This window comes from Culex pipiens, chromosome 2 (genome assembly GCF_016801865.2).
Source record: "Culex pipiens pallens isolate TS chromosome 2, TS_CPP_V2, whole genome shotgun sequence".
In the NCBI taxonomy this organism is placed as follows: Eukaryota; Metazoa; Arthropoda; class Insecta; order Diptera; family Culicidae; genus Culex; species Culex pipiens.
In genome coordinates, this window is record NC_068938.1 from 111418312 (window position 1) to 111490400 (window position 72089).

A 72089-nucleotide genomic window follows, 5' to 3' on the forward strand; every position below is an offset into this window, starting at 1 on the left:
GGCTTTTTAAGGCATTTAAAATCAAATTAAATATAGAATGCATTTGACACATATTTGCATAATATTTTATTCTTGTTTAACTTCATTTATTAAGAAAATTATCTTTTTATTTTTTTTAGGTCCCTAATTATTTCTGGTTCCAGATCTTTAGTGTGACCCATTTTTGGCAAAGAATAAGAAAGGCAACAATCACGATGCTAGATTATGTTAGTTATTATCCATCAAATCAAAATAAATCAAACTGTATCATTTTTTTTAATTCGCTCTTAAATATGTCTCTTTTAGTCAGTAAGCTTCAGTTGTATCTCCATTTCTTCTCTATTTCTTGGTCCACAATCTTTACAACGGCATGCAAAGTTTGCTACAAAGAAGCTGCCATGTAATTTATTAATTTCCGTGACCCCCAAACCGAACGCGATCACTTTTCACCACGAGAACCAGAACACGGCCAGCGCGGAAAATCTCACTTCAAGCGAGCAAAACAAACGAAAGTAAAAGTAGGTAGCGATGTAAGTCATGTTTTTTGCAGCCAAGGTCGCCACCTCACACGCAAACGGCTTTATTTCTTCGACTGACTTAATAATCTTTTTTTTTGTTAGTGACGTGTCCTTGTTTGAATTATTTTTTTTTATGATTTTTATTTTAGTTTTTATCAAGCGGCTAAAACAAAGATAACTTGTGTAAATTGCTCAATCAAATTAAGCAGCTGGTAGAATAAAATTAAACAATCGTCACGATAACGAGTTATCTCAAAACTTTTTTAAAACAGCCTCTTTTTCATGAACAAATGTTTGGCCTATCAGCAAGAGACACGTTTGCTTATTGCAAGCAGGTAAAACAAACAGAAAACAGACTGTTTTCTTCCCAGTTTTGTGACTTACTTGCCCAGGACGTCGTCCAGATCCCCGCGGGAGGGCGTCACTCCGCGATATCTTCCGGTGCAACTCAGCGGCATCAGCTCGTCCGCCGGGTACGCCTTGTCCATGTAGGCCCGGTACGCGTGGTAGAACATTTCACGGGCTTCCTCCCTGGAAATTAGAAACAGGTCAATTTATTGAGAATTTTCGTAGATTTCCAGGCGGAACCTACTTGAGCTCGTTCCGCTCCTTGTTGGACATGTTGTGCGTTGGCACGGAAGAAATGTGTTCGGCGGCCACCGAGCTCAGGGCCATCACGGTCGCCACCACCACCAGAGCCACTCCTCGATCTTGAAGTGTCCGCATTTTAGACCGTTCTGACCTTCTCCGGAATAAAAACAGAACTTTCACTCTTCCAAAACGAACAAAAACACAAACGACCACCTCAAAACGGTTCCTCCCCACCCGAGCACAAGAGGACCCAATCAATTAGCACCACTTCCTATATTGGCCACTCTCCGGACCGATTCCCCCCCTCCGACGGAACACAAACACAAAATCCGCTATTTTCCTCCTCCGGAGTCGAAAGTCTTTGCGCCGTGGCGAACGGAAGTACACACCATCAGGACGACGACGGACCCGTCCCCGGACCAGAGTGGGCCATTCTTTTTCACCCGTGGGACAAAAGTGCAGCGCAGAAAATTGGAACAACTTTTTACGCCAGCTCAGTTTGCCTTTGCCAGCACCTATTTTTCTTTGCAATCTGCAGCTGCAGCCTTCACCAACCTTTTTTTTTCTTCCTGGGGAGCGTTCTTTTATTACGTAACGCAGTAGGGGGGGAGGGGGGGTCGGAGGCCGTGTTACGCTCCATACAAAATTTTTAAAATTTGTATGGAAATTTTGTTACGAGGGGGGGGGGAGGGGGTCTAAAAGTCCGATTTTTCGCGTTACGTAATAAAAGAACGCTCCCCTGGCACTTTGACACTGACAGAAGAAGGCGCTGACGACAACGCACTGATGATGATTGATGATGATGATGACAGATGAATATAGAGTACCTTCGCAAAAGAGTGCAGTCGACACGTTCGTTTGAGGTTAGTTTGGGTAAAAGCGGTAGGCGGACTACACAGTGTTCAGAAAAACCGTTTGTATTCAGAATGTAATTGGGTGCGCGATGGTGCTCACGCAAAATCCACATAACACAGATCTGCGTAAAAAAATTACACAGATTGTAGAACATGTTCTAGCTGTCAAAACGGTTGAGTTTTATAACACAGATCTGTGTAAAAAATTACACAGATTTTCGATCAGCTTTCGTTTCAAATTTGGGTAAAAACCAAAAAACTTAAGATGGCGACTTTCATGCAGTTCCGAGAAACTTGGTAAGTTATTTCTCGTGATTTTTCCATGAAGTATTGTTAAATTGTCTTTCTCTTTTAGATTTTTTATCATTTTGGCCATCAGTTCCAATAAGAATCAGTCCTAGATTGGATTTTCAACTTTTCAGGTAATGCATCTCATGAAAATAGCTAACCTTTATTCTAACCTCTCACGATTTTTATTCCAGATTGGTAGCTTGTCCTACTTCGTGTGCTGCATAAGCGCCAGGCTTGCCCGCTGCGAAACTATCCACAAGATTGAAGATTGTTTACGAAACCTTTTTAACAGAAGATAACTACAGATTGTCAAGGGAAACATATTGGCCAATGTTTGACAGATCCAAACGTGCTGGACACCAACCGCCCTTTACGCCCAGCAAAACTGGCATTGTTGCAAGCGCAAAACATACGTGCCTATTTATTTTTCATCGACCAATCTTTTTCCCATGACAATCAGTATACTTATAAAGATAACCGGAAGAATTTCTAAAACAAGGTCCAGTTCGATGGTTTGGCCGTGGATAATGTAGAGTCCAAGGTACCGCCTCTTAATCACCCAAATCGACGGTAACATTTCAAAAGGCATCATGTACATTTTGACACTTTCTGCACTCAAAGTAAAAAGTATCCTTTTTTCAAGTTCACCCGTCGTCACCCTTTAAAAGGGTATCGAAAATGTACTGAATTTAACATACCCTTTTGAAAGGGTGACGCCGGGTGAACTTTAAAAAAGGATAGAAAGTATCCTTTTTGAGGATTGAAAGTACCCTTTTGAGGGATACTTCTGACTTTGAGAGTGGGTTATTACATATTCTAAAAGTACTCCTAATGAGCTTCCTCTCCACCAAAAATGAGCAAAAGTTACTTCAGTAAAGTCTGTTTAATTATGATTTTAAATAAAGTAACATAAACAAAATCTCTCCCATCAGCAGTTCCTGTTTATATAGCCCTGTCAACCTGTCAAACAAAAAACTACATAAACCTCGTGACGAAAAAAAAAGCATCATGAACAAAGCGCCATGTACATTCGGCGAAGAAAAACGAATCGTAACAAAGCGCTCCCTTCAATGCCAGCAGGGTGAATTAGACGTTGGTGATTTCAAAAGGAGTTATGTTTGTTTTTCTTAAATAAAACGACGGAAATAATGTTTTATTGAATTTGGATGATCAAGTATCAATGAAAGCAAAGTTTTTCATCGTTTGTTATTATTAGAACATCTTATTTTGCTCGATTTTGCTTTTATATTAAAACGGGAATTGAAAATGGATGCTCAACATTCAAATGCGTTTTTCTCAAAACGAATGGTTTGTACATGATGCTTTTTGAAATGTTGGCGTCGTTTTTGCCTTCCTCCCCACTGAGAATTTTGGCCCGAGCCTCGAGTCGATCTGGCTCGAGATCGAGCCTGAATCGAGTGGGTCACCTCAATAGACAAATCCAGCGAAAGCTCAACGCTGCTTTTTGATGGTGAGAGATTTGACAGCTCCCATAAGGCTTTCTAGTCAGAAATTTACCAACACATTCAAAGTATGTTTACATGACAGCTGGACTTTTGTTTGCATCAGGTTTCCTATCTCTTTCTAGCAAATTTTTTGTTGTCAAGCGACTTCTAGCTGGTTTATTTAACTGACTGCCCGATATGTCAGCCAACATACTTCGCAGGTCTGTGACAGCTACAGCTCGATCATTGTTTGCATCAGGACACTGTGACGAGGAGTTCGTCATTTTCGAGTTAAATTATATTTTTTTCACTGGGCCTAGAAAGCCTTATACTAAATGTCTCGATTTTCATATTTTTTGTTAATTATCTTTTAAAATAAAATACTTAACATATGAAAACTATATATTTTTGGTGCCCAAAATTCCTGCTGAATCGAATGGTGTACTTATCTCGCTTGCAAATTTTTTGAGCAGTTTTCATTTTAATAATATTCTAGACACATTTTGTGCACCTAATCAATCAATACTTTTATCATAAATAATCATTTTATTGCTTAAAATTGAGTTTTCCTGAGCTCCCATATTCAAATACATGGAAGCTGTCATTTCTAACACCATTGGCCACCTAGCGGCCATTTCAAACTGGATTCATCTATGAGGAAAGCCCAAATTATAAAGTCAGATTTTGTGGCATACATAAATAAACAGTGAATAATCTCCTGAGCTTATTTCCTTTTTTATAAAGATTAATCAACGTACTAGGGGAGCGTTCTTTTATTACGTAACGCAAAAAAAAAAAATCGGGTTTTTAGTAGAGACCCTAAATAGGGAGACTGGTGAGGTGAGGGCCTCGTGGCCCGGTGGTTAGCGGCTTCGGCTGCCGATCCCTAAGTTGCTATAGGGCGCGAGTTCGATTCCTGCCTTATCCTCCTGGCCTTCTATCGGATGGGCAAGTAAAACGTCGGTCCATTTGCGTAAAAGAGGTTTTGACTTTACTTTATTGAAGTAACTTTTTCTCATTTTTGGTGGAGAGGTAGCTTATTAGGAGTACTTTTAGAATATGCAATAACCCAGAAAGTGTCAAAATGTACATGATGCCTTTTGAAATGTTACCGTCGAAAAGTCCAATGAACTAGCATGTTAGAAAAAAAGTTGTAAAATCTCACGCAAATATCTTTTTTTTTATTCATTCGGCGAAATGTCCATCGCGAGACGTCGCAAAGAAATCCGCTCAAAGCAACAGATTTCTGCAGTGTTCCCACTAGCCTAAGCCATCGGCTAGGCTCGGCTAGGCTAGGTTCATTTTTCTGGTTCAGGTTCACTCCACACGTCGGCAAGCATCGTCGGCTCAGGCTCAACGAGCGCCGTGAGCCATGGTTCATTTGGTTCAAACCAGGCGAGGCTAGCCAAAATGAACCATTGGCTTGAACCAGGCTTGAACCTGATCAAAGAATGTTAGGCTAAACGGCGAGCTCTGTTACACCATGATACTGTTCAACCCTAAATCACAGACAACAGACGTTTGGGCTCGATTCTTTACTTGTGTAAATCATTGCTACAGATTTTTTAGTTGTGGCAATCCGTTTGTGGCGCTGCAGTCGCTTTGCCCTGACACATTGCCCACTGTCAAAATATCGCTTTCCGCCTACTGTCATTTTTCATTTTGTTGGTTTCCAACGTTTGTAATCGTTTGTTCTGGTTCTGGTGTTTGTGATCGCTTGCACTAGAAATCCGGTGGGGGAATCTGACGCGCCGGGGAGAACATTCAAGATTCATGCCTTTGGTATGGCGACGAGGGTTCACCGGAAGTGGCGGCACTTGAAGGTGGGGTGGGTTTCGAGAGCGTTGAAGAGGTTGATGTCTTAACGTGAAGACTTCCATCATTTTCATGATTTTTCGTTCAAAGATATAAATTTTGCGTCGCTTTCAATATTTTGACTAAATTCCTTCAACAAGTTGTTAAGAATAGTGCCCTACACATGCTGATTCCTTTTGGTAACGATTATCCCATTCCTTGTAAAGTTATGAAAATCGTCATTAATCAATGATTGCCAACTAGGATATCAATGATTGTGCCACAAAAATATATAAATATTGAAACACAACTGCTTAAGATCAAAAATTCCTTCAGTGGCTTCAAGAAGGCAACAACCGGCACATGCTGATTCAGTTTGGTGCAGAAATTCGTTAAATTGAATTTAGCACAGAATATTTTATAGTGATGATCAATTTTCTTCGAAAATGATCAACGGCTTCACCTTAAAGGTGAGCGTTGAAATGATCGTGGTAGCTGGTTTGTCGGTTCCGGAGATAATCTTCGGAATGCGGTCGTTTGGGGCAAAAACGTTTACGGGGTTGGCCGTGATAATAGCTCTTGCTGACGGCGCCGATGACATCCAGACTTTACCGTGTCATACCTTGCTGTTTTTCCTTCTTCGACAATTCCGGATTGTTTCGTTTCTGGTTCGGAATCTTTTATCCTCCAAGAAACGCTTGCCCATCCTCCCGATTTCCACCGGGTCTCCTCCTCCTTTTTGCTCACCTCTGTTGGTTTTGTTTATAAACACAACCAGCAAGAATTTTACAGCCTCAAGCGCGGCCTTGGTTGCTGTGTTTAAAAAAGCAACAGATTAGACTATTTTTTTAAATATCGATAACTAAATGAAAAAAAAACTTCCATGTGCTCGTAAATCGTGTTAATTAATAATTAAAGTAGATTTACTATAGCATAAAAACATAATCTTTACCTTTTAATTTTTTTTTCGAAAAATTGAAATAATATATTTTTTAAACATTTCTGGGTGATGCATTTTCAAACACACCTTCTCAGAAAACCATTATGGCTGCTTTAGAGAGTGGCAATAGGCTAACAGATGGCGCTAGTAGATTAGCAGGATGCGGCAGCCATGTTTTACACACGATTTTCAAAATATGTTGTTCTAGCCGCTACGTCTGTTGTCTGTGCCTAAATCTACTACTGCGTAACAGTGTTACACCGTAACAGTGTTACACCGGAACACACGAGCCATGGTTCATGGTTCACTGAACCAGGATTGAACCACAAAAGGAGGCTTAAGCCGAACCAATTTTATTGGTGAATCTAGCCTAACCGGTTCATTTGGGAACTCTGGATTTCTGCATGCACTCGTGCATGTCAAAAAGATGATTGCTCTCTCCTATCTTGTCTGCACGTTTGTTTGGTTTTTGTTTACCCTTCTGTGAACGCTCTCCAATTTTTGCGCGTTTGTTTTGTTTTGTTGACAGCTCGCGTGTTTGAATTTTAAATTCGGTCGTGTTTTTTCGAGGTCGATTTTCTTCTGTGAAATTATTTAAAAATCCTTCATTACTGTTGTGTTGTAAATAGCTTTAACTACGTAGAAATGGTAAAAACATCGAATCTTCATTGTCTTTTAATTGGGTACTAAAGCCCTATGTCATTTTTTATGTACAACGGTAAAAAACACGATTAAAAACAATTTCTGATCACTTTTTTTCATTTTAATGCAAAATTTTTTTTTGACAAGACAGCATTTTTTCGGTGGATCAACTATGGTCCCCTTGGAACGAGCTGTCAAGTAGGAGCTTTTCTGTCAAGAAGGACCGCGAGGTTAATTTTTCAAAATTGATTTAAAAATTCATTTTAAACTCTTTGTGGTCATACAAAGGGTCATTGTACTCAGAAAAATAAGCTTTATCGCTGTAAACAATAATATCAGCAATCTAAGCTTCATTTTAGGACCCAATTTAATCTCGAGTTTTCCCCGCAGCGTAAAAGCCTCGCCCCGAGCCAATGTTCCCCGGCAAACGGTGCCTTCAAGAGTCCGTTCCTTAACGCTCCAAAGCGGCCCCGGGAATGTCGCGAACGGAACAGCAAGCTCAAGGACACCGGCGGCGGTGGTCCTTCCCCACCGAAGCTGTCCGCGTCCGAGTACGAAATGATGATCACGAAGATCCTGACGCGCCCGTTCAAGATCCCCATCGAGAACTACATCCCGGAACACACGACCCGGTGCCTGGGGATGAAGCGGCCACCGGCACGGCGCTCCCTGCACGATCCGTACGCGTGCAACGCGCTGGTGCTGTTCACGCCGCAGGAACTGTCCGAGCACGACAAGCTCAAGGCGGACCAGGGCAAGGCCCAGGTTCACGTCGTGGTCGATCCGCTGCTGGGGAACATTCTGCGGCCACATCAGCGCGAGGGCGTGCGGTTCATGTACGAGTGCGTCACCGGCAAGCGGGGCGACTTCCAGGGCTGCATCATGGCCGATGAAATGGGGTGAGGAATTGAACTTTGAACTGATTTCTTCCAATCAAGCTTCTCTTTTGTCCCACAGACTTGGAAAGACGCTGCAATGCATCACGCTGCTGTGGACGTTGCTGCGGCAGAGCCCGGACTGCAAGCCGGAAATCAACAAGGCGGTGATCGTTTGTCCGAGTTCGCTGGTTAAGAATTGGTACAAAGAGTTTGGGAAGTGGCTCGGATGTCGCGTAAATTGTCTCTCGATCGATGGAGGTTCGAAGGAGCAAACGACGAAGCAGCTGGAGCAGTTTATGGCCAATCAGAGTGCGCGCCAGGGAACGCCGGTGCTGATCATCAGCTACGAGACGTTCCGGCTGTACGCGGGCATTCTGAACAACTCGGAGGTGGGAGCGGTGTTGTGCGACGAGGGTCATCGGCTGAAGAACTGCGAGAATCTCACCTATCAGGCGTTGATGGGACTGAAGACGAAGCGGCGGGTGCTGCTGTCGGGGACGCCGATTCAGAACGATTTGACCGAGTACTACAGCCTGCTGCACTTTGTCAACCCCGGGATGTTGGGCTCATCGAATGTGAGTAATAGTTCAATTTAACTTAATTCAATAGATGTTGAAAGTCAAAGTGTCGGTTTACGATAGCTGCCGGGAACTTCGATATCTGAAGGCTTAAAACATTTCAAAAGCCAAACATAATTTAACAAGCAAAATCTCAAAGTTAATCAAGTCCCCTTCCTTCCGCAGGAATTCCGCCGCCAGTTCGAGAATCCCATCCTCCGCGGCCAGGACGCCAACTCGACGGAATCGGAGCGAGAAAAGGCCACCGAACGACTTCAGGAGCTGTCCGCGCTCGTAAATCGCTGTATGATCCGACGAACGAGCTCGCTACTCACCAAATACCTGCCGATCAAGTTCGAGATGGTCGTCTGCGTGAAAATGACCGACGTCCAGACGGAACTGTACAAGAGCTTCCTCCAGTCGGACTCGATCCGACGCTCGGTGCTGGAAAAGTCCGAGGTGAAGGCCAGTTTGACGGCACTGTCGAACATTACGGCGCTGAAGAAGCTGTGCAACCATCCGGATTTGGTGTACGAAAAGATTAAGGAGCGCGCGGAAGGGTTCGAGGAGGCATACAAGATCCTGCCGGCGAATTACAGCGCGAAGGAGGTGCGGCCGGAATTTGGCGGGAAGTTGATGGTGCTGGATTGTATGCTGGCGAGCATCAAGATGAACACGAACGACAAGATTGTGCTGGTGTCGAACTACACGCAGACGTTGGATCTGTTTGAGAAGTTGTGCCGGAAGCGGGGTTACGGGTACGTCCGGTTGGACGGAACGATGACGATCAAGAAGCGCGGGAAGGTCGTGGACGAGTTCAACAAGCCGGACTCGAAGGAGTTTATCTTTATGCTGAGCTCGAAGGCCGGAGGTTGCGGGTTGAATCTGATCGGGGCGAACCGGTTGGTGATGTTCGATCCGGACTGGAATCCGGCCAACGACGAGCAAGCGATGGCGCGGGTTTGGCGCGATGGCCAGAAGAAGCCGTGCTTCATCTATCGGCTGCTGGCGACCGGCTCGATCGAGGAGAAGATCTTCCAGCGGCAAACGCACAAGAAGGCACTCTCGAACACGGTCGTGGACAACGACGAAGACGGCCAGCGGCACTTTACCCAGGACGACCTGAAGGATCTGTTCCGGCTGGACGAAGCGACCATCTCGGACACGCACTCGATCTTCAAGTGCAAACGGTGCGTCAACGCGATCCAGGTCAAGCTGCCCCCGGAGGACAGTGACTGCACCTCGGATCTTGCCCACTGGTATCACTGCGCCAACAACAAGGGCATCCCGGACGACATCCTGTCCAAGTCGTGGGACATTACCAAGTGCGTGTCGTTTGTGTTTCATCACCGGTCGAACAGCGCCGTCGTCGAGCAGCAAATTGCCGAGCAGAAGCGGCTGGATGCGGCGAAGGGTGGGAAGAAGAAGGAGGAGGAGGACGAGGAGGAAGACGTCGTAGAAGCGAGCGATGAGGACAAGGAGAACGACGACGATGATGGGTCCGAGCCGGATGACGGAAAAGACGAGGATTTCGTACTGTAAGAGAGAGAGAGGGAGAGTTGTTATTTGTTGGCGTTTGGCGAAATAAACATTTATTAAACAATAATTAAATGTCAGTCTCTTCAGTGCTGACTCCGATACATTCCAGCAGCAAGAGACGAAATCTACCGAAGCGTCCGTAATATCACACCCACTAAGGGTCAAATATTTCAGGTTTGGATTCTGGCTTATAACGGACACAATTTCGTCGGTGATGCAACCCATTCGCTCGAAAACAATAATTGTCTGCAGCTGGTGACATTGAAGGATGAACTGGACGAGTCAATGGCTCGGGAATTCTTCGTACTCATGAAATTCTTTTAAATTCAAATTTTACTGCCGTTCAGGAATGCTCACGTACTTGGTTCGTAGTTTACTCGTTCTAGTGATTTCGAATTTTTCAATGAATTTTTTTTTAGTTTTAAATTAGGATTAGTTGTTAAAATGTTTTTTTTTCTTTTTTACTCAAATGTATTCGATTCAATGCAATATTTAATGTAAAACAATTTGAAGTAAATAAAATAAATGTGATCAGTTAATAATAAAACGAAAAATACAACAAAGATGAAGAGCATTAGGCCATACCACTTAGCATGTAATAGAAATGTAATTATTTTAAGAAAGTTATATTATAAAGACATATTTAATAAAAACAAAATGTTGACGTCCAACGAGGGGACGTCCAACCAGGGATGCCAGATACACAGATTTGTCTGTGTTTCACAGACTTTTGAGCTTGTGTCAGACATTTTTTGAGGCGCACAGACTTTTAAAAAACTTCATTAAATTAAATTTTGTAATCTTTTTTGTCGAAATTTATTTTGTTAGACTTCGAATGCTTAAAAACGCGATTTCTGATGTATTTCAATGAATGTGAATTGATATATTTGAATTTTAGACAAATGCACAGACATACACAGACTTTTTTACAGACATTTTTAAAAACCAAGTGGCATCCCTGCGTCCAACCCACACTGAAAGAAATCAACATAGTAAAATCAAATGCTTTTTCACGTGAGCTACTCCAAAAAGCAACACGATAATTTCACATGCTTTTCCCTTGACTCTCACATGCTTTTAATGTGAGATGAATGTGGAAATCACTCAGCACCAGCTGATCGCTGGCCAAAAACAAATTCATTCTCATTTCGCATGGTGTTCACGTGAGATGCAAATGAATTGCACATCGATTCGCCCCAATCGACTTATCCTTTGATTTTGAAGTGAAAGTCACGTGAGATTCAAATGAATTGAATTTGATTTGCCTCAATCGACATTTCCTTTGGTTTTGAAGTGAGAAGTCACGTTAGAATCATATGTTTATGTTTAGCCAGTGATTTCATAAAGTAAGATGGCGAGAAAGCAAATGCTCATTGTTTGAGCTCTAATTTAAAAAATGGAAAAGAAAATGGAAAAATTATGGTAGGTACTAATTTACTTTTATTTATGGAAACGGTAATCAATAAAATACATATTTCATCACTTTTCCAGGGAATAGAGTTCCGGAATTAAATTTCTTAGGAAAAATACGGCCAGCCGAGGAAAAAAGGCGTTCTGGGACAAGTTCTGGGAGCAGTTGCCGCCAGTGCTGATTCCCGCGATGGCCACAAAGTACACAACCATCCTGGCGTGGTCGGAAGGAGCTGCTACTCCTATGCGGATTGATGCTTTTTAACATTTACAAAAAATGGCCAAGATCCGCACCATCGTCATCGTCTTTAAAAATGGAAGAAAACAAAGAAGACCAGTGACGTGATTTTTTTTTGTTTTATTATATGACATTATTGAGCTAAAGGGTGTAAAAATATAAATTTAAAAAAGCAATAAATATATTTTATTACGACCAAAAAATCACATGAAATCGAATGTAATTTCATTTAACAATCACAAGAACATCATTTCAATTTCAAGTGTGTCGCCACGTTAAGTTCACGTGTTTTTCTATTGAATTTACCGCGTCGCGCGATGAGAATTTTCGAAGTGATTTGCACATGACATTCACATGCCATGTCGTATGGGGCAGATTCACGTGTGAAACATGTGATATTGCTGTGCGCCTTTCTTTCAGTGCAGTCACGAAATATTCTAGCAGAGCTGTTTCTGTCAGAATCCTGCTAGAACGGTGGAACAAACCTGCTAGAATGCTGTAAGAATATCCAGCTCTGTAAGAAACCTGCTAGAATCCTGCTAGAACGTCGCGACTGGGAAGCATCTAGCCATTTTTCACATTTTCCGACTCAGTTTTCTCTGAGCACTGAAATATTTTGTTCTGTCATATTTTTTCAAACAACCATCAGATGAAGTTAATTTTTATGAAAATGAGTGATTCACTCACAGATTACGACATTTATGGGGATTGAAGCGGCGGGCGAAGCAGCAATGGATGGCCTGCTTCCGGAAACCCGAAGGCGCTTCTTCCGAAGGAAGCATGGCCTGAGCAGTACATTGGGCACTTTTTCCGACGTACCTACTCTTGCTTCGCTACTTGCAGATTTCTATACAAACAACTTTTTTTTATGTTTTTAGTGATTATTGCTTGCGTGTTTCCTCTAAAACTGATTTCCATTTGATATCCGATGAAAATGATTTTTAGAATCAAATACTAAATCAACTAATTTCCCATATCCAGGTTTTTAAGCGAAGATGGCGTTCGAATGGTGAACGTCCGAAATGTCAAAATCGCGCAGTAGCATCAACATTAGAAAAAAATGTGGATGTTTTTCGTAATGTTGGTATCACTGCGTGATTTTGACATTTCGGGCGTTCATCATTCTAACGCCCTTTTCGTTTAAAAATCTGGATACATAGTAAATACTATTTGCTATTTAAAACGTTTGTTTTGACAGTGTGGGTAAGCGCCGTTTAAAAAGTGACAGTTCGTCACTTTTTAGTTTGAATTTGAACAACCAACGGGGTACAAACTAAAAAAGCGTCAAACGAAAAAGTGACCAACCACCGGGAGTTGAGTGTACCTCCGTTTGACTATTGGGTTCTAAAATAAAGCTTACATTGCTGATATTATAGATTACAGTGATAGAGCTTATTTTTCTGAGTACAATGACCCTTTAAACGACCGCAAAGGATTCAAAATGGATTTTTAATTCAATTTTGAAAAATTTACTTCACGACCCTTCTTGACAGAAAAGGTCCTGCTTGACAGTTCGTTTCAAGGGGACCATAGTTGATCCATCGAAAAAATGTTGTATTGTTAATGTTTTTTTTTGCGTTAAAATAAAAGAAAAAGTGATCAGAAATGGTTTTTAATCTTGTTTTTTTTTTACCGTTGTACATAAAAATTTACATAGGGTTTTAGTCAAGGGGTTGGAAACTCTTAAGGCTAGTATGCAGATCGGAAGGAAAGGGGTCAAGAAACAGCTTTACGAACAGCAGAACTAAGGAAAGGGAGCGATTTCTTGGGGCTTTTCTTCACCCTCTCTGACTTACTTGCGCTGCCGCTGTTGCCCATTTGATTTTTTTCTTGACCGGTTCCTTCCGAAGTGGGTATACCGCTTTAGAGCTATAATTATTTTGTTAACCAGTATATCAAAATATATGTTGGTACACTCAACCCCCGGTGGTTGGTCACTTTTTCGTTTGACACTTTTTTAGTTTGTACCCCGTTGGTTGGTCAAAGTCAAACTAAAAAGTGACGAACTGTCACTTTTTACACGGGACTCACACATACTATCAAACAAAACGTTTGGTAGTAAGTGTGAGCTCTGTGTAAAGAGGGTGTCAAACTAAAAAGTGACCCCGTTCGTTTGACAACAGTTGGTGTCAAACCATCGGGGTTTCAGTGTATACTTATTATTTTCTTTACATATCGCCAGTATACTAACCAATATACTGAGAGTATCTTAATATACTAACAGATTATTTCTTTTCGGTTAGTATACTAACAAGTATACTGGAATATCTTTAGTATACTCAATATTCTTAAGTAATATTAGAGTTTCCAGCCCCTTGGTTTTAGTACCCAATTCTCGTGCTTCGATTGGTACTTTTGGTTTGATTATTATAATAATCTCCAGGTTCTCTAGTACATAGTCCTACGTCAAATCAAATTGAATACTCGGTGAACGTACCCCATCTGGCTGTCAAAATTACTGACGTCATCGCAAATCAGAAAATCAAAACAAACACACAAGGCAAGCAAAAGCAGTGATGCAGTCGTGTTGTAAATTTTGAAGAAAAAGTTCAAAATTCTGTGATTTTGTTTAATCATTCTTGATTATGTCCAAAGATTAGTGTTAGTTGCGTGTTTTAGTGTTACTTCCGAATGGCAATACAAGTGTTACGGTCCAAATTCGTTCCAACCCGCCAAACCAATCGATTCGCAGCGTTCGGCTTTGTTTTGATTTGATTCCGTAAAAAAAATAATCCCCAAGTTTCCCTGACTTGAGCCATATTTGGATTAGCTGTGGGATTGAGTCGGTGAATCACACAATCCGACGAGATGCCATTTCGGGACTGGAAAATCGTTCGGGTTTTGGCCGGAATCGCGATGCGAATCTGGGCCGCGTCCGGAGCTGCCCTGCTGGCCGCCTTCGTCATGTACATCGTGTACGGCGGCTTCTTTGCCTTTCTGCTGCTTCTGTTTGCCGTTTCCGGTAAGCTTCGCGGGTGCTTTGAATCTCTTTGTCCTGTATAAAACGATTCTGTTTCTTTTAGGAATTTTGTACCACGCGCAGGACAATCTGCTGTACCATCCGGATTTGCCGGCCAACTCGCGGATATTCGTGCCGGTTCCGTCGATGCACGGGCTGCCGTACGAAACGCTGCACCTGAAGACCCGCGAGGGCGTCTCGCTGCACGCTTTCTGGATTCGCCATCCGGGTGACAAGGGTCGGTACGTTCCGACGATCGTGTATTTTCACGGCAACGCCGGAAACATGGGCCATCGGTTGCAGAATGCCGGCGGGTTCTTCCACACGCTTCAGTGCAACGTGCTGATGGTGGAGTACCGTGGGTACGGCCTGTCCGACGGAGCGCCCAGCGAGCGGGGCTTCTTCCTGGACGCGAAAACCATTCTCGATCATCTGTTCAGCCGGCACGACCTGGACCACAGCCAAATCGTGGTGTTTGGTCGTTCGCTGGGTGGTGCCGTGGCCATCGATCTCGCCGCGGACGCCGTGTACGGTTCCAAGCTGATGGGCCTAATCGTGGAGAACACTTTCACGAGCATTCCGGACATGGCCGTGGAGTTGATTCATCCGTGCGTCCAGTATCTGCCGCTGTGCTGCTACCGGAACAAATTTCTGTCCGTGCACAAGATCCAGTTTGTGTCGGCACCGACGCTGTTCGTTTCCGGCCTGGCCGACACCCTAGTGCCTCCGAAGATGATGACGATGCTGCACACGCGCTGCGGAAGTACCCGGAAGAACATGCTGCAGATTGTGGGCGGATCGCACAACGACACGTGGGCCATCAGCGGGTGAGTGGGATTGATGGAAATTTGTTCAATGATTTACGTCTGTTTGTCTGTGATTTTTGAGTGGTTTTGACAACTGAAGAGCAATATCATAAAAAAGCTCTATCATAAAATCAAATTCATTATGCCGCGACATAGACGGAGCGTTGAATAACATAGTTAGATGCACTCTAGGTACTTGACTTTCCCGTCGTCGGTGTTAGGGAAGCGTCAATTCTCTGCATTTTGAAAACATTCGATAGGTTATAAAAGAGGTTTGGATTGTCACACAATTCACACACTTTGAACGCCTAGAACCGTGTAGGAACAGAGACTACCAGTCCAGTGGTTCTCAACCTTACTTCCATTTCCCCTTGGCTGGTCGATTACTGGTTGACTGGTCTCCTCTACCGGATGTTGTTCTGGACGACCAGCGGACGTTGCAGGTTTCGCACGGGCAGAGGCGATTACAGAAAAAATAAGGATCTCTTGTTTTGTATTCGGTATCCAGCAAAACCTCACCGAAATTCTCAATGTTCAAATTAAAAAGGAAATTCTAAAACATTAAAATTAAAAGCGATATTTTCAAAGCGATGTTTTCGTTTTTCTAACTGAAAAAAAAACTTTGAAAGCAAAAAAACATGGATAATTGAAACAATAAATAAAAACGATGTAAACGATAAGAATCTAGGAAAGTTCTAAAATCTTGATAGAACTCAATGTATCCTGTTAAATAAACTTACGAAATCACGAAAAAATGAAGCCTACTTTTAGGCGATTTAAGGAGCACACGGGAAACAAATTGATTGTAGCCGGATGAATGTCTTATGTCACAAAAGTTTTTGCATAAACATTGGACAGATATGCACAAATGGACAGGGCAAAAGAAACCGAAAAGCTACGATATCTATCTCGAGCCACAAAATATATGCGCCAGTATTCGAAGCTCAACTTGACAACTTGTCGACTTGGCGACGAAGTGTCGAAAATCGATGCAGTGTGTTTTTTTTTGCGATTTTCCGTTGAAAAATCATGCTGAATTGTAGGGGAAATATACCCTTTCTAATCAAACACCTATCTTCGCCATATGGAGAGTTTGATGCTCGATTAAAGTTCCAAAAATACTATTTGGGCTATAAACTTGCCAGCAACAGCACCGCCTCGAGTAAGCACGCAAATTTATGCAACATACTGGCCAAAAAGATCAAATTTAATGCACTTTTGATCATAATTTCTATTTTGCGAGAACATTTCTCATCATTTTGGTGGCACACACATCCACACGCAAGATCAGAGGTTTACTGCTAAACGAAAGTCGCCATCAACATCTTTTCTCTTGCGCTAACGACTTCAAAGCGCTTAAGATATAAAATTGCTTCCAACTACCGGCAACATGTTCTTTTGACCATTAGTTAGTCACTCACTTGAAAAATAATCCCGAAAAATGTAAATAATTAGCAAGCACCATCAAAAAAACAAACGCGCTGAGTCTTCTGACGTTTGAATTTTTGAATACCCATTCCAATCGAAGGCTGAAGAAAACCGAGCGAGAAGCGAAGGCAAATAAAGAACAAAGGGTGGCCACCAACACCACCAACATGCTGGTGCAGCGCCTGTTGGAGTGAGCAAGTGCTGCCAGGAAACTTTCGCTATAAATGCTACTTTTTGTGAGTGTTCGCTTAAAATTTCATCAATTTTGGCAGCACTAAGCAGAGCCAAAAGAGCGCTGGAAGAGAAAAAGAACTAAGCTGAAAATAGAAAAATGGGCGTGGCCCAATGCACTCGACTGATTAGAATGCATTTTTGATTTTTTTTTTAATGATTGTAAAAGGAATAGCATAATTTTTAATAAAAGTGAAAATAAACAGAATTGTTCACAGAAAGTTGCTCTACTCGTTGGTGTACTTGGTTTTTGTGAATTTCAAGGAACAATCCAGATTATCCAGCATCATTCAAACACGACCTAATATTTACGAAGATGAAAATGGCGTCCAGCCATAAAGTAAAACCTATACCTTTCTTTAGTAAGAAAGGCAAAAAGTAAATCGTTCTAAAAATTGATGGGCATTACCGATAGATGTCAAATTTGTTTCAGATGCTCAGTCATGGTCTGTACTATGAATGTAGAAAGAAATTTCGGTTAAAATTAGAAACGAAAAATGTTGGCGAAGGTCACCAGGTTTGGGCTTTTTTCCCTTTTTTAGGGATTTTTTTTTCTTATGACAGGTTAATCAAATGGCTCTAACTCCAGAACCAAATTATGAATCTTGATGAAAATTTGGGAGGATTTAAGTACGTAAAATGAAATTTTAGAGATAAATAAAAGATATGAAAATGAAAAATTTTGACCATATTTTCAAACTGTGTAATTCGTTGAAAAGTCTTGACACATCCAAAAACAGATTGATATTTCTAAATTCGACCTCAAAAAGGTTCGGGTTCAGCACACCAGCTTTCAAATGCATTTGGAATAATCAAAAATGAAAATAGGGGAGCCGAGGACTTCGCGACACAAAATTTTACCACACACGGACATCACTCGAACTCCATGGATTTTTCTCTCTCAAAATTCGAGGATTGGAGATAGACGAGTTCTGTCAAGGTGAATCGATAGAGCGTCAAAAATCGAAGCTGTATGATTTTTTTTAGCGATTTTTCCGATGAAAATTCATGCTGAATTGTAATATTTACGAAGATGGAAATGATGTCCAGCCATATAGTAAATCCTATACCTTTCTTTAGTAAGAAAGGCAAAAACACACAAAAATATGTTGATTCCGTTAAAATCGAAAATTAATAAAACCGACTTACAGTTGAGCATAAACCCAACCAATTACACTTTTCTGAAGTGATTTGTATTCTCAATGGGCCCAAAAAATAATTTCAGATAGAATTCATCAAACTATAATTTAATATCAAAAACATTGCAGTTTTTGGAAAAGAGGGTGTGCAATTTTATCAGAATATCTCCCAAATTTCTAATAAAACCTTTACATCTTTTTTCCCTTATTTCCAATCACTTTGCTTGCTTCAGGAATAATGTCCCTGCATTTTTTCCCTTAAGAAATGATATGATCTGAACCATTCGTTAAGTCCATGAGCAACTCTCTACAAAATCGGCCGATTTCGACCATTTTTATTTTTTGTATTTTTTTATTTGACTTAAACTTTGTGGGGGCCTTCCCTATGACCAAATAAGCTATTTTGCGTCGTTGGTTCACCCATACAAGTCTCCATGCCATTTTGGCTGTCCATACAAAAATGGTGTGTAAATATTCAAACAGCTGTAACTTTTGAGTGAATTTTCTGATCAATTTGGTGTCTTCGGCAAAGTTGTAGGTATTGTTGAGGACTTTTGAGAAAAAATAGGTACACGGAAAAAAAATTTTGCCGATTTTTTTATCAACTTTTTTTTTCACTAAAACTCAATTTCCCAAAATAAGTATTTTTTGATTTTCGAGATTTTTTGATATGTTTTAGGGGACAAAAATCCGCAACTTTTGAGCCATAGAGAAACATGGTCAAAAAATCTGCCGCCGAGTTATGATTTTTTGAAACAAACAGTGATTTTTAGAAAAAAATCGAAGTTTCATGCAAAAACAAGTTTGAAATTATTTTTTAATGCAAAATTGAATTTGCAATCGAAAAGTATTTTACAGATTTTTTTGATAAATAGCTCCGTTTTCAAGATATAGCCACCGAAAGTTTGATTTTAGCGAAATATTTGCAGTTTTTCAATTTTTAAAAATAGTGACCATGAGTGACCATTTCTAAAAATATTTTTTTTTTAGAAGTTCAGAAAATTTGCTATAAAATTGTCTAAGAGACATTGAAGATTGGACCTCGGGTTGCTGAGATAGAGCCGCTTTAAAAAAAGAAACACGAAAATTGAAGTTTTCTTAATCTCACCAAAATAACCCACCATTTTCTAATGACAATATCTCAGCAACCAATGGACCGATTATCAATGTTAATACATGAAACATTCGTGAAATTTTCCGATCTTTTCGAAAAAAATATTTTGAAAATTTTTAAATTAAGACTAACATTTTAAAATGGTCAAACATTGAATATTACGCTCATTTAAAATGCTAGTCTTGATTTAATTTTTTTCAAAATATTTTTTTCGAAGAGATTGGAAAATTTCACGAATGTTTCATATTTTAACATTGAAAATCGGACCATTAGCTGTTAGATTAGTTGTCGTCATTAGAAAATGGTGGAATGTTTTGTTGAGACTTAGAAAACTTCAATTTTCGTGTTTCTTTTTCTTAAAGCGGTTCTATCTCAGCAACCCGAGGTCCAATCTTCAATGTCTCTTAGACAATTTTATAGCAAATTTTCTGAACATTTCTAAAAAAATATTTTTAGAAACGGTCACTCATGGTCACTATTTTTAAAAATTGAAAAACTGCAAATATTTCACTAAAATGGATCTTTCGGTGGCTATATCTTGAAAACGGAACCCTTTGTCAAAAAGTACTTTTCGATTGCAAATTCAATTTTGCATTAAAAGTAATGTCAAATTTGTTTTTGTTTAAAATTTAGATTTTTTCCACAGATCACTATTTTTCAAAAATTCATAACTCGGCGGCAGATTTTTTGACCATGTTTCTGTATGGCTCAAAAGTTGCGGATTCTAAATTGAATTAGGTGAAATTCCATTCCATAGGAAAAAAGTTCAAAAGGGATTCATGCACAAACCACTTGGACACTTTTTTTGAAATCTCAACGCCCCCTCCCCTCACAAAACGGGCTTTTATGGCCTAAAATGTTGCTAAGGTAACAGCCATCACAACCTTTGACACTTATTTGATTTATTCTCTGACATTTTTGAATTTGATAATTCGTAAATTGATTGAAAATTGATAGAAAAATGGCTTTGTTTACAACTGGCTCATAGAACTTTTTAGAATCTAACCCGAGATTTTGAGGTTTTTAACGATTTGAAGTTTGGGACACATAAAAAAAATAGACGCAAAACTAGAAAACTATAGGGGAGTGTGGGGTGATTTGGACACCCTAAGGAAATTGCTCTGCCACGGGCTGTATGGATATTTTAAAGGAATGTGGATGACACCAGAGGATAATAGAGACCATATTTTATGGAAAAATGTCATTTATTTTGATAAATTTTGATGAAAAACCCATTTTTATCGCAAAAATTTAAAGGTGTCCAAATTACCCCCACATTTTTGTGTGGGGGTAATATGAACAAACCTATGGGGTAATTTGGACATGCCTTGTGGGGTAATATGTACACCTTTTTTTGGGTAATTTGGACACACGTTGAAGAATAAGTTTAACATTTGATTTTTGAGCATGTTTTATATCGTTCAACCTTGTAATTGCTTTTTATTTTTAAGTTTTTTTTTGTTCACAATATTTCATAAAAGGTTTAAATAATGATGTTGTGATAGAATAATAATTCGTAGCCCTTTAAATTTGAATATTATTGTAAACCAGCATAAATAAATAAGAAATGAGCAATTCTCTACGAAATCGGTCTTTTTTCTTCAATTTTAATTTTTGTATTTTTTAATCCGGCTGAAACTTTTTTGGTGCCTTCGGTATGCCCAAAGAAGCCATTTTGCATCATTAGTTTGTCCATATAATTTTCCATACAAATTCGGCAGCTGTCCATACAAAAATGATGTATGAAAATTCAAAAATCTGTATCTTTTGAAGGAATTTTTTGATCGATTTGGTGTCTTCGGCAAAGTTGTAGGTATGGATACGGACTACACTGGAAAAAATAATACACGGTAAAAAAAAATTTGGTGATTTTTTTATTTAACTTTTTATCACTAAAACTTGATTTACAAAAAAACACTATTTTTAATTTTTTTTATTTTTTGATATGTTTTAGAAGACATAAAATGCCAACTTTTCAGAAATTTCCAGGTTGTGCAAAAAATCACTGACCGAGTTATGAATTTTTTAATCAATACTGATTTTTTCAAAAAATCGAAATTTTGGTCGTAAAAATTTTTCAACTTCATTTTTCGATGTAAAATCAAATTTGCAATCAAAAAGTACTTTACTAAAATTTTGATAAAGTGCACCGTTTTCAAGTTATAGCCATATTTAAGTGACTTTTTTGAAAATAGTCGCAGTTTTTCATTTTTTTAAATTAGTGCACATGTTTGCCCAGTTTTGAAAAAAATATTTTTGAAAAGCTGAGAAAATTCTCTATATTTTGCTTATTCGGACTATGTTGATACGACCTTTAGTTGCTGAGATATTGCAATGCAAAGGTTTAAAAACAGGAAAATTGATGTTTTCTAAGTTTCACCCAAACAACCCACCATTTTCTATCGTCAATATCTCAGCAACTAATGGTCCGATTTTCAATGTTAATATATGAAACAATTGTGAAATTTTCCGATCTTTTCGAAAAAAATATTTTTGGAATTTTCAAATCAAGACAAACATTTTAAAAGGGCGTAATATTGAATGTTTGGCCTTTTTTTTTTTTTTTTTTTTTTTTTTTTTTTTTTTTTTTTTTTGTCTGAGTCAGTTCCTGGTATAACTAGTGATCAGAATTTATTGTTTTATATCTATAAGGTATAAATTCAAATTTTGCTAAATAACATAGTGAAATTTTAAAATTGATAAATTGATCTTAGAAGGTTAGTCATTTCGAGTAAATTATTAAATAATTTCAAAAACTCTCTGCGATGAAAGTCTGAGTTTGTTCCTGGTCAAACTAGTGATCAGAAATTATTGTTTTATATCTATAAGGTATAAATTCAAATTTTGCTAAATAACATAGTGAAATTTTAAAATTGATAAATTGATCTCAGAAGGTTAGTCATTTCGAGTAAATTATTAAATAATTTCAAAAACTCTCTGCGATGGAAGTCTGAGTTTGTTCCTGGTCAAACTAGTGATCAGAAATTATTGTTTTATATCCCTGAAGCATAAATTAAAATTTGCAAAATTGAGGAATGAAACTTAAAATTAATAAAAAAGATCTGAGAAGGTTAGTCACTTCTAGTAAATTATTAAATAATTTCAAAAACTCTCTGCGATGGAAGTCTGAGTTTGTTCCTGGTCAAACTAGTGATCAGAAATTATTGTTTTATATCCCTGAAGCATAAATTAAAATTTGCAAAATTGAGGAATGAAACTTAAAATTAATAAAAAAGATCTGAGAAGGTTAGTCACTTCTAGTAAATTATTAAATAATTTTAAAAATTATCTGCGATGGCAGTCTGAGTCAGTTCTTGGTATAACTAGTGATCAGAATTTATTGTTTTATATCTATAAGGTATAAATTCAAATTTTGCTAAATAACATAGTGAAATTTTAAAATTGATAAATTGATCTTAGAAGGTTAGTCATTTCGAGTAAATTATTAAATAATTTCAAAAACTCTCTGCGATGAAAGTCTGAGTTTGTTCCTGGTCAAACTAGTGATCAGAAATTATTGTTTTATATCCCTGAAGCATAAATTAAAATTTGCAAAATTGAGGAATGAAACTTAAAATTAATAAAAAAGATCTGAGAAGGTTAGTCACTTCTAGTAAATTATTAAATAATTTCAAAAACTCTCTGCGATGGAAGTCTGAGTTTGTTCCTGGTCAAACTAGTGATCAGAAATTATTGTTTTATATCCCTGAAGCATAAATTAAAATTTGCAAAATTGAGGAATGAAACTTAAAATTAATAAAAAAGATCTGAGAAGGTTAGTCACTTCTAGTAAATTATTAAATAATTTTAAAAATTATCTGCGATGGCAGTCTGAGTCAGTTCCTGGTATAACTAGTGATCAGAATTTATTGTTTTATATCTATAAGGTATAAATTCAAATTTTGCTAAATAACATAGTGAAATTTTAAAATTGATAAATTGATCTTAGAAGGTTAGTCATTTCGAGTAAATTATTAAATAATTTCAAAAACTCTCTGCGATGGAAGTCTGAGTTTGTTCCTGGTCAAACTAGTGATCAGAAATTATTGTTTTATATCCCTGAAGCATAAATTAAAATTTGCCAAATTGAGGAATGAAACTTAAAATTAATAAAAAAGATCTGAGAAGGTTAGTCACTTCTAGTAAATTATTAAATAATTTCAAAAACTCTCTGCGATGGAAGTCTGAGTTTGTTCCTGGTCAAACTAGTGATCAGAAATTATTGTTTTATATCCCTGAAGCATAAATTAAAATTTGCAAAATTGAGGAATGAAACTTAAAATTAATAAAAAAGATCTGAGAAGGTTAGTCACTTCTAGTAAATTATTAAATAATTTTAAAAATTATCTGCGATGGCAGTCTGAGTCAGTTCCTGGTATAACTAGTGATCAGAATTTATTGTTTTATATCTATAAGGTATAAATTCAAATTTTGCTAAATAACATAGTGAAATTTTAAAATTGATAAATTGATCTCAGAAGGTTAGTCATTTCGAGTAAATTATTAAATAATTTCAAAAACTCTCTGCGATGGAAGTCTGAGTTTGTTCCTGGTCAAACTAGTGATCAGAAATTATTGTTTTATATCCCTGAAGCATAAATTAAAATTTGCAAAATTGAGGAATGAAACTTAAAATTAATAAAAAAGATCTGAGAAGGTTAGTCACTTCTAGTAAATTATTAAATAATTTCAAAAACTCTCTGCGATGGAAGTCTGAGTTTGTTCCTGGTCAAACTAGTGATCAGAAATTATTGTTTTATATCCCTGAAGCATAAATTAAAATTTGCAAAATTGAGGAATGAAACTTAAAATTAATAAAAAAGATCTGAGAAGGTTAGTCACTTCTAGTAAATTATTAAATAATTTCAAAAACTCTCTGCGATGGAAGTCTGAGTTTGTTCCTGGTCAAACTAGTGATCAGAAATTATTGTTTTATATCCCTGAAGCATAAATTAAAATTTGCAAAATTGAGGAATGAAACTTAAAATTAATAAAAAAGATCTGAGAAGGTTAGTCACTTCTAGTAAATTATTAAATAATTTTAAAAATTATCTGCGATGGCAGTCTGAGTCAGTTCTTGGTATAACTAGTGATCAGAATTTATTGTTTTATATCTATAAGGTATAAATTCAAATTTTGCTAAATAACATAGTGAAATTTTAAAATTGATAAATTGATCTTAGAAGGTTAGTCATTTCGAGTAAATTATTAAATAATTTCAAAAACTCTCTGCGATGAAAGTCTGAGTTTGTTCCTGGTCAAACTAGTGATCAGAAATTATTGTTTTATATCCCTGAAGCATAAATTAAAATTTGCAAAATTGAGGAATGAAACTTAAAATTAATAAAAAAGATCTGAGAAGGTTAGTCACTTCTAGTAAATTATTAAATAATTTCAAAAACTCTCTGCGATGGAAGTCTGAGTTTGTTCCTGGTCAAACTAGTGATCAGAAATTATTGTTTTATATCCCTGAAGCATAAATTAAAATTTGCAAAATTGAGGAATGAAACTTAAAATTAATAAAAAAGATCTGAGAAGGTTAGTCACTTCTAGTAAATTATTAAATAATTTTAAAAATTATCTGCGATGGCAGTCTGAGTCAGTTCCTGGTATAACTAGTGATCAGAATTTATTGTTTTATATCTATAAGGTATAAATTCAAATTTTGCTAAATAACATAGTGAAATTTTAAAATTGATAAATTGATCTTAGAAGGTTAGTCATTTCGAGTAAATTATTAAATAATTTCAAAAACTCTCTGCGATGGAAGTCTGAGTTTGTTCCTGGTCAAACTAGTGATCAGAAATTATTGTTTTATATCCCTGAAGCATAAATTAAAATTTGCCAAATTGAGGAATGAAACTTAAAATTAATAAAAAAGATCTGAGAAGGTTAGTCACTTCTAGTAAATTATTAAATAATTTCAAAAACTCTCTGCGATGGAAGTCTGAGTTTGTTCCTGGTCAAACTAGTGATCAGAAATTATTGTTTTATATCCCTGAAGCATAAATTAAAATTTGCAAAATTGAGGAATGAAACTTAAAATTAATAAAAAAGATCTGAGAAGGTTAGTCACTTCTAGTAAATTATTAAATAATTTCAAAAACTCTCTGCGATGGAAGTCTGAGTTTGTTCCTGGTCAAACTAGTGATCAGAAATTATTGTTTTATATCCCTGAAGCATAAATTAAAATTTGCAAAATTGAGGAATGAAACTTAAAATTAATAAAAAAGATCTGAGAAGGTTAGTCACTTCTAGTAAATTATTAAATAATTTTAAAAATTATCTGCGATGGCAGTCTGAGTCAGTTCTTGGTATAACTAGTGATCAGAATTTATTGTTTTATATCTATAAGGTATAAATTCAAATTTTGCTAAATAACATAGTGAAATTTTAAAATTGATAAATTGATCTTAGAAGGTTAGTCATTTCGAGTAAATTATTAAATAATTTCAAAAACTCTCTGCGATGAAAGTCTGAGTTTGTTCCTGGTCAAACTAGTGATCAGAAATTATTGTTTTATATCCCTGAAGCATAAATTAAAATTTGCAAAATTGAGGAATGAAACTTAAAATTAATAAAAAAGATCTGAGAAGGTTAGTCACTTCTAGTAAATTATTAAATAATTTCAAAAACTCTCTGCGATGGAAGTCTGAGTTTGTTCCTGGTCAAACTAGTGATCAGAAATTATTGTTTTATATCCCTGAAGCATAAATTAAAATTTGCAAAATTGAGGAATGAAACTTAAAATTAATAAAAAAGATCTGAGAAGGTTAGTCACTTCTAGTAAATTATTAAATAATTTCAAAAACTCTCTGCGATGGAAGTCTGAGTTTGTTCCTGGTCAAACTAGTGATCAGAAATTATTGTTTTATATCCCTGAAGCATAAATTAAAATTTGCAAAATTGAGGAATGAAACTTAAAATTAATAAAAAAGATCTGAGAAGGTTAGTCACTTCTAGTAAATTATTAAATAATTTTAAAAATTATCTGCGATGGCAGTCTGAGTCAGTTCTTGGTATAACTAGTGATCAGAATTTATTGTTTTATATCTATAAGGTATAAATTCAAATTTTGCTAAATAACATAGTGAAATTTTAAAATTGATAAATTGATCTTAGAAGGTTAGTCATTTCGAGTAAATTATTAAATAATTTCAAAAACTCTCTGCGATGAAAGTCTGAGTTTGTTCCTGGTCAAACTAGTGATCAGAAATTATTGTTTTATATCCCTGAAGCATAAATTAAAATTTGCAAAATTGAGGAATGAAACTTAAAATTAATAAAAAAGATCTGAGAAGGTTAGTCACTTCTAGTAAATTATTAAATAATTTCAAAAACTCTCTGCGATGGAAGTCTGAGTTTGTTCCTGGTCAAACTAGTGATCAGAAATTATTGTTTTATATCCCTGAAGCATAAATTAAAATTTGCAAAATTGAGGAATGAAACTTAAAATTAATAAAAAAGATCTGAGAAGGTTAGTCACTTCTAGTAAATTATTAAATAATTTTAAAAATTATCTGCGATGGCAGTCTGAGTCAGTTCCTGGTATAACTAGTGATCAGAATTTATTGTTTTATATCTATAAGGTATAAATTCAAATTTTGCTAAATAACATAGTGAAATTTTAAAATTGATAAATTGATCTTAGAAGGTTAGTCATTTCGAGTAAATTATTAAATAATTTCAAAAACTCTCTGCGATGGAAGTCTGAGTTTGTTCCTGGTCAAACTAGTGATCAGAAATTATTGTTTTATATCCCTGAAGCATAAATTAAAATTTGCCAAATTGAGGAATGAAACTTAAAATTAATAAAAAAGATCTGAGAAGGTTAGTCACTTCTAGTAAATTATTAAATAATTTCAAAAACTCTCTGCGATGGAAGTCTGAGTTTGTTCCTGGTCAAACTAGTGATCAGAAATTATTGTTTTATATCCCTGAAGCATAAATTAAAATTTGCAAAATTGAGGAATGAAACTTAAAATTAATAAAAAAGATCTGAGAAGGTTAGTCACTTCTAGTAAATTATTAAATAATTTCAAAAACTCTCTGCGATGGAAGTCTGAGTTTGTTCCTGGTCAAACTAGTGATCAGAAATTATTGTTTTATATCCCTGAAGCATAAATTAAAATTTGCAAAATTGAGGAATGAAACTTAAAATTAATAAAAAAGATCTGAGAAGGTTAGTCACTTCTAGTAAATTATTAAATAATTTTAAAAATTATCTGCGATGGCAGTCTGAGTCAGTTCTTGGTATAACTAGTGATCAGAATTTATTGTTTTATATCTATAAGGTATAAATTCAAATTTTGCTAAATAACATAGTGAAATTTTAAAATTGATAAATTGATCTTAGAAGGTTAGTCATTTCGAGTAAATTATTAAATAATTTCAAAAACTCTCTGCGATGAAAGTCTGAGTTTGTTCCTGGTCAAACTAGTGATCAGAAATTATTGTTTTATATCCCTGAAGCATAAATTAAAATTTGCAAAATTGAGGAATGAAACTTAAAATTAATAAAAAAGATCTGAGAAGGTTAGTCACTTCTAGTAAATTATTAAATAATTTCAAAAACTCTCTGCGATGGAAGTCTGAGTTTGTTCCTGGTCAAACTAGTGATCAGAAATTATTGTTTTATATCCCTGAAGCATAAATTAAAATTTGCAAAATTGAGGAATGAAACTTAAAATTAATAAAAAAGATCTGAGAAGGTTAGTCACTTCTAGTAAATTATTAAATAATTTTAAAAATTATCTGCGATGGCAGTCTGAGTCAGTTCCTGGTATAACTAGTGATCAGAATTTATTGTTTTATATCTATAAGGTATAAATTCAAATTTTGCTAAATAACATAGTGAAATTTTAAAATTGATAAATTGATCTTAGAAGGTTAGTCATTTCGAGTAAATTATTAAATAATTTCAAAAACTCTCTGCGATGGAAGTCTGAGTTTGTTCCTGGTCAAACTAGTGATCAGAAATTATTGTTTTATATCCCTGAAGCATAAATTAAAATTTGCCAAATTGAGGAATGAAACTTAAAATTAATAAAAAAGATCTGAGAAGGTTAGTCACTTCTAGTAAATTATTAAATAATTTCAAAAACTCTCTGCGATGGAAGTCTGAGTTTGTTCCTGGTCAAACTAGTGATCAGAAATTATTGTTTTATATCCCTGAAGCATAAATTAAAATTTGCAAAATTGAGGAATGAAACTTAAAATTAATAAAAAAGATCTGAGAAGGTTAGTCACTTCTAGTAAATTATTAAATAATTTTAAAAATTATCTGCGATGGCAGTCTGAGTCAGTTCCTGGTATAACTAGTGATCAGAATTTATTGTTTTATATCTATAAGGTATAAATTCAAATTTTGCTAAATAACATAGTGAAATTTTAAAATTGATAAATTGATCTTAGAAGGTTAGTCATTTCGAGTAAATTATTAAATAATTTCAAAAACTCTCTGCGATGAAAGTCTGAGTTTGTTCCTGGTCAAACTAGTGATCAGAAATTATTGTTTTATATCTATAAGGTATAAATTCAAATTTTGCTAAATAACATAGTGAAATTTTAAAATTGATAAATTGATCTCAGAAGGTTAGTCATTTCGAGTAAATTATTAAATAATTTCAAAAACTCTCTGCGATGGAAGTCTGAGTTTGTTCCTGGTCAAACTAGTGATCAGAAATTATTGTTTTATATCCCTGAAGCATAAATTAAAATTTGCCAAATTGAGGAATGAAACTTAAAATTAATAAAAAAGATCTGAGAAGATTAGTCACTTCTAGTAAATTATTAAATAATTTTAAAAATTATCTGCGATGGCAGTCTGAGTCAGTTCCTGGTATAACTAGTGATCAGAATTTATTGTTTTATATCTATAAGGTATAAATTCAAATTTTGCTAAATAACATAGTTAAATTTTAAAATTGATAAATTGATCTCAGAAGGTTAGTCATTTCGAGTAAATTATTAAATAATTTCAAAAACTCTCTGCGATGGAAGTCTGAGTTTGTTTCTGGTCAAACTAGTGATCAGAAATTATTGTTTTATATCCCTGAAGCATAAATTAAAATTTGCCAAATTGAGGAATGAAACTTAAAATTAATAAAAAAGATCTGAGAAGGTTAGTCACTTCTAGTAAATTATTAAATAATTTTAAAAATTATCTGCGATGGCAGTCTGAGTCAGTTCCTGGTATAACTAGTGATCAGAATTTATTGTTTTATATCTATAAGGTATAAATTCAAATTTTGCTAAATAACATAGTGAAATTTTAAAATTGATAAATTGATCTTAGAAGGTTAGTCATTTCGAGTAAATTATTAAATAATTTCAAAAACTCTCTGCGATGAAAGTCTGAGTCAGTTCCTGGTCAAACTCGTGATCAGAATTTATTGTTTTATATCTATAAAATAAAAATTGTAATTTTGCTAAATAACATAGTGAAATTTTAAGATTGATAAATTGATTTTAGAAGGTTAGTCATTTATAGTAAATTATTAAATAATTTCAAAAACTCTCTGCGATGGAAGTCTGAGTTTGTTCCTGGTCAAACTAGTGATCAGAAATTATTGTTTTATATCCCTGAAGCATAAATTAAAATTTGCAAAATTGAGGAATGAAACTTAAAATTAATAAAAAAGATCTGAGAAGGTTAGTCACTTCTAGTAAATTATTAAATAATTTTAAAAATTATCTGCGATGGCAGTCTGAGTCAGTTCCTGGTATAACTAGTGATCAGAATTTATTGTTTTATATCTATAAGGTATAAATTCAAATTTTGCTAAATAACATAGTTAAATTTTAAAATTGATAAATTGATCTCAGAAGGTTAGTCATTTCGAGTAAATTATTAAATAATTTCAAAAACTCTCTGCGATGGAAGTCTGAGTTTGTTTCTGGTCAAACTAGTGATCAGAAATTATTGTTTTATATCCCTGAAGCATAAATTAAAATTTGCCAAATTGAGGAATGAAACTTAAAATTAATAAAAAAGATCTGAGAAGGTTAGTCACTTCTAGTAAATTATTAAATAATTTTAAAAATTATCTGCGATGGCAGTCTGAGTCAGTTCCTGGTATAACTAGTGATCAGAATTTATTGTTTTATATCTATAAGGTATAAATTCAAATTTTGCTAAATAACATAGTGAAATTTTAAAATTGATAAATTGATCTTAGAAGGTTAGTCATTTCGAGTAAATTATTAAATAATTTCAAAAACTCTCTGCGATGAAAGTCTGAGTTTGTTCCTGGTCAAACTAGTGATCAGAAATTATTGTTTTATATCTATAAGGTATAAATTCAAATTTTGCTAAATAACATAGTGAAATTTTAAAATTGATAAATTGATCTCAGAAGGTTAGTCATTTCGAGTAAATTATTAAATAATTTCAAAAACTCTCTGCGATGAAAGTCTGAGTTTGTTCCTGGTCAAACTAGTGATCAGAAATTATTGTTTTATATCCCTGAAGCATAAATTAAAATTTGCCTAATTGAGGAATGAAACTTAAAATTAATAAAAAAGATCTGAGAAGGTTAGTCACTTCTAGTAAATTATTAAATAATTTCAAAAACTCTCTGCGATGGAAGTCTGAGTTTGTTCCTGGTCAAACTAGTGATCAGAAATTATTGTTTTATATCCCTGAAGCATAAATTAAAATTTGCCAAATTGAGGAATGAAACTTAAAATTAATAAAAAAGATCTGAGAAGGTTAGTCACTTCTAGTAAATTATTAAATAATTTCAAAAACTCTCTGCGATGGAAGTCTGAGTTTGTTTCTGGTCAAACTAGTGATCAGAAATTATTGTTTTATATCCCTGAAGCATAAATTAAAATTTGCCAAATTGAGGAATGAAACTTAAAATTAATAAAAAAGATCTGAGAAGGTTAGTCATTTCAAGTAAATTATTAAATAATTTCAAAAACTCTCTGCGATGGAAGTCTGAGTTTGTTCCTGCTCAAACTAGTGATCAGAAATTATTGTTTTATATCCCTGAAGCATAAATTAGAATTTGCCAAATTGAGGAATGAAACTTAAAATTAATAAAAAAGATCTGAGAAGGTTAGTCACTTCTAGTAAATTATTAAATAATTTCAAAAACTCTCTGCGATGGCAGTCTGAGTCAGTTCCTGGTATAACTAGTGATCAGAATTTATTGTTTTATATCTATAAAGTATAAATTCAAATTTTGCTAAATAACATAGTGAAATTTTAAAATTGATAAATTGATCTTAGAAGGTTAGTCATTTCGAGTAAATTATTAATCAATTTTAAATTTCACTAGGTCATTTGACAAAATTATAATTTATGCTGCAGAGATATAAAACAATAAATTTTGAATACTAGTTTGACCAGGAACTGACTCGCCTTCGCAGAGAGTTTTTTTTTATAAATTATTAAATAATTTACTATAAGTGACTAACCTTCAAAGATTTTTTTAATTAATTTTAAGTTTCATTTCTCAATTTGGCAAATTTTAATTTATTTTTCAGGGATATAAAACAATAATTTCTGATCACTAGTTTGACCAGGAACAAACTCAGACTTCCATCACACAGAGTTTTTAAAATTATTTAATAATTTACTAGAAATATCTGACCTCCCAAGATTTTTTATCAATTTTAAATTTCACATTGTAATTTAGCAAAATTTGAATTTATACTTTACAAATATAAAACAAGAAATTCTGATCACGAGTTTTACCAGGAATTGACTTAGACTGTCATCGCAGAGAGTTTTTAAAATTATTTAATAATTTACTAGAAATGACTAACATTCTAAGACTTTTTTGTATCAATTTTAAATTTTGCTTAGTAATTTGGCACAATTTTAAATAATATTTCAGAGATATAAAAAAAAAACTTTGAATACTAGTTTGACCAGGAGCTGACTCATACTGGCAGCGCAGAGCGTTTTTGAAATTATTTAATAATTTACTAGAAATGACTAACCTTCTAAGATTTTTTAAATCAATTTTAAATTTCACTAGGTAATTTAGCATAATTTGAATTTATACTTTAGAGATATAAAACAATACATTCTGATCACCAGGAACTTACCCAAACTGCCATCACCGAAAGTTTTCAAAATTATTCAATAATTTATAGGAAGAACTGACGTTCCAAGATTTTTTAACATTTTTAAATTTCACTTTGTAATTTGGCAAAATTTGAATTTATATTTCAGAGATATAAAACACTCAATTCTGATCACTAGTTTTATCAGGAGCTAACCCAAACTGCCATCGCAGAGAGTTTTTTTTATCAATTTCAAATTTTACTTCATATTTCGAATTTATACTTCAGGGATATGAAACAATAAATTCTGATTACAAGTTTGATCAGGAACAGACTCAAAATGCCATTATCGATATAACGCACCCTACCGTTTACGTTGCGTTCGTTTAGATAAATGCAATATTTTGCATGCAATTATTTTTGTAACACATATTTTTGTTAAAGGAAAAACAAAATTATTTAATTTTTTCATAAACCAGATTACGAATTCAATTAAATTATTTTACTATGAAAAAAGGAAGAATGAATAATGAAACCCGCCATTTCAAATTATTTGAAAGTTATCTTGACATTAGCATTTTTTTTTTATTTAGTTGACTTTGTCGATCCTGTGTCGCTCCCACGGTTAAGCTTCTTTTTATAATAAATTTCTAGCAATTATATGTACTTACATTGATTTTGTAATACAAATTGAATAAATTGATGTTATTCATTTCATTTGCCATTTGAAAATATATGGGTTTCCTGTTTTTATCAGAACATTTTTCTTGACTTTGAAGTTGATATTGCCCCAACGGGCGTCTTATAAAAAAAATATAGAAAATTATTTTTGCTTATTCCAAACAACAAAATTGACTTTGAAATTCATTTAATTCATCATTTTGATGATATTGAAAGCGTACAGTGTATTTTATTAGAGACAATAGAAAAATGTTTATGTCAGGGATTGATGTTTTTGTATAACATTCCTCATTTTTTTTATTATTTGACTCGTCTTCATCACTCGGTAAGGCACTGTTCAAAATATATTTTGATGTTTATGTCGCTCAACACATACACAAGTTCAAATTACTACATTTGAATGAAAAAAAGTGTTTTAAAATGTATTTTACACTACGTCAGTTGATTAGCAATTAGCATTCGAAGTATTGACATGTTTCGTGAGGCTGAGTGTGTGTTTGTTTTGAGTTACTGTAAATCGAAATAACGATATGCAGTCATTTTACTTACATTCGAATCATGCTTATCAATGTTTTTGTAAATCAAACCTTACTAAAATATTTGCCAAAACAATATTTGTACAACAAATAAAAATAAATAAAATACTGGCAGTTCGATATAGTTCACAAAAACTATCAATTCAATATGATTATTTTTTCATATTTCGAAAAACCCGTTTACGCTTTACTAACACCAACCACACTGCTTGAAATTATTTAAAAAATGTTTGTTTTGAAAAAATATTTAATTTCTTTATTTTCATGCTGATTACAATACTTTCCACTGCACGCAGTTCGTGCGAACAGTAACTGAGCCACGCCAGCATTCAAAACGAGAGCACGTGGCGCGCGCGCATCGCAGTAACCTATGAGATTTTTTGCGCCAACTAGCCGGTCCCGCGGCTTTGCCTTTCGCCTTAAGGCAGTACCAATCGGCCTTTGGAAACTTTTACATATTATACCAAAACTACTTAAGCTATTCCAACTTTTTTGGTTTGTCCATTACTAGTGCTAGCCTTATCACTTAAATTGCCGTTTTCACATTATATCCGAAGAAAAGGTGATTTTTAAAGGAGTGTCCAAATTACCCCCACTGTCCATATTACTCCAAACTCCCCTATGATTTTTTTAACACAGTTGCAAAATTGTTTGGAATAATTTCATGGGTTTTGTTTTCTTCGTTGGAGTGAATAGTCAAAGAATCACCCAAACAGGGAAAGATACTATCTTTAACCGAGAAAAAATCAAGGATAACTCATGGGTTGAGCACCTTTTCATTTATTAATTCCTTTCGATTAAAACATGCAAACATTGATTTGATTGACTCATTCAGTGATTCAAAATCGTCATCTCTAAATATGATTTAGTGAACTACGTGCCAAAATACCAATCTAATCGTAACATGTTTAGTCAAGTTGAATAATTGAATTCTTCGTCCAACCAAACTAAAACTCAATTCAAAAGTGAAATATGCTGATATGCAATATCATATCACTCAACTGAAGTCGTCTTCGTCGCCTTGCTACTGCTTGCAAGCCAAAAGTCGAGCCAGAGTCAAATCAAAATGTAATTAATATTTGAAATAAATATTTGTCACCGAAAAAGCATGCCAAACTCTCACGTCGTCTGGGTTCTCTCTCTGACCCGAGGGGGAAACGATGCTTCTTCACACTTTTGCTCTTCATTGGAAGCTGATGGAGTCTGGAAGGGGCGCAAGAAGGGAATCGGGTGGCACTTTCGGGTTACATATCATCTCTCCAGAACATCACACCGACCCCATGACTGGAACGGAGCGTCAGATCGAAAATGGAGTGTGGGGTTAAAAGTGGCATTGTCATTTCCACTGCTTCTCATGCATTGGGGGTGGACCCGTTGGGTGGAAGAACTGAGGGAAGGAGGGATATCATTGCCCACAAGGGAATCCCTCTTTTCATTATTTTTCGGGGCGTGAAAGATCTCGCAAAAGGCTTCGGGCGGGACCCGAGCAGGGGACAGTTTGAACCATAGATGTTGACACTTCAGCTGGAACCACCCAAAGTGTAAAGTTTCGGACGTGTTTGTCGTTTTTCGTCGCACTTTGCTGCTGCCCACAGAGAGTGATGGATTGAATATGCACAGAAAAATAAATGCTGGTAATATTTATCAGGAAATGGTTATAGATTTTGTGTAATATTATATCAGAAAATTATTAATTTTCATCAGTTTCTGGTGAATATTCATCAGGTTTACATTTTTACACATATTTTAGGTAATATTACTTAAAAAAAGAGGTAATATCCAACTTACCAAATGTTCAACATTTCAAAATTCATCTTTTTTTTCTGTGTGGGAATCGTTCTTGATCTCGAAAGTGTCTTGATAATGTTTGCTTCGGTGTTGTAATCAAAGACTGTTTCAATGTGCGATAATTCAGATAACTATTTGTAGTTCAAATTCGGCTTCATTTTTCTCACTGGAGCTTGTGCGGACTTCGGAGAATCGAGTCTGGATTTAACCCTCTGCTGCAAATATTATTTTAGAAATTATTTATTTTTTCCCTATTCAAGAGACCATTTTGAGCAATTTTGGGGCAGCTGGGGGTTTGTTTGCCTCAGATTTGCTATATCTTTCTAGCAAAAGTATTTTGTCAGGCGACTTCTACCTGTTTTTTTACTGATCGCCTGATATTTCAGCCAACATATTTCGCAGGGCTGTGACAGCTCAAGCTCGATCATTGTTTGCATCAAGACACTGTGACGAGAAGTTCATCATTTTTGGGTAAAATTTTACTTTTCAACGGGCCTGGAAAGCCTTACATGCTTTAATCTTTTTTAGTTTTGGTTTTTAATGTGGGATTTTAGGCCTGTTCACAATCACCAATTATCCCATTTTGCCTGTTTGCTGCTTTTAGTAATTTTCTAGTAACTTTTTCGATATTTTAGAGTGTTTGCCATGAACGAAGTCGACCCCAAAAAACAACTTTTTTCAATCAAAGTATTGAAAAATTCAAAGATTTTTTTTAAAATAATAGTTCTCCTTTTCAATGCATTTTGAAATATTAAAATTTGTTTTAAAATACTTTTTTTGTCATTTTTTTAACAGATATCAGAACGGCAATTTTATGGAATCACCATAAAAATGATAAATAACTGGATACACAGAAAAAAAAGTTGAATTTTGGAATGTTGAAAATTTGGTAGGTTGAATATTACCTCTTTTTTCTTTCCTCACCTCAATGAGGAAAGGCTATAAAATTACTCGAAAAATTAACTTCTTTATTCGACCTCGTAGACCCACCTTCACGTATCCATATCGACTCAGAATCAAATTCTGAACAAATGTCTGTGCGTGTGTCTGGATGTGAGTCCGTGCACCGAAAAATATGCACACGATTATCTCCGGACTGGCTTAACCGATTTGGACCGTTTTGGTCTCATTCGATCCGTCTTGGGGTCCCACAAGACCCTAGTTAATATTATGAAGTTTAGAAAAGTACTTCAAAAGTTATGCTAAAAAACGATTTTAGCTATACTTCGGAAGATTGTAAAAAGGGTGGTTTTTGTAAGAAAACCTACCATGCTATACATTTTTAGAAAGGTATTTGAAAGATCTTTCCAACGCGTTGAAAAGATTGAAGATCTGACAACCCCATCAAAAGTTATGAGCACTTAAGTGTTATTTATACACTTTTTGAGGCCGGATCTCAAATATTTTGATGAAAAAGAAAGTTGTCCGGATCTATCATGCGACCCATCGTTGGATAGGTAATCATAAGACCTTTCCAACGAGCTCAAAATATTGAAGATCTGTCAACCCTATAAAAAGTTATAAGCACTTTAGTGTTTTTAATACACATTTTTTGGCCGGATCTCAGATATTTTGATAAAAATAAGTGTTATTTACTTTCTTGAGGCTGTATAGTGTATTCAATTTATGAATGCGAGGAAGGCACCAACCACCTAAAGGTGGATTAAGTAACGTTTTTTGAGTAATGTTACGTAAAAAATGTGTAAAAATGTGAACCTGATGAATATTCATCAAAAACTGATGAAAATTCATCATTTTCTGGGGGAAAATTAATCATTTTTTTGACACAAAATCTGTCAACATTTCCTGATCAATATTACCATCATTTTCAATTCTCTGCTAAATTATATTTTATATTTATTTTTTATTTTTCTCAAACTTTGTGGGGGCCTCAAAGTACTCTACAAGTCTCCATGCAATTTTGGCAGCGCTCCATACAAAATGGTACGTACACATTCGAAAATCTGTAACTTTTGAAGGAATTTTCTGATATTTTTTGGCAAAGTTGTAGGTATATCAGAAAAAATAGGTACATAATCATAATGTATGATTTTTAATTAACTTTTGCACAAAAAAAACTTAATATCTTAAAATCCGTGAATTTTTAATTTTCAAGATACTTTTATACGATTTTTTGATTTTTGATATATTTTTGATAAAGTGCCCCGTTTTGACATATAGCCACCGAAAGTTGGATTTCAGTGAAATAATTGCAGTTTTTCGATTTTTAAAAATAGTAACCATGCGTTACCATCTCTGGACATATTTTTCTCATAATGGATGTTGCACTTATCACGAACAAAACATTAGGTAGGTATATGTTTTTTCCTTAAAGCAGCGATTCCCAACGGGGGTATCGGGCCTACTTGATTTACACGGTAGGGGGTACCAGCCTAGAAGAAGGTTGAGAATCGCTGCCTTAAAGTATTTAAGGGATTTGTACTGAGTACAGGGTGGCCACTCAAGTCGGGAAAACGGAAAAGTCGGAAAAGGTCGGGAATTTGAAAAAATAATCTGCCATTTTTTTTTTCAAAAAATTGGGAATCCCAAGCATACTTGTTAAACATTATTTTCTAACCCTTGAATAATTTTGTAATATTTTTCAAATTTTATTCACTCAATTCTTCGTTAGTAACTTACTTTAAATGGAAGTTTATTCTCTCTATTTCAATCTATTTGGAAATGAAAACCCTTATTAATTTTGGATGCTTTTGTCACAGATTTTCATAATTTTGTTTCATGAATCAACAGATTTTCATTAATTTTTATTGATCAAACCAAGTGTAACATCTAACTTAAATCAACAACAAAGTTATTGAAAAACTAATTTTAAGAATAGAACCTTATGTTTTACGATTATGGGCAGAGTGGAGTTATGATAAATTTTTATTATGTCACATTGATTGAAATTTGAAAATAAAAACATGAGTTTGGCAATGATGTTTTGGCATTTGTTTAACTAAATTCATTGAGTCATTTGAAATATGTATATGCAGCAATTCCCCACGAAAACAGCATGATTCGAAAAAAAGTTCTCCGATCGGGCTCAAAATTTTTCTGGGGGTTCCTTGGCCGAAATAATTAGACCCGTTTTTTTTTGTTTGGCCATTAGGGTGACCTACGCCGTGTTAGGGTAGTCCGAAAAATGGCAAGTTTCGTAATTTTTCGCAAAAACCACTTTTTTCAAAAAAAATCATATCTCCGCGCCATTTTATCCGATTTTAGCTGTCCTAGACGCAAATGAAAGGTGATTAGTTTGGCTATTTGGAAAAAAATATTAAGAAGTTTCAAAAATCTAGCTTAAAATTTGAAAAGGTCGTATGCAAACTTAAAATGCTGTTTTGAAGGTCTCGGGACCAAAGGGCCTATGTCTGAAAATATTTTTATCGGATTCCTCGAAAAATTTCACATAACATATCAAAAAATGGTGAAGTTATGTTTTCAATACTCTGAGATACGATTTTTTGAAAATAAAAACTGGGTTTTTCGACGCGCCACGCGCAAAAATGGAAAAATGACGAAATCAACTTTTTTCACTAAAACTGCGATAACTTGAAAATTTCAGCGATGACCTATACATGTTAGGGTACCAAAATTTTCATAATTGAAATACGCAACTTTTGGTACCCTAACATGTATTTTAGTTAAAAATGTCGATTTTTTCCCGTTTTCGTCATTTTCCCATTTTTGCGCGTGGCAGGTCGAAAAACCCAGTTTTTATTTTCAAAAAATCGTATCACAGAGTATTGAAAACATAACTTCACAATTTTTTGATATGCTATGTGAAATTTTCCGAGGAATCCGATAAAAATATTTTCAGACATAGGCCCTTTGGTCCCGAGTCCTTCAAAACAGCTTTTTAAGATTTCATACGACCTTTTCAAATGTTAAGCTAGATTTTTGAAACTGGAAGATTACTTACTATTTTTCCCAAATAATCAAATTAATCACCTTTCTTTTGCGTCTAGGACAACTATTTTTAAAAGTAATTCCTAGATTCTTCGAAATAATAACATCAGCATTCATGTATTAAACGTTCTTTTATTTAAAATAAAATAAAAATAAGTAAAGAATACAATTTTAAATTAAGTTATTTTTAACTATTTGCAATTTCCAGTTGAAACGAAGTGTAACAAACTATGCGTTTGCCAATTTAAAAAAAATAAACATTTAAATTGTATGTATTGTTGGGCATTCGATTCATTTTCAACTCATGAATTATGTATTATATTATATTTTTAAATTGATTTTTTTTCGATGGTTAATAATTACTTTTTATAAAGAGGTTTTCGTTTGAAATCATTCTTTAGATATTATTTGAATTTCAGATATTTGAAAATGGAATTTGAGTGGTCACCCTGTCATAATTTTACTACATGAATGAAAATTAAATTAACAAATTAATAAATAATAAACCAAACGAAACAATCACCAACATTGCGTGTCCTTGGATAAGACTCTCATCATCCCAAACACACACACATTTACCCTAGATATTAAACAAAGTAACGTCGGCTAAAAGGGTTGACTTTCCACCCCGCGCCACGCCACGTCAAACAATGGTAAAATGATGTGGCATTAAGGGCATACACTCTTTTCGGTTTGCCCACCTTACGTCCCTTGACTCTTCCCCCCCCCCCTCTTCTCCCTACTAATCCGAAATTGTCTGGGCATGTCAGTCACTTTTGTGTAACGTGGAAGATTTCGTTGGCAAGGCGAAAATCCCCAGAGAGAAAAGGTTTATTAGTGATAAGGGCTGCTTGCGCTCCTAAAACGGGTTAAATGATGGCTAATGAAATTTTTATACATAATTAAAAGGATACACACGCGACACAACGAGGAGCACTCTCCGAGGAGAGAGTCTCTGTGACACGACAGTCACTCAGTCAGTCAGTGTTATGATTGGTGCCTTGCGAGCAGAGCGGCACTTTAAATTTATGCAAATTGTTCTGGAATTGACAAACAGTGTTTGTGCTTTGTACTTGGGTCTGTGTGTGTGTGTGCAAGTCAAGTTTTATGACGTTTCTTCACAATCTGATTTAAAATTCCATTTGCCACGGAAGCATATCAGCCGTTAAATCAGGGAATTAATCTCAATCCTTCAGCCTTCATTGTAATGCAAATTGGTGGGCTGGAGTGAGTTTCCAGTTTTTCAAACTTTGATTAGAATTATTCGTCTTTTAATGAATTGTGTCATCTTTAACGGTGTTAATTACCTGTGAGATAAATCAAATTTTAACTGACAAACCTTCTGTTTATATTTCGGATTAACATTGATAGTACAAAATGGAAAATTGTCCAAAAATCTATTCTTAGAAATTTTTTACACTTGACTGTAAATTTGTCATTCTAACACTTCTGATTTTTTTTTATGAATCTCAAGATATTTTTAGTGTGGCAAGAACCTTCGAAGCGAATACCCCTTTCTCTTGCTAACGATTTCTTCTGAAATTGTACAGGCATAGATCGGTAATGCAGATGACACGGGTCAGGCAATCCACGACTCCCTCGTCCAGTTCATGACTATATGAGATGGCCCTGGGCTGTTTTGAGATGATGTCAGTAGTTTTTTTTTTAATTTATATTTATTCAGTTTTCTTTTCCATGTACATTCATTCAGTTAAAATATTATAGGGTGTCCAATCACATTCGATGACTTTTCACCTAAATTTTAAATACTAGCGACTTTTATTTATTCATGAAATATTGTAGCTTTCGCTATTCAGTGATTTCAAAGTAGGAGGTCCTACATGTACAAAAGGGAAAAGGGATACCTTAAAACTAACTTATAAACTATATAATGAGCGGATCAATGCAGCTGAAGACTTTCTGATCAATTTGGTGTCTTCGGCAAAGTTGTAGGTATTGTTGTTTTTTTTTTTTACTAAAACTCAATTACCCAAAATAAGTATTTTTTTTATTTTCGAGATTTTTTGATATGTTTTAGGGTACAAAAATCCGCAACTTTTGAGCCATAGAGAAACATGGTCAAAAAATCTGCCGCCGAGTTATGAATTTTTGAAAAAATAGTGATTTTTGGAAAAAATCGAAGTTTCATGCAAAAACAAGTTTGACATTATTTTTTAATGCAAAATTGAATTTGCAATCTAAAACTCTATTTCCCATAGAGAAACATGGTCAAAAAAGTGATTTTTGGAAAAAATCAAAGTTTTATGCAAAAACAAGTTTGACATTATTTTTAAATGCAAAATTGAATTTGCAATCGAAAAGTACTTTACAGATTTTTTGATAAAGAGCTCCGTTTTCAAGATATAGCCACCGAAAGTTTGATTTTAGCGAAATATTTGCAGTTTTTCAATTTTTAAAAATAGTGACCATGAGTGACCATTTCTTAAAATATTTTTTTAGAAAAGTTCAGAAAATTTGCTATAAAATTGTCTAAGAGACATTGAAGATTGGACCTTCGGGTTACCTCGGGTAACATTTTAAAAGGGTCAAACATTGAATATTACGCCCATTTCAAATGCTAGTCTTGATTTAAAAATTTTCAAAATATTTTTTTCGAAGAGATCGGAAAATTTCACGAATGTTTCATATTTTAACATTGAAAATTGGACCATTAGTTGCTGAGATATCGTCATTAGAAAATGGTGGGTTGTTTTGGTGAGATTTAGAAAACTTCAATTTTCGTGTTTCTTTTTCTTAAAGCGGCTCTATCTCAGGAACCCGATGTCCAATCTTCAATGTCTCTTAGACAATTTTATAGAAAATTTTCTGAACTTTTCAAAAAAAATATTTATGGAAATGGTCACTCATGGTCACTATTTTTAAAAATCGAAAAACTGCAAATATTTCGCTAAAATCAAACTTTCGGTGGCTATATCTTGAAAACGGAGCCCTTTATCAAAAAATCTGTCAAGTACTTTTCGATTGCAAATTCAATTTTGCATTTAAAAATAATGTCAAACTTGTTTTTGCATAAAACTTTGATTTTTTCCAAAAATCACTTTTTTGACCATGTTTCTCTATGGGATATAGAGTTTTAGTGAAAAAAAAAGATAAAAAAAAACTGCAAAAAATTTTTCCGTGTACCTATTTTTTTCTCAAAAGTCCTCAACAATACCTACAACTTTGCCGAAGACACCAAATTGATCAGAAAATTCACTCAAAAGTTACAGCGGTTGTTTCTACAATTGCCACCATTATCATTAAAATTGTAATTTAAAGGTCGCTAATCGCTCACTCAAAACACTTAAAAAAATAAAATTCAATGTGCAAAAAAAAAAAACAAAACAGAAAAACCCATAAAATTAAAAAAAAAAACTTGCAACTTCAAATAAATGTTGCTATGCAAACAATAAAACAAATAATGCGACACGAATGCAGATCTGTTTTAGGGCATAAAAATATACATTTTCATCCATCATCAAAACAAATTTCCAGACTTTTGGTTGTATCATTACCGAGATATAGTTTTTTGATGTTAACAGTTTCAAGAAACAGTTGCCACGATATCTCAACACTGCCTTGACCAAATCGGCTCAATATTTTGGTGAAGACTCGTTTTACCGATTCCGATTCCAATTTTCAATTAGTTTTAAAAAAATATAAAAATATTTTTGCACATTTTGGTATCAAAAACTGACAGTTTTTGATTTATATATTTTTTTAGGAAGCAAAAATTCAAAATCGGGTTTCGTCATGCACACGGAATATGTTTTGCGAGTCTTCACCCCAAATTTCACCCAATTTGGTCTATCCCATCTCGAGATATTGTGGCACCCGTAAATCATCCTTGGTGTTTAGAGAAAAACGAACAGAAGGTTTGACCGTTGGCTTTGCGCATGGCTAAATTTTGAGCTTAATGTAACTTTCAGAAGTGATTGAAAGCCATCTTTTTAGTAGATTTAATAAATTTTCAGTAAGATGAACTTTGAGATTTTCTACATGTATGTAACCCCTTAAGCCACTCCAACGAATTGTTGGAATCTTTTATCTCCACTTTGGTTCCCGCGTGCAACAAGGAATTTTATTATTTAAATAACTCCGAACATGTATCACGAAGAACCAAGTTATAACCGGATTTTCAACGTATTTTCTATTCCTGCAATTGAAAAAAGATACAAAGTAGTCAACCACGATATTAAAAATCTTGCGACTTAAAAGAAAACGTTCATTTAATGAGAGTCGAACTAGCACTTATTGATTGATATTCAAACACGTTACCATAACGCTATAAATTTCTCAGTGAATCAATAGAAGCTAAGCGCAAACATGTTCTTTTTTGTCATCTAAAGACCTATCACCTGTAGTAAGTGATGTATGAAATTTTCTTCAATTTTTCTATTGCTTTCGAAGTTTGTATCTTAAACATGATCCATTTCCATTATTTTATACACTGGTCAATAATAATTGTTTTTTTTCAAATACCAAGAACGGATGGCATTCGAAACTGATAAAACTTTTCATTTGTGCAGTTTGCCATTCTACATATTGTAGTCTTTATCTACAACGTACACCACTGTGTTATTACCACTGTGTTATTAGAATGGAGGTGTTAGCTAGCTTTTATTGCACACACAGAGTATCCGATAGATTCCCGGGATATTGGATTGTTTGTCTGGGAGGGTTTTATTCTACTTTTTCCCCCCTTTAATTAAGCTTCCCAGAACGACATCCAGCCCTCGTGCCGGACTTCTGGACTATCAGTTTCTCTCTTTCTATTGCTCCTTGAACCCTATTCAGCAACAAAACAACACAGAACAACACAACACAATCAACCGTGACGGCCAATTGAGCGCCAAGCGTCATTGTCGTCGTCGTCGTGCGGAAACTTCATAACAAATAGAGAGCGACATTGAGCGAGCGAGCGAGCGAGAAAGCAATTGCTGTGCTTGAGAAAGAAAGTAAAGAACAATCGAAGAATGAACCTGACAAATGCAGGATTTTTTTTATATTTCTTCTCGGGGTGCGGCTCATTGCACTCGAGAAGAATAATAAATTGACAGTGCAGAAGGTACTTCTGTAGAAGGAATTGTTGTTTTGTTTCATGGAATGGATTGTTGTTATGCTGTATTTATTTTTAAATTTTTAAGAGTTTTGGAAAATCACTAAAATTGATTTAACTGTAAAAACGTTACTTAATCCACCCTTAGGTGGTTGGCGCCTTCCTTACATTTAAAGGGTGCTATCCAAAATGGCGGTGTTTTTCAGTGTTATATCAATTTGACTCATTATTCATACCACTAGAGATGAGATGATCATAAGATCGGGCCTCCAAAAAGGGCATAAATAACACTTGCAACATTTTCCAAAAAATCGATCAATTTACCCATCAATTTGTCAAGTATTATTTTGTTTTCAATAAGATTCCGCTTAAAAATTAAAAATAAATTGATTAAAAAGCGTCAAATTCAAATTGAGATATCTAAAAATAGACACCGATAGACACGAAGATATTTTCAAGAAATGTAGTTAAAAGTGTGTACTTTCAGGTGCATTTTTCGGTTTTGCGCCAAAATGCGCCATTTTGAAAACATAGCAACTTGAAAATTGGCTAAAAATCATATTAAAAATGGTTGTAACTCCTCAATAAAAACTCAAAAACATTTTGCTGTCTTCGGCAAAGATTTGTAATTTTATGTCATAAACAACTCTTCAGAACATAGTAGGCCGATAGAAATGCAAACCTTTTGAGTTATCACCAAAAAAGTGCTTTTTCGGACTATTTTTTGCTAAAATGGCGTATATCTCGAGTAGATTAAGGGCTACAAAAGCCCTACAACGTCATCCAACAAAGTTAGTTTTTGGTTGACGCCCTGGAAACTTCAAAAGAAAGCCCTTATCAAGTACAAAAACTCTTCCGAACATTTGGCCGAACATAAAGGAGTTATCAATTTATTCCACTTGATTTTGCCATAGCATAGCTTGTTATTTCAATTTTTATATTATTTTTTTTATTTTAAGATAAATTACCAACGCATAATAACTACGGATACGTCACGACTGTTATCCACAATCGAACCAAGATCGAACCAAGTTTTTGCAGCGAGGTTTTTGAAAATGTTGTATACACATGAATTGCAAAAATGAAAACTTTTTTTTTAATCACCAAGTTTTTTTTCAAGCGATTTACATTTAATTTCAGAGTTTTTTTTGGAAAGGACAAATAAACTATTGTCTTTCATATGATTATAGGACCTAATCAAAAAACTCTAGATTTGAACTTTAATTAATGTTCAAATAACTTGTAGCTAACAGGTAAAATTGGAATTCAAAATTTTAGTAGGGAAAAAATGTTAAATTCAACGTTCTAAAATATTATCAGCGTTTGTTAAACTCGATTCTAACCAAAATTTTAAATGAAACAACCTGGTTTAAAGGTCTAGCAAATCACATTTTAGAAAAGGATGCAATGAATAATCATCGAAATATGTTGATCAAACTCGTGGTTGAATTATGTTCAAATGTTAAATTAACTGAGTATTCTAAAAATGTAATTGCATTTAAACCATCAGTCAGGAAGAATCTTACCAAGCTAATTTTGTTCAAGGAACTGAATAGTTCAATGTTACGTGTTGTTCTAGTATAACTTTGTTTATCGGTCTTATAAATAATAAATGAGGAAATCTGTACGTAATACTTGTCATTTACTTAAATATATAAGGCCGACGCAAATATTTAAAAAAGTTTTTGTCCCTCGGCCCTGGCCGAGGTCAAGGGGGGGGGGGGGGCTAAAAAAAATATATATATATATATATAAATTTAAATAACAAGCCATAGTCTTCACATTTAAATAAAAAAGGTGTTTTAAAATGCATTTAACACTAGTTCAGTTGTTTTGCAATCATTAGTTTTCAAAAAATCTGAGATCTGACAAAAACAAAAATTGTATCGAAAAAAAAGATTTTGCATCGAAAATTTTAGAAAAAACTTAAGATTTTTTAATAAACGCAAACATGCTAAAAATGATTTTAAACGCAGAAGAATGTATTTTAAATTGATTTCAGCTGGTTGCACTTGAATTTTCATTGAAATTTTGAAGTTTATTGTAAACATATTTTTTTTGCCCCCCTGATTTTTCGGGCCAATTTTGGAGGGGGGGGGGGGGGGGTGACAAAAACTTTTAAAAATATTTGTACCAGCCTAAGCAAAAGATGATGAAAACTAAAAAAATATTAATTTTAAGATAAAAAATTATTCATTTGTTTTATATAACTTTTTCAAAACCCCACGTAAACAACATTGACGGCGCCTCTGGCGGTGACTTCTGGAAAGTGCATGCCTGTCAGATCGCTGATAATAACATTTGCAATCGCAAACAGCAATGTAAGTTTTTGGATTTCATGCACTTATTTTAAGTTTTTAAGGGTGCACAGCACAGGGAAGTTGTTGTCTTCTTATTCCAACATTGTCAAACTTACAGACCCAACCCTGCAACAACGGGATTGTAAAATTAGTCAAACTTTGTTGTAAATTACTTTGTGGACAGTACTTTAGGGGATGAATAAAAAATATTTCGATAGTACCCGTAATTTTGAAGATACTAAAATGTCTGTAGCAAAAATCTGGATGCAAATGTTCTGGTTGATGTGCACCGTTAAGCTCTAAATAAATACAATTTGATAGTAGTTGTTACTTTTCAACAGAGTGCTGAAAAGCTGAACTTTTTAGCATTCAAATTGATTCTGAAATAGTAGTTTATGCAACAAGTTGCAAAAAGAGGATTTTTTCAGCACGAGTCGTACATTTATCCAACGAGGTTCACCGAGTTTGATAAATACGAAGAGTGCTGAAAAAATCAAGTTTTGCAACGAGTTCCATACAACATTTTTTGCAATTCCAAAAAACACACAGTGAGTGAAATTTTATGTAAAATTTTCATGTATTTTGTCAATAAATCGTTTAAATAAAAAAAAATGTTGAAAAGTGTTACTTTTCGAAACAAGTGCTAAAAAGTTCAATTTTTCAGCACCCATTTGAGTGCTGAAAAGTAGAACTTTTCAGCATTTATTTTGAAAAGTGTTGCTATTCGATTCTGTTATTTTTGGTACAGAAAAGTAGGCTATTTCGTCGTTCAAGAATAACAGGAAAAGTAAATAGTTTCACGACGGAATTGCAAAAAGTGCTTTCCAGCACTGTTAGTTTTGAGCGATGAAAAAATAGGCCGTTTCTCATCCGAGAACACAATTTTCAACGTCATAAAACGGAATTCAAAATTGTCTGTTTTGTCAAAACAAATTGTTTTACATAATAAGAAATCAAGCCTATGATTGAAGTAAAAAATATAAGTGTTTTAATACGGACTAAATCATTGGTTTTAGTTCTGTCTAAAATATTCTCGACGTTTTCACCTGTCGTGTTTTTCTTTTGCTCACCCACAGCACGAACTCGTGCGCCGCGCTACACGAAATTCCTGTTAAATTAGCTTTTCCAACCCTCACTCACCACACCACCGCCGCTCGTCCTCCTCTCCGTTGACAAAACAACCCATTTAGAGAAGAGGACCACGACTTTCACGACGAAGGCAGCCACCGCAAATATGTAAAATCATGCACGCCAATAAAACGCCTTCCCACATCTCACACGTCTAATAATAATGACATGGATGTTTGCATTTCGGGGTTCGGGGGTTTTCCCTCGGAACGTCCCAGCCCCGCAAACCGGTGTGACGCCACGAGGACAAACACTCGATGGAAAAGGCAAGAAGCCGAAACGTTGAAGCAAGCGAGCTCTTACTCGACGAACACTCGAAGCAAACCCAACCGGGCGTGCTAAAACCGGATCGTGAATAAGTAATGGCGGTGGAGCTAGCCCGCGGGACGACCGTCATTGGAACCTGTCACGTCACGACAACGGCGAAGGTAGAACGCGCCCCGGAAAGGTTGTTTAGAATCGGTAGAATCGCTAAAGTGACGGAACGGATCTGTCTCTTTTCTGGAGGATTTTTGAAGCCCACTGAATGAAGTTAGGAGGCAGTTTTTTAGAATCTCGGTTTGTTCAAGACGTCGTATCGGGTTTCTACAACTATGTCTCACATAGTGTTTGGTACATAAGCTTCGAAAAATCTTTGATTTTTGGATTCTTTTTTTATTTTGTTTGTTTCCGTGACTTTTTTGGGATAATCGAAAAAAAATAGCTATGAGCTATTATGAATTTATTATTTTAGACGAGTCAAAACATATAGAATTTTCAGCATCAAAAGAATGAAAAGACAGTTTATTTTAAAGACCTAAGAATTACATCGTAATTTTGATTTGAGGAAATTTCAAAAAAAAAATTTCAAGTGTAAGAATATGATTGCACTGCCCCTGTTCGCATAAATGTCGCACGTGTTAAGTTTTCGTGAAAAAACTGGATTTCCTCCTGATTTCTAGAACAAAGTACTGGATGTTGTAGGCATTTCTGAAAGATCACACGATTTTGAACCAAACTGCATCATTAACTCAAAAGCGATGAAAATGCACATGGGACATTTATGTGATCAGAGGCAGTGCAGTAATCATTCAATGTTATTGTTTATTTGATTAAGGTGACATTAATCAAAAGAGGTAAACGTTGCCAAACCATACAACTATTTCTTTAAAAATAAAGTCCAGACTCGATTGTCCGAAGCCATGGTAAGGTCAATGCACAGTGGTCCAGATCGCAAAATTAAGTGGAAAGCGGATTTTCCGAAAAATGGTGAAGTTTTGGAGCTTTGGTGTCTTCAGAAGAGTTGTTGCAAATGGAAAAGGGCAACTTTTGGTTTGGTTGAAAATCAGGGTGGTTCATTATTGGAGGGATTTTGAAAATCTAACTTTTCAGGAATATTGTTGGGATTTTTTTGTCTTCTAGAAAGTTGTTGAGCTTGCCAATCCAAGCAACTTTGTCGAATACATCAAAATTTTATCTCGTAATCTACGCTTTCTACGACCAAATTAATAGAAAGCATCTAAGAAAACCTTCAAAAATCAGTTTTTTGAATGTGAAAATTCATGGTTAAGTTTTAGAGAAAAGTGATGTTCGGGACACTTTTAGAGCACTAAAAAACAAACAATTTTATTTTTTGACAGGTCAATTTGGACTTAAGGGTCAAAAGTTACAGCCATTTTAAGGTAAAAAAGATGCAATTTTAAAACTTAAATATCTCGAAAAGGCGCAAGCCAAATTTTAAGCACTAGGTTGCATTTGAAAGAAGAGATCTCTGAATTGCCACATTAAAAAAACTGATTTTTGAAGGTTTGCTCAGATGCTTTCTATAAATTTGGTCGTAAAAGGCGTAGATTACGAGATAAAATTTTGGTGTCTTCGACAAAGTTGCTTGGAATGGCAAGCTCAACAACTTTCTAGAAGACAACAAAATCCCAAAAATATTCCTGAAAAGTTAGATTTTCAAAATCCCCCTTATAGTGAACCACCCTAATTTTCAACCAAACCAAAAGAATTGGTAACACTGTCAAATGATTGATAGATGGCATTCTTGTCATCCAAGTCATATCCAAAAACGAGAATAATTGACCAAATTTGTAAATTATTTACAAAATTGGTCATTTTGCGAATGATGTTTTATTGTGTGAAAAGTCGAATAAAATAATGGATAATTTCGTATGGGACCTGGGTGCTGAATAGTGGTTCGCAAAACGGCCTCAATTTTGAACTGTTAAACTGGAACCAATTTACTGTTCGCCAAAAGTCAATAAAAAAATATTTTTTTTTGCAAAAATGAAAAAATGTGGCTTTAGAGGACCTGGAGAAATCTTAAGAAAGTTGAAGGCAAAATCGTCATTTTTAATGATTATGAATGGAAGTTGTTTATGGAGTCGATGCGGTTATATCCTCCAGAAGCTGCCTTTATTGTTTGATTCCGTTTGAAAACCTGGTTTAGTGAAAATCTTCTCTGTTTGTTGGATCAACTTTGCTAGAATTAGCGATGTTTTTTTTCGCTGGACCAGGAAGAGCTGCAGGATTCCAAAATCAGCCAGGGAGTTTATCTGCGACATCGCAAAATGACACTCTGGCCGCAGTTCTTCGTTACCCGTAAAAAAGAAAAATGTCTTCTAATTGATCGAAACGCGACAATTTTCTAGCAAAAATATCAAAAACTAGACAAAATAAAATACACACAGCTTAAAAAGTAGTAATCCAGCTGCGTGTAAAAGGCCTGGGTGTAAAATAAACTTTGCATTATTTTATGAAATTCTGTGTAATATTACACCCTGAAATATGTAGCCCATCAGTATGGGAAACCTACTTAACCGAAATGTCAAGCTCATATATGCGTTTATCCTTACAGCTTTTCATAGGTCTGATGGCCGAGTGGGCTAAGGTGCCAGTCCTGACTGTTGGTGTTGGGTTTAAATCCCGTCGGTTGCAACTTTTTTTTGTGTTTGCAAAAATTGTACATGCAGTGTGTAATATTAAGTGTTTATTTTGACGAAGGTGATGTACATGCTTTTGCATGCGATTTTACCATCGGATTTTTTGCTGTGCATACTAAAGATTATAAAACTACTCATTAACCAGTAAGAAAAAAAGTCACGCTTGTGCTTGAATAGCCTCCTACTTTGTAGATGTAACCAAGTGGGATCATTCGAAAATCACGTTACACATTCTCTCTATGATGTATGGGACCGTCTATAAACTACGCGGACACTTTTTTGAAATCTAAAAGTCCTTGAAAAGTTTTACTTAACGAAACAAAAAGCTAAAAAGTGCAACTTATTTGAGTATAACTTTTTCGATTATTTTATTTTTGGTGACGAAAAAATATGCCGTTTCATCATTTGAGAACAACAGGAAAGGTACAGAGCCAAAACGTAGAAATCCGGCTACGTGTAAAAGGTTGCGTGTAATATAAATACTGCATTATTTTTATTAACCCTCTACAACCCAACCCCGCCTCTAGGCGTGCTTTGATCTAAAAATTCTCCAAAAAATCATTTTGCTACCAATTTTCGATCATCAAAAAGCATCTTAAAGAAGATTCTTTTATTTTTAAAGTAAAAAAAATAAAAACAAGCAAAACAAATGGAAAAAGGCTGTAAAAATATGAAGAAACTATATAGACAAAAGGTGGTAGAATTGTCTGTGCTTATGCTATCAGAAATATAAATACTAAAAATGACCTCCTGAACGAGGGAAAAAACAAAAAAAAAATCGGCGGTAGAGGGTTAAACTTTATGTGATATTACACCTAGCCCATTAGCACGGACAACTATTTGACAGAAATGTCAAGCTCATGATGTGGACATTTTTCCTGTCCACTCTTGATCGGTCTGATAACCAAGCTGGCTAAGGTGCCAGTCTTCTCTGTGAGTGTATTAACCCTCTACTGCCCAAATTTTTTTTCGAAAATATTTATTTTTCCCGTGTTCAGGAGGTCATTTTGAGCAGCTTTTGTTCTACGAAAAACTTTACTTCTCTTGTTTTATGTTTTTCTTGTTTTATTTTTAGTATTTTAATTTGCATTCATCTTGTTTAGTTTATGTTTGTTTTTGGTAGTATTTGGCCTATTCTACCATCTAATATAATTACATTTTGCCTATCTAATTTTTTCACGTTTTTACAGTCATTTTTTTCAATTTTTTGCATGTTTTTCACATTTTCTGCTATAGAATGACACCATCATCATTTAAATTGTGAAAAATGCGTAGAGGCATAGTCTGGAACACTACAAAAATTACTGCATACTTCTTTTTACTGAAAATATAGGAAATTTTAGTAAAAACACAGCCAAAGTTGACCCCTAAAAAAAAAGGTGCAGGTGGTTATGTTACACATGACCAGTATGACAAAGAACTTTGCAAGATGATTGTTGAAATTTTCGATTAGAATGTCCGGTCCAAATTCCCCCTTATAATAACCGTCCTATCGAACTAAGGGGACGGAAATTGCAAGTGGAGCTGAAATAGAAATCGAAGTGAAATCAATTTACTTTCCTTCACCACTCGAAAGTTACCAAGATGCGGGAATGTTTTTGCAAGGCTGTTGCAAGCAATTGGCGGCAGTAAAGGAAATTTGAACAGCAGACATTAAAAACTACCCTTACAGGGCTCTGAATGATTACGAGATAGATATTTTAAATTTCCAGAAACAGATTTTCGCAGTGGCACAAAAAAATGTGCATCGCAGTAATCTATTTATTACTTCCTGCCTAATAAGCAATATATTTTAACTGCTTAGTTTCAGATAATGGCCAAATGCAACTTTTTATGTCCAGTATCAAAAACCATAAAGTTTGATACCCATATTGGCCCAACTCTTACGGTCCGGCAAATGTCCCCCCATCGGAACATCCGCGGGGCCTTCGGCCACTTCGGATTGTGGCCACTACTGCCAAAATGTCAAATTTCATTTCCGGTATCAAAAACCATAATGTTTGATACCCATATTGCCCCAACTCTTACGGTCCGGCAAATGTCCCCCCATCGGAACATCCGCGGGGCCTCCGGCCACTCCGGATTGTGGCCACTACTGCCGAAATGTCAAATTTCATGTCCAGTATCAAAAACCGTAAAGTTTGATACCCATATTACCCCAACTCTTACGGTCCGGCAAATGTCCCCCCATCGGAACATCCGCGGGGCCTTCGGCCACTCCGGATTGTGGCCACTACTGCCGAAATGTCATATTTCATGTCCAGTATCAAAAACCATAAAGTTTGATACCCATATTGCCCCAACTCTTACGTTCCGGCAAATGTCCCTCCATCGGAACATCCGCGGGGCCTTCGGCCACTTCGGATTGTGGCCACTACTGCCAAAATGTCAAATTTCATTTCCGGTATCAAAAACCATAATGTTTGATACCCATATTGCCCCAACTCTTACGGTCCGGCAAATGTCCCCCCATCGGAACATCCGCGGGGCCTCCGGCCACTCCGGATTGTGGCCACTACTGCCGAAATGTCAAATTTCATGTCCAGTATCAAAAACCGTAAAGTTTGATACCCATATTACCCCAACTCTTACGGTCCGGCAAATGTCCCCCCATCGGAACATCCGCGGGGCCTTCGGCCACTCCGGATTGTGGCCACTACTGCCAAAATGTCAAATTTCATTTCCGGTATCAAAAACCATAATGTTTGATACCCATATTGCCCCAACTCTTACGGTCCGGCAAATGTCCCCCCATCGGAACATCCGTGGGGCCTCCGGCCACTCCGGATTGTGGCCACTACTGCCGAAATTTCATGTCCAGTATCAAAAACCATAAAGTTTGATACCCATATTGCCCCAACTCTTACGGTCCGGAAAATGTCCCCCCATCGGAACATCCCTGGGGCCTCCGGCCACTCCAGTCCAGGTGGTGGCCAGTTCCAATGATCGACTCCCGCGACTGCCATGTCTTAGCTGGTCCTTGCATCCAAGCCATCTGCTCCCAGACCTCCAGGCCGTCTGCTACCGGGCCACCAGGCCATCTGCTTCTGATGTGTTCTCGTCGACGTCCAGCAATAGAATGAATTTTCGGGACCGACCGAGCCGAGTTTTGTTGGCTCGTCGACGATCCGAAAATTATGAGGTGGAGTGGGGGTGATTTTAGATACATCAATCTCACGTCTCTTGATTGACTGATTGGGAAACGTTCGGTCATCCAACCAGCGTGCACCAAATAGAGGGGAAATTTGCCGAGAGGGGAATTCGTCACGTAACGTTTTCGCTTCGCGAAAATTTTCGATTGACACCACGTATAGAAACCTTAGGACAAAGTTCTTTGTCAAAATATCATTTTTAAAAACACTGGCTAAGTCACATAAAACAAGTTAAACTCCCAACCCTGAAATTTTCTAAAATTTTAAGAGTTCTTCTTTCCAATGCCTTTTAAAGATCAAAAATCGGTTGGAAAATGGATTTTTGGCGATTTTTTAGATTGAAGCCCGTCTAGAGGCGGGGTTAGGTTGTAGAGGGTTAAGCTATTTTAATTTAAAAGCACGTTAATAACCTGATTGCACTCCATTTTTTTTTTAATTTTTGATGAAAATGATGAAATTTGTTTAAAAATATTTATTTTCACGAATCCAGGAAAATAACCTAAACTTTTGGAGCCACGTAGCCCATCCTCATTTAGAAAGATTTACTTTACTTTTGGAGCTGCAATATCACTGACTAAAAAATATAAGGATGAACAAACAAGCAATTATATAAATTAATTTCTAAAATAAGTCGAATCTCTATTGACATTTTCGCCAAATCGATTGTGATTAGCTTGTGAGTAATTGCAGAATCATTGTTTTAAGAAATTGCCTCACTTTTAAAATTCCGTTTGATGTCCCCACCTCAAAACGTGGTTCCAAAGACGCTGCTGCTGGTCCACCGGCATCATTTCCGGGAGGACGACGTAATCCTCGCGCGACGCTTCGGTGGTAAATTATTGCGCTATTAATTTCATCATAATGAAATGATTTATATTGAAGAATTAACTTTTCCAAGGAAACCAGACGCCGACGACCGGCATTAAACTGAGGTGGGACTCTTTTGTGTGCGTTAATATGATCTCCTTGCGAGATGAGAGCGCGATGATTAATTGGAGGAAATAATTATTCCCGTGGCCTTCGCTACACGAGAAAGCGTCTAAAACCCCTTTCTTGCACGAAAGCCTCACTGTAATCTCCCCCCCCCCCCCTTTCCCTGGCCATGGTGTCAGTGCCAGAAGGAGCTCGGCCTCAGCCTATTTCCCTGTGCTCCCTCCTCTGCTAATTTAAATATGAATGATGTGCCCTGATTGTTTTGTCTTCTTTTCTTCTCTTCTTGTTGTTTCCAGCTACTACCAGGGCATCGCGCACTTCCTAGCCGAGTGTAAGGAAATTAAGGGACCGCTGCAGACGCCACCTGTTAGCCAGAACAACGTTTGGCCCCGGATTGAGGAAGTGTAGAGGCGTGAGTTATAGAGTGCTAGAGAGAGAGAGAGAGAGAGAGTGAACGAGCGAGTGAATGTGTTGAATTACCTGCCTAGAAGAATTAAGGACAAAACAAAAACAAAACACAATAAAAAAGAGAAGCCAAGTGAAATACCCAATAACAATTTTAGCGTGTAGGTACAAACAAAAAGCAGCAAAAGCAACAACAAAGCCGTAAGAAAAATTTAAAAGCATTAGCATAATAATGACATTATGATAATAAATTAGCGCAAAACGTATTTTACGCTCCTCTCAATCATTCTTTCAATTATCACTGCCAAAGCAAAATGAGATTCCGCTTTTCCCCCTCCGCCACTCTACGTCGTTTGTTTCGAAGCATAACACAGGTTAGAACAAAAAAGTGCATCAGAACGATTCTCTGGAATGTTGGTAAACGTTCCTTTAGCGATTAAGGTGAAACTTTTTTTTTTTGTGAAAATGCTTGTTTGGTCGCTAATATATTGAAAAATGTTCATTAAATTTAAATATCACAATTCGGCAGGTTTTCACTTTCGTGGAACGGAACAGTTGGACGAAGTTTAAATCATGTATTATTTCAAGGTTGCCTTTAGATTCTATGAAACCGTTTAGTTTGATAACATTACTTCTGGAGTTTTTTTTTAAAAGGTCCAATAAACCAAATTTTCAGTTTTTGCTTTTTGGGTGTTTTTTAATACCCCTGACTCAAGGCGGTTTCAAAAACACCCAAAAAGCAAAAACTGGAAATTTGGTTTATTGGACCTTTTCAAAAAAAAACTCCAGACTTCTTTTGCTTTCTTGTTCAGAATTTTTGCCATATTCCGGGTTTTCATCGTCAACGTTGGCGTTGATCAACAGTGTTTATTTTTTTGGTTTTCTAGAGTTTTATGAAGAAAGGGAGAGGAGCTACGGGCGCGTTTTGAGAGATGTCGTGTGTGTCGTGGCAGCTTTATTTAAATCGCGATTTCAGTGCGAATTTGAAGGATTGAACCTTCTTATTTGGTGTCATTCGGTCGGCCGTGAAGAGTTTGTCGCGAAAAGTGTGGAGTTTGCCCGTTTTTCTGCATTATTCGTTCGTTTTGAGCGTTTTTTTGCGGTCGGTGGGGACGTTTCTGGCCACCTTTGTTTTGCCTTCCTCACTGAGGTAAGGCTATAATCCTGCTCTAAAATTGAAAACTGAACAAATTTCTGTGTGTATGTGTGTGTGTATGTGTGTGTATGTGTGTGTGTATGTGTGTGTGTATGTGTGTGTGTATGTGACCAATAATGTCACGCAGTTTTCTCAGCACTGGCTGAACCGATTTTGACCAAACCAGTTGCATTCGACTTGGTTTAGGGTCCCATACGGTGCTATTGAATTGTTTGAAGTTTCGATAAGTAGTTCAAAAGTTATGTATAAAAATGTGTTTTCGCATATTTTTGGAAGTTGAATAAATGGCAGTAAACTGAACCAAACATCATCATGATATACATCGTTGAATAGGTAATTGAAAGACCTTTCCAACGAGTCTAAAACATTGAAGATCTGGCAACCCTGTCTCGAGTTCTGACCACTTTAGTGATATTTATGTACTTTTTTGTAGCCGGATCTCACTTAAATGTATGTAAACAATGTCCGGATCCATCATCCAACTCATCGTTGATTAGGTAATCGAAAGACCTTTCCAACGAGTCTAAAACATTGAAGCTCTGGCAACCCTGTCTCGAGTTCTGACCACTTTAGTGATATTTATGTACTTTTTTGTAGCCGGATCTCACTTAAATGTATGTAAACAATGTCCGGATCCATCATCCGACCCATCGTTGGTTAGGTAATCAAAAGACCTTTCCAACGAGTCTAAAACATTGAAGATCTGGCAACCCTGTCTCGAGTTCTGACCACTTTAGTGATATTTATGTACTTTTTTGTAGCCGGATCTCACTTAAATGTATGTAAACAATGTCCGGATCCATCATCCGACCCATCGTTGGTTAGGTAATCAAAAGACCTTTCCAACGAGTCTAAAACATTGAAGATCTGGCAACCCTGTCTCGAGTTCTGACCACTTTAGTGATATTTATGTACTTTTTTGTAGCCGGATCTCACTTAAATGTATGTAAACAATGTCCGGATCCATCATCCGACCCATCGTTGGTTAGGTAATCGAAAGACCTCACCAACGAGTCTAAAATATTGAAGATCAGGCAACCCTGCCTCAAGCTATGACCACCTAAGATGCCACTTATGAGCCCTTCAGTAATATGTGTGTTTTTTGTATTCCGAAACTTAACGAAATTTGTGTCCAAACCCATTTTTGGAAAAGAGTGAGGAAGGCACCAACCACATAGGTGGATTAAGTTAGTTTTTCTTTTTGCGAGCGCCGTCGCGAGTGAGAGCATAGAGCTTTATGACGTTTCGCGTACACACACTAGCGCACCATTTGATTTTGCTGGCCGGACAAAATTTAACCTCAATCTTTTTCGTGTACGTACACGCAATACATGCGCACGTAGATAACTCTATTGCACACGGTAGTGTGACCTGACCTGAACATCGAAGTGGTCAACTTGCATGCAAGTATTGTGCAGGAGCGGCGGTGGAATAAGATGGTGTTGGTCAGCCGATGACTCCCCCTCTCCACCGTACCCCGGTGTTGATGTGCTGCCTGGCGGGAGCACGAAGCAGTCTTTTTGAAACGCAATCGGCTCGACAGAGACGCGGGGTGAAGAAGGAAGCTGCTGCGTCAGTGCTTCCAGATTGTATCCTTTTCAAAGAAATTACTAAAATTTGTTTCTTAAATATTTTACTGTTTTTCTCACGTTTCTAAATTCCGTTAAATCTTCTCTTGTTTATAATTTTATTTTTCGTTGAAGCTATCGAAACACTCATTAAAATACCTTTCTACATTCCTTCTACTAAAACCAAAACGCTGTACTATACGCTCTACCTTATTTCATTTAATAATTTATTATTTTTCAGCTGGTTATGAAGGTAATTTACTATATAAAATAAATTTATTTTATATATTCATTTATTATATTACACTTAACTATATATTGTTACACTAAACACAACTTACACAACAATAATGCGAAAATGAACCGGAGCGTTTGGTACGGTATGTCCACGCATCCTTCCTCCCCTGTAGATTCTGTGAAATGTGATCCGTTCTCAGAATCCTCTCTGCGGTTAACACAACGTAGTAGGGCTGGCCGCTTTAATTTTTGTAATACATTTTCGGGTGTACTACAATTATTAATAATGACAAGAAAAGTGCTTGGGGCGTAATCTAATCACAAGACTTTCCAGCATGCTTTCATCGGACTGGCTGCGTTTGTGTTAGATTAGATTAGATTAGATTAGATTAGATTAAATTTAAATATCACAATTCGACATTTTTGAAGTTGATATCATAAATGCTTCAGTTTCTTCAAGGTTTGATAGATTTGGGCTCCATGAACAACATCAAATTATAGAACTAAAAATCAAAGCATGCTTTTTGAAGGGACTGAAAAAATATTTGACAGGTTGAGCAATATGTGGATTTTAGTGGATTGCAGACTGGATTTCGCCATGTTATGTGATGATTGTCTGAGCCCAAGTTGCCTAGGAATTGATAACTGGGAAAAGAACCAACTCCACCAACTCCTCCAAGGAAAAGGATTCGGAAGACGGGAAGTATTGATGATCCTTTTATTTAAGGGGACAAGGGAAAATCTTCACGGTGTCCCCAAGTTAGTTTCGCTTGGAGTTGGACGGTTTTTGGGAATGTGAAAGGTCTAGGATACGCTTTAAGTAAACGTTGTAACCAGGTTGTCCGCCAAAAATTTATTTTTGTTAAATCCTAGTGTATTCAGTGTATTAATTGCAAATATGGACCTTTGGACCAATTTGGATGTTAATGGTTTAAAATCGCAATCCAAACATGCCAAAAATAGATCACTGAATTCACAAAGAATAACTAATAAATGAAATGAAACTGAGGAAAAAACACAAACAATAAAACATCAGAAAAAACGTCTGCTCCGGAAGATGAAAAAAAAAACTCTCCCCTCCATAAACAATGTGCGCAGAGCTGAATTGTGTTGGGTTTGGTCCCGGGTGGGAAAATTACATTAATTTTTTATGCTTTCTCTGCAAATGTTACACCGCACAGTGGGTTGTTGGTGGGTGGTATTTTGCAAAGCTTTGCTAGCTCCAATGACGTGGAATAGCCTCGCACATCCACTAGAATAGCCCTGCGTATGATGTAACTCATCGATATGGAACAACAATAATGGGTGAGCATCAATCCAATTAATTATTGATGAGCAATTGCGTAAAGGGATCCGGAGCACTATTTCACCGGATGAAATATATTTGAGCTGGTTTTCCAGCAGCAGCAGCAGCAGCAGCATCAGGTAAAGTAATCGACGGAACGGAATGAGATAATTTGCTACCCTTGGCGTATGCAAGATTAAACTTAATGTGAATAATGTTCGATGGAAGTGATATAGAAGGGAAGGGCTTTGGATGTTAATACGATTATTTGAGTAGAAAGCTAAAAATTCACATCTACTCAATCTTTAGAATGATTTTTTATAAATATGTTTTTTTTTTCTACGATTACTTATTATTAAATTGATTTGAAAATGGTTACCCAGTTCGATATTTCAATTTCAACTTTGTGGAAGGATTCATCACGCTTCTTCATATTTTAGAAAATGTTTGTAAATTATCTAAGAACATCTATTAACCCTGGTTAAGACATGTTTTGTTTAAATTGACTGTTTTCATTCGCTCAGCATTAAAACTTGCGAACTTTTATTTCCGCATACGGCCAACGACGTTTGAGTCCTCGCGTAAGCATATTTTATTTATAAATCAAAACTTTCTTTCGTTCCAACCGACTGCCGCCGCTATGATATGCCAAATGTGTATCGCCGCTTTTTATTGAAAATTCCAAACTTGTCTCCCACCCACACAAAAATCCCCCGGACTTAAGTCTGAAGGGAGGGCTTTCAAGCATAATTTCTGTGACAGGCAACTCCGACTCCGGCAGTCGCACGATAAATTATGTTTCGCGAGCGCGCGCCAGTTCAAAAAAGTAAATAAGCAAAATCCATGTTCGCCTCCGATGCTCCGCCAAGAACGATTCTGAGAGAGAGAGTTAATGCTGTGTAACACAGAATATGCTGCGATTTTCAAACTCACTTCTGGCGAAGGGTGGGCAGAAAAGTTACGACGAGTAGCAAATTTGATGTACGGCATAGCCGGTATTCAATAAATAAACCTAAAAAACAATGACGCTTATTTCGCATTGTCAGGGAAATGCTCAAACCGCATTATTGCGAGGATAAAGTTTTCAAAAATTTCCGCCTCTTCCTGTACTGAATGGTGGAGTTTTGGCTGGCTATCATATTTGGAAGGTTCTAGTGGGGTAGGGTGGTCAGATTTTTAACTGAAAGATGCGTTTATATTTCTAGAGTTTTTTTTTGAAAAGGTCCAATAAACCAAATTTTCAGTTTTTGCCTTTTGGGTGTTTTTAAATACCCCTGACTCAAGGCGGTTCCAAAAACACCCAAAAAGCAAAAATTGGAAACTTGGTTTATTGGATCCTTCAAAAAAAAAAAAAAAAAAAAATCCAGATTTATACATTTGGAACCGTGCCTTGGTAAGGGCTTTTTAATGTGCCGAAAAAACAAACAAATGACGGTGCATTTCAATTTATTAGATCGTGAGATTAAAGATTGTTTTTGGGTGATTGATTTTGAAAAAAACTACTAACATTTTGTCTGTTTTATTCTATCTTGTGACAACGACCGTATTGGTCTAAAATGAGTTGATGATGAAGTTTTGTTTTACTTTACGTACCCTACAAGCAGAAAGGGGCTGTGTCCTATCCCTCGTCTTGTCCAGACCAAAAATCCATGATAAAGTTGTCAGACTTAATCTGTCAGACCAGAACCGGCTCCGTGGCTTAATGGTTACGGCTTCTGTCTCACAAGCAGAAGGTTCAGGGATCAAATCCCGGTCGGTACCTTTGAAATTTGGAATCATGAATTTGAACTTTGAATATGAACAAAAACGAAAAATGAATCAGTTGGGATTCGAACTCACACCTTTGGATTGTTGTTCTGGGACGTTAAGCAGTCGGCCATCAGAAGGTTTACACTATAGCAGTGAATTGATCCGTAGTGTTGAAACATATTATCTTCTCATATTATCGCTGATCCCTGATTTGCCTGACGGGATTGGAAGTCTAAATATAGATCGAGTTTCCTTCAGATGCTTGCTTCTATGTTTAGGCGGGGCCGAACAATGCCCAGCGACCTCGGAATTGGACCGCAAGGAGCTCTGTCATTCTGAAACGGGTCGTTGGAAGCAGCGCGAGGGCTATCATCACCTAATACCCGGGACTGAGATACGTTTTATCAGCATTCGGCATATACAAAGTCTGATACAAACTATACTTTCCCATAATTTCGCTACAGGTTAGCGGGCATTGGATTGGACCACACACACACACACACACACAGACTTAATCTGTCAGACCAATACTGTCAGGGGCAGCGAATGACCGAAAGGTTAAAGCTGCCGGAAATAAAGTAATTAACAACAACAACAATACTGTCAGACCAAAGAGTAAAAAGTAAACAATCTTGGTCTTCGACGTAGGTTCACACAAATCAAGAAAAGAAAATTTGAAAAAGTGTTTTTTTTCTAATTCAATATTTGGTATTGGGCTCCAAAATTGAATGTACTCCAGAAAATGGTTAAACAGTGCGGCGTCCCGTACACCGACAATTAAATAACCAGTTAAAAGCCTTATTTTTCCACTTTAATTTCTGATCGCGTTTTCGCTTAACACCTGAACAATCTTGAAATTATTCATGCGGATTTGTGATTACCTTTGTTCTATCATTCCCTTACCTACAAGACACTTCAACTCGATTTTGGGAATTCGTTTCCGTTTCCCGGATATCGCAATACACACTTGTGACATAGAGCAATTTTCCATCAAAATGATCGTGCTATCTTGTGACTCGTCATACAAGTTATTGGAAAATGCGAAAATTATTATTAAAAAAATACTATGTTGATACACATTTTTAAAAGAATGCAATCTTTTGATTTTTTGAATATATTGATTAAGTCGGTTAAACTATTGATTTAAGTTTATTTGAGTTGAAATGGGAATTCTGATCAATCTGCACATTGTTTACATTCGAGACACAATTGTGACACGTGCTGTTCAGAGTTTTGTTTTTGTAATTTACTGTAACTTTAAGGGTGCACAGCAAAAATTTGTCAATCTTACGGACCCAATCCTGCAAGAATCCCATTGTAAAAATAGTCAAACTTTGTTGTAAATAACTTTGAAGACAGTAATATAGGGGATGAATAAAAAATATATCGATAGTTCCCGTAGTTTTGAAGATACTAAAATGTCTGTAACAAAAATTTAGGTGCAAAAGCTCTGGTTGATGTGTTCCGTTAAACTGGTGTAACCAAATTAGTTGAAACTTGGAACGTCTATTACACGATAGTAAACGAACCGATTGCTTCAAAAAGTTTGACTCCGTTATTTTTTGCTTTAAAAAAAAAACATCAAACTTTAAAAATCGATTTTCACGAAAAGTACTAAATGCAAGTTGTCACAAGATAGCAAACAACATACGATTTTCCTAATGTATATACAAATTTGATTTTCCTGCTCCCTACATCACAACCTTGCCTGACAGCATAAATTTGGATATAAAAATACATATCAAAGTATGCATTGTGTTCAAAAAGCATTGAAAAGAAAAACTTCATATTTTAAAATAGAGTCAATCGGGGCAAGAGTGCGCACTAGCCTGGCTGGCTTTACTTGCAATGAAAATTTCCAATATTTGTCTGGTGAAGGCGTCTATTTGCCCATGAAAAAATTTAAAAAAAATTAAAGCGTTTGATTTTTGCGAGCAAACATATTTTTTTCGCTATTTTGTTAGTAAATTTCATGTTTGGAATACAAGGTTTAAAATACCTAAGATTAATCAAATAAATAAAACTTAGCATGCAGCTTGATAACTGATGTAATTACTAGTAAAATCGTGTAAAGATATTCACTGAATTGTTTTTTCTAAATTGTACTACGACCTTTTCAAAAATGAAATGAAGTACGGGGCAAGTGTGCGCACTTATGTTTCCCAAACAATTTTATATGGAGAAAAAATATAAGTTGCTCAAATCGATTCATTCATAACAAAAATATGTTGAAAAGTTGAACAAATGACATCCATGCAAAAATATCGAAGTTTTTAAATAATAACCTTAAATATGGCTGTTTTATAAATTAAAATGATCAAAACTTTAAGTTACTTGTCAAAAATACCCGTTTAATAAATTCTTTTTGATTTATTGTGGAATTTGTTATATTTTGGCTGAAAAACAACCCCCAAAACTAACATAGGTGAAATAGTTCATTAACAAATTATAATATCCAATGCGCACTCTTGCCCCAAGGTCGGGGCAAGAGTGCGCATTTGTGACTTTTATAGATTTTGCCTATATCTCGAAACTTTTTGGAAAAAGTCTAGTAATACGTTTTGAAGGCAATTGATATAGCTTCCTTTTGATAGCAAGGTCGAATAATAAATTATTCATTTTCAGAAGAAATCAGAACGATGTTTGTTAGGTGCACACACTTGCCCCGGGCTACTCTACTGTGGGTTTAGAGGTTTGACGTTACAAAATTTATTTTTTTTTAATTTAACCATTTCAAAAGAATGTCAAAAGAACTATATTGTAACTTAAAATCAAATTATTTGTTTAAAAACCATTATAATTTTAATCAAAACAATTTGAAATAAAAAGGCGATTGAAAAAAATCGTGTTTTAATTAACACGTAAGACAAGAAAAAGCCTGAAGTTTTTTTTTGAAAAGGTCCAATAAAACAAATTTTCAGTTTTAGCTTTTTGGGTGTTTTTTAATACCCCTGACTCAAGGCGGTTTCAAAAACACCCAAAAAGCAAAAAAAAAAAAAACTCCAGAAGAGTTTATTGCAGATAGAGGGTGTTGATTTTCGAGGTTTCCAATATCCCGGGAATCGAGAGTTGTATTTTGCAAATTCCCTGGAATTTTTGGGATATTTGGGCCCCACAAGTTTCGTATTTCAATTGGAAAATTGTGGTACCCAAACATATGTATGTCATAGCTGAAATTTTAAAGATATTACAAAAAAATAATAAAAAAATATTTAAATTTAAACAACCAACCATAGTCTTAACATTTGAATGAAAAAAGTGCTTTTAAAATGCATTTTACACAAGTTCAGTTGTTTTGCAATCATTAGTTTTCAAAGAATGTCCCGATAAGCCTTATATGACGGTAATTGTTCTAAATCGCAGTATAATTTTTCTAATCTTTTAAGAGCGAGTTTTTCACCGATGTGAAACAGGTCGTATCGATGTGCTCCGATTTGGATGAAACTTTCAGCGTTTGTTTGTCTATGCATAAGATGAACTCATGCCAAATATGAGCCCTCTACGACAAAGGGAAGTGGGGTAAAACGGGCATTGAAGTTTGAGGTCCAAAACACATGAAAAGTCTTAAAATTGCTCGCATTTCCGTAAAACTTCATCAATTCCAACTCTCTTAGATGCATTCGAAAGGTCTTTTGAAGCCCTTCAAAATGTGCTATAGACTTCCAGGATTGGTTTGACTTTTTCTCATAGCTTTTGCAAATTACTGTTAAAAATTGTTTTTTTAAAAACCTTAATAACTTTTGGCAACAGCCTCTAACACCCATACTCCTATAGGTCAAAAGTTAGGGAATTTCATGGACTATAAGCCTACGGTATTAACTTTTTGGCCAATCGCAGTTTTTCTCATAGTTTTTCGATTTTTCTAGAACAAACATTTTACAACGTTAGTTTTTGCCCTGTAGGCCAAGAAGACGGCACTTTTTGGTCTCAATTTTTTTCATATTCGGAATCCTCGGTCAATTTCACGTAAGTTAGAAGTATTGGAGTTGTAATTTTGATTTAAAAAAAATTAAATAAAACATTTTTGAAAAAAGAAATAGATCTTATTTACCCTATGATCAATACGTCAAATGCTGTATCAAGTAGGCGAAAACTTGTTTACCCCTAATCCGACAAAATTCTAAATAATATTTTAATTAATTCTAAATGGCATTTTTTCCAATCAAATTCAAAATTCCAACACTTCAATCTAATGTAAAATTTTCTGAGGATTCCGAATATGTCAAAATTGAGACCAAAAAGTGCCGCTATGGAGGCCTACAGAGCAAAAACTAACGTTGTAAAATGTTTGTTCTAGAAAAATCGAAAAACTATGAGAAAAACCACTATTGTCCAAAAAGATAATACCGTAGGCTTATAGTCCATGAAATTCCCTAACTTTTGACCTATGGGAGTATGGGTGTTGGAGGCTGTTGCCAAAAGTTATTAAGGTTTTAAAAAAAACAATTTTTAACAGCAATTTGCAAAAGCTATGAGAAAAAGTCAAACCAATCCTGGAAGTCTATAGCACATTTTGAAGGGCTTCAAAAGACCTTTCGATTGCATCTAAGAGAGTTGGAATTGATGAAGTTTTACGGAAATGCGAGCAATTTTAAGATTTTTCATGTGTTTTGGACCTCAAACTTCAAAGCCCGTTTTACCCCACTTCCCTTTGTCGTAGAGGGCTCATATTTGGCATGAGTTCATCTCATGCATAGACAAACAAACGCTGAAAGTTTCATCCAAATCGGAGCAACTCGATACGACCTCTAGAACAAACCGAGCAGAATCTACAAATACTGCCTCTTAACCCCTTCCCACCTGGAGCAAAATCGAGATTTTTTACGTTTTTCTACATTACTTGTAACTGGATCGTCCGTTATAAGAGATCCACGGTGTTTATGGATGGTTCCTTATCGGAATTTTATCGAAATCAAGATATGGTAACCGTAACCTTTCCCACACTCAACATTTTCCGTTCGAATGATGGCCAACGACGAGCAGATATTTTGAAGTAATTTTTTTCCCGCGCTTCGCCGATGGCACTCTCCCGGAAATTCTGGATGGGAGTGGGGGAGATTGGTTGTCACAACGTAGCGGACACAGCCCGACACTACACACTAACCGGGGAAAACTTTCCGAACGATACTCTCTGAAACGAAAATATTTTATACAATTAATCCTTTTTCCCTTCTGCCTTTACAAACTTTGCTCAGAATTTTCCCTCGCTGGTAAGTTTCGTCTCTTTGTTGTAAAATATACATCACAGCATAATGTAGGTATAACCTTTCTCCCTGTCTCACTCTACCAGGCAGAAGAGGAAACAAGCTCGCATGTTCCGGAAACTCTCGGTAATGGCACACAGCTTATGAATTGGCTGACGTCGTATAAAATGTTTTAAGCTTCTTTCAGTCACAAACTTTACCGGAAAAGTCGGGAAAATAGAATAGTTGTTGCTGCTTCCGCTTCGTTACTTTGGTTCGCAGGTGCTGCAGCCGCCTAGACCTCCTGCAGCAGGTATTAACGGAAGAACGTCCTGGTGTTTGTAATGACGATCAAAAGAATATTTTCAAGTCGTTTCTGCCCGGGATGTGGCGGGTGAATGTTGGCTGGAAAGCAGCTGGTTTTGGCAGGGATTTTCCCTCAAAAGGGATTACCGCGGTAACCTCTTGCTGCGAAGAAAGATGATGCATGAGTTTCCAAAATTTAGCAGATTATGTAATACCTTAATGAGGAAGCGATTTGGACAAAGTTTAGGCTGATAATATTTTCAATAGACAAATACAGATCTTAAAATTGAAATATTCCAATATTCAAATATTCAAATATTCAAATATTCAAATATTCAAATATTCAAATATTCAAATATTCAAATATTCAAATATTCAAATATTCAAATATTCAAATATTCAAATATTCAAATATTCAAATATTCAAATATTCAAATATTCAAATATTCAAATATTCAAATATTCAAATATTCAAATATTCAAATATTCAAATATTCAAATATTGAAATATTCAAATATTCAAATATTCAAATATTCAAATATTCAAATATTCAAATATTCAAATATTCAAATATTCAAATATTCAAATATTCAAATATTCAAATATTCAAATATTCAAATATTCAAATATTCAAATATTCAAATATTCAAATATTCAAATATTCAAATATTCAAATATTCAAATATTCAAATATTCAAATATTCAAATATTCAAATATTCAAATATTCAAATATTCAAATATTCAAATATTCAAATATTCAAATATTCAAATATTCAAATATTCAAATATTCAAATATTCAAATATTCAAATATTCAAATATTCAAATATTCAAATATTCAAATATTCAAATATTCAAATATTCAAATATTCAAATATTCAAATATTCAAATATTCAAATATTCAAATATTCAAATATTCAAATATTCAAATATTCAAATATTCAAATATTCAAATATTCAAATATTCAAATATTCAAATATTCAAATATTCAAATATTCAAATATTCAAATATTCAAATATTCAAATATTCAAATATTCAAATATTCAAATATTCAAATATTCAAATATTCAAATATTCAAATATTCAAATATTCAAATATTCAAATATTCAAATATTCAAATATTCAAATATTCAAATATTCAAATCTCGAAATCTTTCAATCTTTCAATCTTTTGACATGATTTCAGGATACAGAAAAATGATAGTTGATTCTACTCTGGATAAAACCTAGAATTGCTTTTACTAGATTGGGCGAGCGAACTAGATATTGTTTCACTACTTAATTGTCTGATCATATCAAAATTATGCAAACCAGTCTTTATTCTCACAAAACTTCATTGTACTCACTGCCTAGCTAGGATTCGCAGAATCCATTCATTTGACACTGATAAACTCTCCCATTTAAAAGGTTCCAAAAACGAATTTCAATCTATTTCCCCAAATGTGATGAAAACAGCCACATCATTCAGCATTCAGATCAAACACAGATCAGGTACGGAGATACAGGCAACCTTTCCCCATCCATCTCCCTTTCCACCCACTTTCAGTTTCAAAGGTATCAGCTAAATCAAGTACAAAATTTGTTTTACTTCTGACTCATTTGCAGCAAACAAAAACCCTGAATGCGCTTCAATATGAAAATGGATTGCAAAATAAATGTCCGTCATCAATATAGGAGAGAGTGGGGGTGGTTAGCGATTCAATCAATCAGGCCAAGATTTATGCAAATCAGACTATCCTGTGTGCAGTTTTTGTCTGCGTGTGTGCAAACATATTTCACAGTGTATGTCTGACCGGCGGGGAGAGCTTAGTCCGGGCTTCGATGCAAATGTTCATCCCGACTGCTTCCGAAGGGGCCGGAGAATAAAGTTGCGATAATTAGAATTCAATTTCCATCCGTCTGCCGACCAGCTGTGGCGCGCGGGCGCTCGATTTTCCGAATATAATAGTGCAGTTGCAGGAAAATTCCTATAAAATAAATACAATATATTTGCCACCACCGCCGGGCGAAGGGAGGAGGCCGGATATAGGACTTTGCCGACCATCCGAGAAGGTGGGAATGTGAGAATGAAACCCGAATTAGAATCAATCTGTAATAGGTATTCAAAAACACACTGGCTCCAAAGTTTAATGCACTTGTATCAAATTGTATGCAGAAACGATAGACCAACCTGATTCGTCATCGAAAAAAACCGTTCTGCCACCTTCACAAAAAAAAAATTGCACATGGTTCAGCGAATTATGAATTTGCATAAGTGTGTTGTGAATACATCGATTTACATACACATTCACTCCAAAAACTTGGAAGTGATTGGTTGAAGCATCATATTGCAGTGATCGATTGAAGATTCTGCATAGAGTATGTAAAAAAGACACATTTTGTTATGAAATGTGCAAAAACTTGAAAGTTTGACAAAAATCTAGTACTACGCTTTGTTCAGAAATTCATGCCAAACATTTTGCCATAAAAAAGCTCATGAAAGAATATTTACAAAAATAAAATAATTTGTTGATAAATCACCATTACTCGAATGTCGCAACCTCAAATAGTAATCTTTAACTTATTTAGAAAATAATTTGGATGGTATATAAAGTTTACTGATAACTTAGTTAAACATTCTACATAACTTTTGAAATTATATAATATGATCCCGATGCCCCGAACATACTTTTTAAATCGATGCAAAAATTTGCTTTGTTTGATGCTCAAAGTTTGCCCAAAACGCAAAAATAGAAAATTTTAGTATTTTCGAAAAATACGTTATTTTGTTCAACTGTGGTGGCCGATACGGCAACGACGCAGTTCAATATGCCGAAGGTCTCGGATTCGAGTCTCGGTATCGACACGTTTTTTTAAGGGTGTTTTTTTTTTTGGAAAATGAACCCATGAGTACCCAAGTAACATTTTAGGCTTTATCAAAGCTGTCACAATCGCGATAAAACCTTTCAGCCAAAACCAACATTAAAACCACTTAGTCGTAACAGCCTCCCCAGAACCTCGATAAACCTCTGTCAAAACCAAAAAGGACCTCCGCAAAACGTTGTCACGGCCTATTTATAAAACCTACATAGGAGTTCAAGGCTTTACAACTGAGGCCTAACAAAATCCTCAAAGCCTTGATAAAACCTTTGTTAAAACCTAGTCAGGAGTAGAGGAAAAATGACATTTCATACGTCTTCAAACGTCTTATGCCAAATAGGTTTTATTTTGGCAAAAATCAAGTCTTTGTCTTGCCAAATCATAAAATGGAGATGGTTTGCAAAAATGGCGATGATAAATAATAGATATTTTAGTAGGGGAGATAGAGCCAAAAAAATCTACTCGCTTCATTAAAAATCATTTTTTTGTAAACATAGTTTTTAATGTTAAAACATATTTTGTTGCAATTCTCAAAAAAAAAAATATTTTTAAACATCTATTGCATCTATATTTTATATCAGAAATTCAGCATAAATGAGTGTTTTCGTATTATTTAAATCAAGTTTCTCATTTCTCTATTTTTTCAACAAAGATGGCGGTCAATCAAATTCAATTAGAACACGCGTTTAGCGCCATATTTATGCACTGCTAGTTAGCCGCGTTAAAAGCTTTTTTAGGAGCTTGTGGTTTCAAGTAAGCTTTTCGCATACCTAACGGCACTTGACAGCTAAACCACCTTTGGTTTTAAAGAAGAATGCGATAAAACCGTTTGGCATGACATTGCCATTGGGTTTTCAAGACTCTCTTAAAACTTTCATAAAACCTTATTGAAAGCCTCTTACAAGGTTTTATGTCTGAGGCATAAAACCCTGTTAGAACCTATTAATTAGCTCTTGCTCATTAGTTGCGGTGAATGCCCAAATAAAACTAGCAATCAAGATGCTACCATAAAACCTTAATAAAACTAGGTGGTGGCTAGTTGGTTTAAAAATGTTTCTTGGGTAAGGCTACCAACTCTTGCTGAGCAAAAATCCGTATACTTCACCGATATGACACCATGGTATACCGAACAAAAACTGTCAAGGAATTATTTAGATAAATTTGGAATTTGTGAATTAAAAATATTTTTGTTAAACGTTTAAAAGTCTACGAAATGTCAAGTTTGCTTTTACGAATAATTACCTCTTTTATGATGTAATTTTACCTCAATTTAGACTGAAAAAGTGACATTACACCAGCAAAGTGGTAAATTTCACATTTCCAGAGGTAAAATTACACCTTTTTTCTGTCATAAAAGATGTACCCCTTCCCAGATGTAATATTACCATGATTTTTTTTCTTCGCAGTTCTGGGTGTGGTAGTAATGAAAGCCTGGCAAAAAAATGATTTTGTGAAGCAGCCACAAGATTTTTGACTGACATTTCAGAGCTGCGGTAAAAAAAAAATAAAACGATGATAAAATGTCATAAATTCGAAACATTAATAAAAAATTGGGTTTAAGTTTTTTTTCGAGTTGGTTTGAAAAACAATCAATAAATCTTTAAAAAATATAATATTAAAAAAAAGAATATTCTTAAATAATCAATATCAAATCGTCGCCATCGTGCTAACTTGTCGTACGTGCATTTTGGGCCAAATTGAGTTAAGAACGCCATTTTGTGCAGTTCACAATGCCTCACCTTTTGACCTTCACAGATCCCCAAAATTCGATTTCAATCCTGAGATATTCAACAAAAACCGAAAAAACTCCGTGCATTTTTGTCACTTTACATATGAAAGTAGTTTCAATCTTGTCGTGCTATCTTGTCACTCCATGAAAATTGATGTAAGTGCGACAAAAGGCCAAAGGGATTTCAGGCCAGGAAAGTCAGGATGCGTTTGTCGCACGTACAAGCTAGACTACCGTAAACATTTGTAATTATAACTCGGGACTCCAGCAACCAACTTCAACCAAACTTCGGGACAATGCACAGAATGGTCAGCGAAACAAAACGTGTTTGTTATTGTTTACATTGCGTACTCTCGTTTTTGTATATTCAAGGTCAAACATTAAAACGCGTTTTTCTCGAAACGTCAAAATGGCGGGTGCGACAAGATAGCACGACGACGTCGAAATGTTAAAATACTGCTTTAAATGGTGTTGAATATTGAAAACATAATTTAACAATTTTCCGAGAAATCCGCTAAAAATATTTTCAGGCTTTACCCTCTTTGGTCCCGAGACCTTCAAAACAGCATTTTAAGTTTTCATACGACCTTTTCAAATGTTAGGCTAGATATTTGAAACATCTGACTTTTCTTTTCCTAAAAAGCCCTTTCGTTTGCGTCCAAGATAGCTTAAGTCGTTTGAAATGGCGGGGAGTTGTGATATTTTTTATATTGGTTTTCAGGCTACCTTAACACGGCGTAGGTCATCCTAATGGCCAAACAAGAAAATATGGGTGCTTTTATTTCGGCAAAGGAACCGCCAGAAAAATGTTGAGCCCGATCGGA

General features: G+C 35.4%; 3 protein-coding genes across 3 annotated transcripts; 2 read left to right on the plus strand and 1 right to left on the minus strand.

The window, feature by feature from the left end:
• Nucleotides 1-862: 862 nt before the first annotated feature.
• Nucleotides 863-1675, minus strand: LOC120430916 (ER degradation-enhancing alpha-mannosidase-like protein 3). The gene is made up of 2 exons (XM_039596035.2): nucleotides 1090-1675; nucleotides 863-1028 (listed from the first exon to the last, which is right to left on the minus strand). Exons 1-2 carry the CDS (start codon nucleotides 1221-1223, stop codon nucleotides 878-880), a joined length of 285 nt encoding a protein of 94 aa, XP_039451969.1. The 5' UTR covers nucleotides 1224-1675; the 3' UTR covers nucleotides 863-877.
• Nucleotides 1676-6904: 5229 nt separating this feature from the next.
• On the plus strand, nucleotides 6905-10719 carry LOC120430917 (DNA repair and recombination protein RAD54-like). The gene is made up of 4 exons (XM_039596037.2): nucleotides 6905-7060; nucleotides 7445-7953; nucleotides 8012-8507; nucleotides 8676-10719. Exons 1-4 carry the CDS (start codon nucleotides 7058-7060, stop codon nucleotides 10029-10031), a joined length of 2364 nt encoding a protein of 787 aa, XP_039451971.1. The 5' UTR covers nucleotides 6905-7057; the 3' UTR covers nucleotides 10032-10719.
• Nucleotides 10720-14147: 3428 nt separating this feature from the next.
• Nucleotides 14148-55471, plus strand: LOC120430915 (protein ABHD13-like). Its single transcript, XM_039596034.2, has 3 exons — nucleotides 14148-14638; nucleotides 14700-15462; nucleotides 55080-55471. The coding sequence occupies exons 1-3, from the start codon at nucleotides 14485-14487 to the stop codon at nucleotides 55189-55191; spliced, it is 1029 nt and encodes a 342-aa protein (XP_039451968.1). The 5' UTR covers nucleotides 14148-14484; the 3' UTR covers nucleotides 55192-55471.
• The last annotated feature ends 16618 nt before the right edge of the window (nucleotides 55472-72089 follow it).

Excerpts from the sequence above, each read along its gene's own strand:
- LOC120430917 (XM_039596037.2), top strand. Across the intron at positions 7,954-8,011 it reads ATCATGGCCGATGAAATGGG|ACTTGGAAAGACGCTGCAAT; the intron begins GTGAGGAATTGA and ends TTTGTCCCACAG. Across the intron at positions 8,508-8,675 it reads GGATGTTGGGCTCATCGAAT|GAATTCCGCCGCCAGTTCGA; the intron begins GTGAGTAATAGT and ends TTCCTTCCGCAG.
- LOC120430916 (XM_039596035.2), bottom strand. The coding sequence starts at position 1,223 with ATGCGGACACTTCAAGATCGAGGAGTGGCTCTGGTGGTGGTGGCGACC. Across the intron at positions 1,029-1,089 it reads AAGGAGCGGAACGAGCTCAA|GGAGGAAGCCCGTGAAATGT; the intron begins GTAGGTTCCGCC and ends TCTAATTTCCAG.
- LOC120430915 (XM_039596034.2), top strand. The coding sequence starts at position 14,485 with ATGCCATTTCGGGACTGGAAAATCGTTCGGGTTTTGGCCGGAATCGCG. Across the intron at positions 14,639-14,699 it reads GCTTCTGTTTGCCGTTTCCG|GAATTTTGTACCACGCGCAG; the intron begins GTAAGCTTCGCG and ends TGTTTCTTTTAG. Across the intron at positions 15,463-55,079 it reads GACACGTGGGCCATCAGCGG|CTACTACCAGGGCATCGCGC; the intron begins GTGAGTGGGATT and ends TGTTGTTTCCAG.